The following is a 72,089-nucleotide window of genomic DNA, read 5'->3' as shown; positions in this document are numbered from 1 at the left end:
TTTTAAATCAAAATTCTGGAACATGTGAACTTTCATGTTCCTTAATAACAACCTTGTATGCCATCTGTAAATACAAATAAAATTGTTAAATTACGAGCCTAGTTGGTTTAGCCACAGAAAAAGGAAGCAACCTTCTTGCTAGCCATAATTTGCTGAGATAATAAGTGGTCTGCCATGTAGCACGTTTCTGTCTATTTGAGCTGGTCAGTATGTCTAGGTAATCCTGTCTAACGCAGCTTTAAAAATATATATATATTGCGTAGTAGAACTGCATAAGAGTTGCTCTCCGCTTTCGGGAGAACTGAGTTTTGAAATCAGTTAGAGTATGATATCTAAGGAGATGGATAAAACAGCTGTTTCCGGATTACATCTTCAAACTAAGTAAGGGCAACCATGGCATCCGTGACAGGGAGAAGTGTCCATTCCATGTACAGTATATGGGTAAGATGGTCTAGCTACATCTTCAGATATTACACATTTCTAATTTTGACAGAAAGTCGTTTTCATTTAAAGTTGTATTTTTTATTTATTTTATTTATCCATTATTTTACCAGGTAAGTAGACTGAGAACACGTTCTCATTGGCAGCAACGACCTGGTGAATAGTTACAGGGGAGAGGAGGGGGATGAATGAGACAATTGTTAACTGGGGATTATTAGTTAAAGTGTACTGTTAGCTAGCTAACATATGATATGTGTGGTAATATTATTTGTAATAAAGCTATTTGCTTTATTAACTGATGAATTTACAAATGCTCAACACTCATTGAATATGGCCGTTGTCAGTAAACATTGGCAAAAAAGCGTCAATTGTTGCCAGCAGCACAGTTGCAGTCACCATAAAAACAGCCTAAGCAGCTCTGCTAGGGCAAGTAAAATGGTCAGTGAGCTGTTCTCTCATTGTGTCAAGCTAACTGGCCAATGTTGGCCAGTTAGCTTGGGTGCTTGACTACTGTTGTTAGGACAGAACGCTTGGATCAACCCTTAAATTGTAATGGTATTCGTCGTAGGAAGATGAGGAATCATCGGACCAAAGCGCAGCGTGGTAAGTGTTCATGCTTACTTTATTTAAACTGAACACTAATAACAAAATAACAAAGGGAATCACCGAAACAGTCCTGAAAGGTACTAAACAGAAATTAACCACCCACAAACACCCTGTGGGAAAAAGCTACCTAAATATGGTTCCCAATCAGAGGCAACGATAGACAGCTGTCCCTGATTGAGAACCATACCCAGCCAAAACAAAGAAATACAAAAACATAGAAAAAGGAACATAGAATGCCCACCCAAATCACACGTGACATAAAGAGTTGGGTGGGGCTAAAGCTTAAGAGGGTGTGAACGATGCTGAATGTGTGTAGACAAAGAAGAGCTCTCCAGTTGGTACCAAAACATTCACAGGCCATTTTATCAAAAGTGAGGATACAAGTTTATCAACTTTCAAAGCAGAATTACTTTCCCATTGTTCCTCAACTGTAGTGTATGATATACAATTTTCTAGCTCTGAGTCTACTTTTATCCAATGTAAAAAACACAATTTCAAATTTTGCTACATCAGACCGAATCGAGCCGTCATATATCATATGAAATGGATGATGGACATCCCAAAATTAATACATAACATACAAAACATAACATATCATACTAAATGGAGTGTCTTGGATGTATGTACAGAATAATACTAAATGCTCTGAGACCAGGTTGTAACCATGACTGTAACAGATCGGAGGATTGTTTGTGTGTGGACGTGTGTGTGTGTGGACATGTTTAACTATTCTTGTGGGGACCAGAAACATTTGACCAACTGGAGACATTTTGTTGGTCTCCACAAGGTCAAATTCTATTTCTAGGGGGTTTAGGGTTAAGGTCAGAATTAGGGTTAGGGTTAGAATTAGGGTTAGGTTTAGGAGATAGGGTTAGTTTTAGGGTTAAGGTTAGGTTTTTGGGTTAAGGTTAGGATTATGGTAAGAGTATGGGTTAGGGTTAAGTTTAGGGTAGGGGTTAGGGAAAATAAGATTTTGAATCGGACTGAATTGTGTGTCCCCACAAGGTTAGCTGTACCAAACTGTGTGTGTGTGTCTTAGGGGATAGCCCAGACCGGGATTCCTACGCTATTAGGGAAAAAAGGTGTTATCTAGAACCAAAAAGGTTTCTGCGGCACTAAATAAGTGTCACTTGTCCTCAGCATTCTACATGCACACAAACAAACCACCACATTCTACAGTAGCTAGCTCCAAATCAGACCTTTCCCTTAGGGACAGATCTAGGATCAGCTTACCCTCCCCATCTCTAAACCTTTAGTTTCTTGCAGGAAATTCTTCCTACTCCACCATAATAACCACCACACTTTGTAGCCATATTACCCACCTCCAGGGCTCATACTGTACCATTCCCCTGGGCAGAGAGAAGGGGGCCCTGCCCTTCCTGTAACACACCCTGGCTGGCATGGCTCCCCTGCCCACTGCCCACTACCCACTACTAATTACTCCAGGGAAAAGGCATGTGGTTGGTTCCACATATTGGGGTCCTTTTTCTATTGGTCCCTCCTTCTTTCACACAGCACAAATTAAAGTGATTCAATGTGAAGAGTTACAAGTGTTACCAGTTGGATACTGTTAGTTTTATACCTAGAGTTTTGAAAATTCACCATATACTTGTGAAAATAGTACCAAAGCGATAAAAATACTAATTATGGCAGAACTTCAGTAAAGAAAACACCCATCTTTCCATGTATTTATGTCTTTCAAACTAAACTACATTACAGTGTAGTACTAGGTTCATCGACATAGGTTCCACCACCATAGGCATGTGAGACAGCAAAAGGCTATATCAGTGAAAGGCTATATTGAAAAGCAACTGGGTCCGAAAGACGAAAGGTTCATTTTTGTGCAAAACCTTTTTCTGTTGCAAAATTTTTGCTACAGTTTGCTAAGTATGCATGCACTGAATACACCCCTGATCTTGGGGATAGTTCCGCCGCCTACAAAATCTAGAAGAGTGTGCAATAGAACTGCTCATAAGAGCAGAGACTGAAAGGTGTGTTTATTTTAACACGATCAGTTGGCCACTTCTCTCATAATTGAACATTCAAATTACCTGAGACCCTGGGTATGACAGGCTTCCTTCACAGGCTCTGGGCATAAGCGACATAAGTGGCCACTTAGGGCCCCCCCCCACACAAACAATTCTTAAATAATAATATATATACACTGAGTGTACAAAACATTAGGAACAGTTTTCCGGATGTATCAAGAATGGTCCACATCCCAAAGGATGTGCAGGCAACTTGACACAACAGTTGGAAGCATTGGAGTCAACATGGGCCAGCATCCCTGTGGAACGCTTTCAACACATTGCAGTCCATGCCCAGACGAATTGAGGCTGTTCTGAGGGCAAAAGGGGGTGCAACTCAATGTTAGGAAGGTGTTCCTAATGTTTTGTACACTCAGAGTATGTCTCCGACAGTCTGGAGATAAAAGCTATGACAATTTACTGAGAAGTAAACTTTTTACATCATGCAGGTTTCTTCGATCAAATAGCCTAACCTAAATGGCACCCAATCAAATATAAAATGCGCTGACATGTTAACAAACAGCATATCCTAAAAACTGGACAGGTCAACGTAAAATTGTCTAAATTGTCATGATCAGTGTTTTCAATTTTCTATTAGAAAATGTTTTATGAGCGGATCATAGCGAAAAAGAAAATACTTCTTCTGCATTTCCCACTGTGTAAACACATTGCAAATCGCTTCAGGATAACTCTGATATTCACAGCTGAAATTGATTAGTCACAGGAATCAGGACTAATAAAACCAATGCCTGTTTACAAGTGGTGGGCCTACCACATGGATGGGCATTGATAAAATTCCATTGCTGGCCGACATGGTAGGCTACACCCCAGTAAGTACGGACTGACGCCGGACGTCTTTTTTCGGTCCTATTTGGACTGGAAGTCTTTTTTGTTGTTGTGCTTTACAAAATGTAATTTCAAGCAACACTGTAGGCCAGTTATGGGAAACTCCAGTCCTCTGGGGCCTGGTTGGTGTCACACTTTTGCCCAAGTCCCAGCTAACACATCTGACTCCAATAGTCAACAAATCATGATCTTCAGTTCAGAATGCAATTAGTTTAATCAACTGTGTTGACTAGGGATGGGGAAAAAGTGTTACACCACTCCGGTCCCGAGGGCTGGAGTTGCCCACCCCTGCTGTAGGCTATAACTCCGTTAGCATGGACCAACGCTAATGCCTTTTAGATGTCTTTTTTTGGTCCTGTCAGGACTGAACTTTATTTTTTTTGTGCAGTCCGGTCCGTACTAGATTTCTTCATCCATGGATGTTGGTTTTTGGTCCAGTCCAAATCATAGATTTCTATGGTTGGTTCAGATTTTGTCCGATCTAGACCAGTCTTGATTTGGCCCGAACATAGATATCTATATAGATTTAGATAGATATCTACATTTATATGTCTATAAATTGCATATTTTCAACTTCATTCAGAACCAAAAATGAACTTGATTTCCACATCCAGAAAATACCTATTTTCACCTTTCATTTAGAACCTAAATTGAACATTTAAAATATGTATAGTAAATGTATTTTTAACGTAATTTTGCTTACTGGGACTACTCTTGTAGGGGCAGCAATTTTTCCCCCCGCCTTGGGCGGCAAAACAGCCAGGACCGGCCCTGTATCTGAGGGGATAGCCCAGACCTTGATTCCTAGAGTTCCCTAAGGTAAATTAGATTTCCTGGCCAATGGTCGCAATTGTCTGTCTCTGCATCACTGAGATTCTGTAAAAATTATGGCCCCACTTAACCCCCTAAGGTAGATGTCTGCGCCCTCTCTGAAATCGAATTAGCATAATAAAAATATCCCCATACAAATCTGTACATTTAAAGTAGAGATATCTGCATTGGATGCGTCTCAATCTCCCACATCCGCAGGTTTTGCACTTCCGTATCTGCGGTTAAGGTGACAGAGCTAGAGTGGTGTTTGTCAGACCAGGAGACATTCCGAAATTCTGTATTTTCACAAAATCATCTGTAGCATCCAAACTGTTTGGCCAACAAACTATTATGGAATGAGAAGACTTTCACTAACATGATGGTGTTCTCTGTTTTGTGCTTTGGATGCCCACAGGCCTCACAAGACTCGCCTGAAGGTCCCCGGTACCAGAGGAAAAAATCAAAGGAAGTATATATGGAAACTGTTTAATGCCAAAAATAAGCGATTAAATACATGTAAAAAAACAACAACTATTTGTTCAATGTAGTGAAGCTGTTATTCAATGCAATTGTATGGGCTAATAGCAGTAAGTCCAAAAATCATTTTTCAGCAAATATTTTTTTATAATATTTTTTAAATATTTCAAGTGGTCTTAAAATTCTAAATAAAATAGTTAAATGATCAATGATCATTAAAACAATTCCATATGGCTGAGACAGGGTTTAGACTGAGGGGCGACTGTTGTAACAGCAGTAAATAGGTGTCACTTGTACTCAGCATTCCACACGCACACAAGCAAACATTGTACAATAGCTAGCTCCAAATCAGACCTTTCCCTTAGGTACAGATCAAGGATCAGCTTACCCTCCCCAAAACTTTAGTTTCTAGCAGGAAATGCGTCCTTCTCCACCATAATAACCACCACACTTTTTAGCCATACCACCCACCTCCAGGGCTCATAATGTACCATTCCCCTGGGCAGAGAGAAGGGGGCCCTGCCCTTCCTGTAACACACCCTGGCCTGCATGGCTCTCCTGCTCACTGCCCACTGCTAACTGTTCCAGGGCAAAGGCATGTGGTTGGTTCCAAATATTGGGGTCTCCTCCTTTTTCTTTGGGTCCTTCCTATCACACAGCACAAATTAAAGTGATTCACTGTGTGGAGTTGTGTGTGTTTGTACTTCCCTTCTACTGCAGTGATTCCCAACCAGGGGTACTAGGACCTCTGGGGGTACTTGGTCTATCCACAGGGAACTTGGGAAGACTCATGAGTCCATAGGCCTACTGGTAAAATGCACACGAGGGGGTACTTTGGGAAGAGTAAAAAAATGTTGGGGGTATAGTAAGCAAAAAAGGTTGGAATCCACTGCTCTACTGGGGACATCTGTGGAGTGTATTACTATGTCTAATGACTCTGCTCTTAAAGTGGAGTTCATGTCTGTGTCATGGTATATAATAATGTGTTACCCTCTAGTGGTCAATATTCAGAGGAACCGTTTTTTTATTGATTAAGTATAACACACAAAATCGCAGTCACTTTTCACATAACTTAATCAGTGTTTCATCTAGAAATACATGTTTCACATTGCAATACATGTTCATATGAAGTAATTGCCTTTCACAATGCAATGCTCACATTTAATTTCATATGATTCTCTTCTCTTTTGTTAAAATACATCTTATTATTACTTAATTTGATTGCTCTTAATTTATGATTTTACATGTAAACTGGTTTATCTACCACAGATTTTGAGAACTACATAATGAAAATGAATGTCTGTAAAGTACAAATGTACTTATGTAATGTAGTGGTCTATCAGAGATTTTGTTTTTGTATGTATTATGGATCCCCATTAGCTGCTGCCAAGGCAGCAGCTACTCTTCCTGGGGTCCACATTAAGGCAAATACACTACATACAAAACAAACGATAAAATCATATAATCATATAATCATATAACATTCTTATACCACTACATATCTACAATGAAAAATGTATACAGTGCATTCGGAAAGTATTCAGACCCCTTGACTTTTCCCACATTTTCTTACATTACAGCCTTTTTCAAAAATTGATTACATTGTTTTTTTCCCCCTCATCAATCTACACACGATACTTCATAATGACAAAGTGAAAACTGCCCCTGAGCAAGACAGTTAACCCACTGTTCCCCGGGTGCCAAAGATGTGGTGTCGATTAAGGCAGCCCTCCGCACCTCTCTGATTCACCCTCCCCATCTCCTGGCTGTCTCTGCCTGGCCAGTTCCTCTCTCTCCACTGGGATTCTCTGCCTCTAAGTCTATTACAGGGGCTGAGTCACTGGCTTACTGGTGCTCTTCCATGCCGTCCCTAAGAGGGGTGCGTCACTTGAGTGGGTTGAGTCGCTGACGTGGTCTTCCTGTCTGGGTTGGTGCCCCCCCCTAGGGTTGTGCAGTGGCGGAGATCTTTGTGGGCTGTACTCGGCCTTGTCTCAGGATGGTAAGTTGGTGGTTGAAATATCCCTCTAGTGGTGTGGGGGCTGTGCTTTGGCAAAGTGGGTGGGGTTATATCCTGCCTGTTTGGCCCTGTCCGGTGGTATCATCGGATGGGGCCACAATGTCTCCTGACCCCTCCTGTCTCAGCCTCCAGTATTTATGCTGCAGTAGTTTATGTGTCGGGGGGCAAGCGTCAGTCTGTTAAATCTGGAGTATTTCTCCTGTCTTATCCTGTGTGAATTTAAGTATGCTCTCTCTAATTGTCTCTTTCTTTCTCTCTTTCTCTCTTTCTCTCTCTCTGAGGACCTGAGCCCTAGGACCATGCCTCAGGACTACCTGGCATGATGACTCCTTGCTGTCCACAGTCCACCTGGCCGTGCTGCTGCTCCAGTTTCAACTGTTCTGCCTGCGGCTATGGAATCCTGACCTGTTCACCGGACGTGCTACCTGTCCCAGACCTGCTGTTTTCAACTCTCTAGAGACAGCAGGAGCGGTAGAGATACTCTCAATGATCGGCTATGAAAAGCCAACTGACATTTACTCCTGAGGTGCTGACTTGTTGCACCCTCGACAACTACTGTGATTATTATTATTTGACCATGCTGGTCATTTATGAACATTTGAACATCTTGACCATGTTCTGTTATAATCTCCACCCGGCACAGCCAGAAGAGGCCACCCCTCATAGCCTGGTTCCTCTCTAGGTTTCTTCCTAGGTTTTGGCCTTTCTAGGGAGTTTTTCCTAGCCACCGTGCCTCTACACCTGCATTGCTTGCTGTTTGTGGTTTTAGGCTGGGTTTCTGTACAGCACTTTGAGATATCAGCTGATGTAAGTAAATTTGATTTTAAATTTGATTTGATTCAGAGGGGTTGGGTTAAATGCGGAAGACACATTTCTGTTGAAGGCATGCAGTTGTACAACTGACTAGGTATCCCCTTTCCTCATTTTAATCATTGCATGCTATGCTTTTCAAAAGGCTGGGAGTACATTCAGATTTGTATCACCTAAAACCATGTAACATATGCATGAACTCAGCTAGTGCATGCATCGCGTGCATGTAAATAGAGTGCATTCAGAAAGTATTCAGACCCCTTCCCTTTTTCCAAGTTTTGTTACGTTACAGCCCTGTTTTAAAATTAATTAAATTATATTTTTCCTCATCAATCTACACACAATACCCCATAATGACAAAGCAAAAACTGCTTTTTGGACATTTTTTGCTGATTCTTTTTTAAATACCTTATTTACATAAGTATTCAAAAAGAGCTCAGGTGCATCCTGTTTCATTGATCATCCTTGAAATGTTTCTACAGCTTGTTCGGAGTCCACCTGTGGTAAATTCAATTGATTAGACATGATTTGGAAAGGCACACACTTGTCTATATAAGGTCCCACAGTTGTCAGAGCAAAAACCAAGCCATGAGGTCGAAGGAATTGTCCGTAGAGCTCAGAGAAAGGATTGTGTTGAGGCACAGATCTGGGGAAGGGTACCCACAAATTTCTGCAGCATTGAAGGTCCCCAAGAACACAGTGGCCTACATCATTCTCAAATGGAAGAAGTTCTGAACCACCAAGACTCATCCTAGAGCTGGCCGCCTGGCCAAACTGAGCAATTGGGGGAGAAAGGCCTTGGTCAGGGAAGTGATCAAGAACCCAATAGTCCCTCTGCGGAGATGGGATAACCTTCCAGAAGGACAACCATCTCTGCAGCACTCCACCAATCAGGACTTTATGGTACAGTGGACAGGTGAAAGCCACTTCTCAGTAAAAGGCACATGACAACCCACTTGGAGTTTTCCAAAAAGCACCTAAAGACACTCAGAACATGAGAAACAAGGTTCTCTGGTCTGATGAAACCAATATTGAACTTTTTGGCCTGAATGCCAAGCGTCACGTCTGGAGGAAACGTGGCACCATCCCTACGGTGAAGTATGGTGGTGGCAGCATCATGCTGTGGGGATGTTTTTCAGCGGCAGTGACTCGGAGACTAGTCAGGATCGAGGGAAAGATCAAAGTACAGAGTGATCCTTGTTGAACACCTGCTCCAGAGCTCTCAGGACCTCAGACTTGGGCGAAGGTTCCCCTCCCAACAGGACAACTGTCACACCCTGATCTGTTTCAACTGTATTTGTGATTGTATCCACCCACCTCCAGGTGTCACCTGTTTTCCCATTAGTCCCTGGGTACTTATTCCTGTCTTTCCTGTATGTCTATTGCCAGTTCGTCTTGTTTTGTAAAGTCAACCAGCATGTTGTTCCGTGTTCTGCTCCTGCTTTTTCATTTTCTCTGTTTTTGCTAGTCCTCCCGGTTTTGACCCTTGCCTGGCTTGACTCTGAACCCGCCTGCCTGACCCTTCTGCCTGCCCTGACCTCGAGCCTGCCTGCCACTCAGTACTTCCTGGACTCTGACCTTGTTATGATCTTTTGCCTGTCCACGACCATGCTCTTGCCTGCTCTTGGATTATAATAAATATCAGAGGCTCAAACCATCTGTCTCCCGTGAATCTGTATGTTTATTGTACACATATTATTGTACACATATTAGCAGATGTTACAGCAGGTGCAGTGAAATGTTTGTGTTTCTAGCTCCTACAGTGTAGTAATTCAATATAAATACAATACTAATATGCAAATAAGCAAGAAATGCATAAACATGTGTCCAAAATTCAGTTGCTGGGGTCTTTTTGATTGTACAATACTATAAAATACAATACACGATTACAATACAGGTGGAAGATGTATGATTGCCATCCCTATAAGCGTACCACCCATGGATGAAGCATGCAGGGATTTCAGTCCAGACCTATGTCAGGCTTGGATTCGCCATGCCAAAAGGTTTTTCCCCAGGTGCATGAACAATGAGGATATTTACTGCAATTTTGATGAGAACCAAATGCTCAAGACAGGCTTGATGCAAACTAGTGACAACTTATAATTGTTTCATTTCTTTCCTTTGATTGCATTGTGAAATATGTCTTCAGTGACCACACCTTTGCTCACACATGGGATAGAAAGGATGGAAATGTGATGTTCAGTCAATTTTAAATGAGTAGTGCAAGTGTATTGCCAAATGTGAAAACAGTGTAATGTACTGTAATGTACAGTACTGTAGCATACTACATTCAAAAGGGCAATTTTTTAAACATCTATCTTACATTTCTTGCTATTGGATTAATGGGTTTTTAAAATAACTAAATTAAGAAGATATCCTTATGTTGTGCTTTGATGATTAAACTAATGTACTCATAACACAGTATTTCGCAGTAAACTTGTATTGTCAATCAAAGGTTGTGTGATAAAAGATGTCTACAAACAGAATGAATGCACAATTAAAAGTTTTGAATGTAACACTGACTGCGTAACAAGTGTTACTAGTTTGCAGTTTTGTACTAAGAGTTTTGAAAATTCATCACGTGAAAATACTAACAAAGCAATAATACCTTTTTTTTTTACAAAATGAGTGGCTAATTATGGCAGAACTTATGGAAAAAAAACACTCTTCTTTCCATTTATTGATGGCTTTCAAAATAAACTACATTACAATGTAGTACTAGGTTCTCTGACAAAGTTCCACCACATTAAGAATGTGAAAGGCTATATTGAAAAGCAACTGGGTCCGGAATAAGAAATGTTAATTTTCATTGCAAAACTTTTTGCTACGGTTTGCTCAGTATGCATGCATTGAATACAACCCTGATCTTTTGGATAATTGCACCACCTACAAAATCCATCAGAGGGTGCAATAGTACTGCTCATAAAAGCAGAGACTGAATGGTGTCCCAGGGCATAAGTGACATGAGAGCTTGCTTAGGTCCCCGGCCGCTAGGGGAGCCCTGAACCACATACATACATACATATACATATATATATATATATATATATATATATATATATATATATACATACATATACATACATACATACATACATACATATATGTATTTATTTTTAATATTTTCTACATTGTAGAATAATAGAAGACATAACTATGAAATAACACACATAGAATCATGTCGTAACCAAAAAAGTGTTAAAAAGTAGCCACCCTTTGCCTTGATGACAGATTCGCACACTCTTGGAATTCTCTTAACCAGATTCACCTGGAATGCTTTTCCAACAGTCTTGAAGTAGTTCCCACATATGTTGAGCACTTGTTGGATGCTTTTCCGCCAATCTGTGGTCCACCTCATCCCAAATAATCTCAATTGGGTTGAGGTTGGGTGATTGTGGAGGCCAGGTCATCTGATGCAGCACTCCATCACTCTCCTTCTTGGTCAAATAGCCCTTACACAGCCTGGAGGTGTGTTGGGTCATTGTCCTGTTGAAAAACAAATGATAGTCCCACTAAGCACAAACTAGATGGGATGGTGTATCACTGCAGAATGCTGTGGTAGCCATCCTGGTTAAGTGTGCCTTGAATTCTAAATAAATCACCAACAATTTCACCAGCAAAGCACCCCCACACCATCACACCTCCTCCTCCATGCTTCACGGTGGGAACCACACATGCGGAGATCATCCGTACACCTACTCTGCGTCTCACGAAGACACAGCGGTTGGAACCAAAAATCTAAAATTTGGACTCATTAGACCAAAGAACAGATTTCCACCAGTCTAATGTCCATTGCACGTGCTTCTTGGATCAAACAAGTCTCTTCTTAATATTGGAGTCCTTTAGTAGTGGTTTCTTTGCAGTAATTCAACCATGAAGGCCTGATTTACGTAGTCTCCTCTGAACAGTTGATAATGACATGTCTGTTGCTAGAACTCTGAAGCATTTATTTGGCCTGCAATTTCTGAAGCTGGTAACTCTAATGTGCTTATCCTCTGCAGCAGAGGTAACTCTGGGTCTTCCTTTCCTGTGGAGGTCCTCATGAGAGTTTCATCATAGCGCTTGATGGTTTTTGCGACTGCACTTGAAGATACTTTGAACCAAAGCGTCCGTTGCTATGCTGGTTGCTTGGCTATATTTGACCTTGTAGCGTCTCCAGGACTCCTAGGTGTCATGTATTGTCATGTTGTGTCTTGTTTCTGTCCTTTCCCTTCACCCTGTCTCCCTCTGCTGGTCGTTATTAGGTTACCTTTTCTCCCCCTCTTTCCCCCAGCTGTTCCTTGTCTCCTCCTAACTACCTCGTCACCCCTTTTCCCACCTGTTCCCTTTTTCCCTCTGATTAGTCCTCTATATCTCTCTCTGTTTTTGTTCCTGTCTTTGTCGGATTCTTGTTTGTGTTATTCATGCCTGAACCAGACTATCGTCATGTTTGCTGCAACCTTGTCCTGTCCTGTCGGAATCTGCCAGTCCATCTGAGCCTACGTTTGTTTTGTTATTAAAGAAGCTCTGTTTACGTTAATTCGCTTTTGGGTCCTCATTCACGCACCGTAACAGAAGAATCCGACCAAGAATGGACCCAGCGACTTCGGATCCTCTCCACTCAGCCGTCGAGATCCAGGGAGCGATGCTAGGCAGACACGAGCAGGAATTGTCTGCTGCTCGACATGCCGTTGAGACCCTGGCCACCCAAGTCTCCAACCTCACAGAACAGGTTCACCATCTCCGCCTCGATCCACCGGCCACTTCCAGGGCTTTCGAATCTCCGGAGCCCAGAATCAATAACCCGCCATGTTACTCTGGGGAGCCCACTGAATGCCGCTCGTTCCTCACCCAGTGTGATATTGTGTTTTCTCTCCAGCCCAACACTTACTCCAGGAGCACTGCTCGTGTCGCCTACGTCATATCTCTCCTTACTGGACGGGCTCGTGAGTGGGGCACGGCAATCTGGGAGGCAAGGGCTGAGTGTACTAACCAGTATCAGGACTTTAAGGAGGAGATGATACGGGTTTTTGATCGATCTGTTTTTGGGGAGGAGGCTTCCAGGGTCCTGTCTTCCCTATGTCAAGGTAATCGATCCATAACAGACTACTCTATTGAGTTTCGCACTCTTGCTGCCTCCAGTGGCTGGAACGAGCCGGCTTTGCTTGCTCGTTTTCTGGAGGGTCTCCGCGCAGAGGTAAAGGATGAGATTCTCTCCCGGGAGGTTCCTTCCAGCGTGGATTCCTTGATTGAACTCGCATTGAGCGACGGGTTGATCTTCGTCACCGAGCTCGTGGAAAGGAGCTCGCGTTCTCCGTTGCCCCCCTCTCCGCATCACTACCATCTTCCTCTGCCGGCTCGGGTGCTGAGCCTATGCAGCTGGGAGGTATCCGCATCTCGACTAAGGAGAGGGAACGGAGAATCACCAACCGCCTCTGTCTCTATTGTGGTTCTGCTGGTCATTTTGTCACTTCATGTCCAGTAAAAGCCAGAGCTCATCAGTAAGCGGAGGGCTACTGGTGAGCGCTACTACTCCTGTCTCTCCTTCAAGATCCTGCACTACCTTGTCGGTCCATCTACGCTGGACCGGTTCGTCAGCTTCCTGCAGTGCCTTAATAGACTCTGGGGCGGAGGGCTGTTTTATGGACGAGACCTGGGCTCGGGAACATGACATTCCTCTCAGACAGTTAAGGGAGTCCACGGCCTTGTTCGCCCTGGATGGTAGTCCTCTCCCCAGGATTCAGCGTGAGACGCTACCTTTAACCCTCACTGTTTCTGGTAATCATAGCGAAACCATTTCTTTTTTAATTTTTCGTTCACCTTTTACACCTGTTGTTTTGGGCCATCCCTGGCTAGTTTGTCATAATCCTTCCATTAATTGGTCTAGTAATTCTATCCTCTCCTGGAACGTCTCTTGTCATGTGAAATGTTTAATGTCTGCTATCCCTCCTGTTTCCTCTGTCTCTTCTTCACAGGAGGAGCCTGGTGATTTGACAGGGGTGCCGGAGGAATATCACGATCTGCGCACGGTGTTCAGTCGGTCCAGGGCCACCTCTCTTCCTCCACACCGGTCGTATGATTGTAGTATTGATCTCCTTCCGGGAACCACTCCCCCCCGGGGTAGACTATACTCTCTGTCGGCTCCCGAACGTAAGGCTCTCGAAGATTATTTGTCTGTAGCTCTTGCCGCCGGTACCATAGTCCCCTCCTCCTCTCCCGCCGGAGCGGGGTTTTTTTTTGTTAAGAAGAAGGACGGGTCCCTGCGCCCCTGCATAGATTATCGAGGGCTGAATGACATAACAGTGAAGAATCGTTATCCGCTTCCTCTTATGTCTTCAGCCTTCGAGATCCTGCAGGGAGCCAGGTTTTTCACTAAGTTGGACCTTCGTAACGCTTACCATCTCGTGCGCATCAGGGAGGGGGACGAGTGGAAGACGGCGTTTAACACTCCGTTAGGGCACTTTGAATACCGGGTTCTTCCTTTCGGCCTCGCTAACGCTCCAGCTGTCTTTCAGGCATTAGTCAATGATGTCCTGAGAGACATGCTGAACATCTTTGTTTTCGTTTACCTTGACGATATCCTGATTTTTTCACCGTCACTCCAGATTCATGTTCAGCACGTTCGACGTGTCCTCCAGCGCCTTTTAGAGAATTGTCTTTTTGTGAAGGCTGAGAAGTGCTCTTTTCATGCCTCCTCCGTCACATTTCTCGGTTCTGTTATTTCCGCTGAAGGCATTAAGATGGATCCCGCTAAGGTCCAAGCTGTCATTGATTGGCCCGTCCCTAAGTCACGCGTCGAGCTGCAGCGCTTTCTCGGCTTCGCGAACTTCTATCGTCGTTTCATCCGTAATTTCGGTCAGGTGGCAGCTCCTCTCACAGCCCTTACTTCTGTCAAGACGTGCTTTAAGTGGTCCGTTTCCGCCCAGGGAGCTTTTGATCTCCTCAAGAATCGTTTTACATCCGCACCTATCCTTGTTACACCTGACGTCACTAGACAGTTCGTTGTCGAGGTTGACGCGTCAGAGGTGGGCGTGGGAGCCATTCTTTCTCAGCGCTCCCTCTCTGACGACAAGGTCCACCCTTGCGCGTATTTTTCTCATCGCCTGTCGCCGTCGGAACGTAACTATGATGTGGGAAACCGCGAACTGCTCGCCATCCGCTTAGCCCTAGGCGAATGGTGACAGTGGTTGGAGGGGGCGACCGTTCCTTTTGTCGTTTGGACTGACCATAGGAACCTTGAGTACATCCGTTCTGCCAAACGACTTAATGCGCGTCAGGCGCGCTGGATGTACTCAAGGTTCCTATGGTCAGTCCAAACGACAAAAGGAACGGTCGCCCCCTCCAACCACTGCTGTTTTTCGCTCGTTTCGAGTTCGTGATTTCTTATCGTCCGGGCTCTAAGAACACCAAGCCTGATGCTTTATCTCGTCTCTTCAGTTCTTCAGTAGCCTCCACTGACCCCGAGGGGATTCTCCCTGAGGGGCGTGTTGTCGGGTTGACTGTCTGGGGAATTGAGAGGCAGGTAAAGCAAGCACTTACTCAAACTCCGTCGCCGCGCGCTTGTCCCAGGAACCTTCTTTTCGTTCCCGTTCCTACTCGTCTGGCCGTTCTTCAGTGGGCTCACTCTGCCAAGTTAGCCGGCCACCCTGGCGTTCGGGGTACGCTTGCTTCCATTCGCCAGCGTTTTTGGTGGCCCACCCGGGAGCATGACACGCGTCGCTTCGTGGCTGCTTGTTCGGTCTGCGCGCAGACTAAGTCCGGTAACTCCCCTCCTGCCGGCCGTCTCAGGCCGCTTCCCATTCCCTCTCGACCGTGGTCTCACATCGCCTTAGATTTTGTCACCGGACTGCCTTCGTCAGCGGGGAAGACTGTTATTCTTACGGTTGTCGACAGGTTCTCTAAGGCGGCTCATTTTATTCCCCTTGCTAAGCTTCCTTCTGCTAAAGAGACGGCACAAATCATCATCGAGAATGTTTTCAGAATTCATGGCCTTCCGTCAGACGTCGTTTCGGACAGAGGTCCGCAATTCACGTCTCAATTTTGGAGGGAGTTTTGCCGTTTGATTGGGGCTTCCGTCAGTCTCTCTTCCGGCTTTCACCCCCAGTCTAACGGTCAAGCAGAACGGGCCAATCAGACTATTGGTCGCATCTTACGCAGTCTTTCTTTTCGCAACCCTGCGTCTTGGTCAGAACAGCTCCCCTGGGCAGAATACGCCCACAACTCGCTTCCTTCGTCTGCGACCGGGCTATCTCCTTTTCAGAGTAGCCTCGGGTACCAGCCTCCGCTGTTCTCATCTCAGTTCGCCGAGTCCAGCGTCCCCTCCGCTCAGGCTTTTGTCCAACGTTGCGAGCGCACCTGGAAGAGGGTCAGGTCTGCACTTTGCCGTTATAGGGCGCAGACTGTGAGGGCTGTTAATAAGCGTAGAACTAAGAGTCCTAGATATTGTCGCGGTCAGAGAGTTTGGCTCTCCACTCAGAACCTTCCCCTCAAGACCGCTTCTCGCAAGTTGACCCCGCGGTTCATTGGTCCTTTCCGTATTTCTCAGATCATTAATCCTGTCGCAGTTCGACTTCTCCTTCCGCGATATCTTCGTCGCGTCCACCCGGTCTTCCATGTCTCCTGTGTCAAGCCCGTTCTTCGCGCCCCCGCTCGTCTTCCCCCCCCCCCCCCATCCTTGTCGAGGGCGCACCCATCTACAGGGTCCGTAGGATTTTGGACATGCGTCCTCGGGGCCGTGGTCATCAGTACCTAGTAGATTGGGAGGGGTACGGTCCTGAGGAGAGGAGTTGGGTTCCCTCTCGGGACGTGCTGGACCGTGCGCTGATCGATGATTTCCTCCGTTGCCGCCAGGTTTCCTCCTCGAGTGCGCCAGGAGGCGCTCGGTGAGTGGGGGGGTACTGTCATGTATTGTCATGTTGTGTCTTGTTTCTGTCCTTTCCCTTCACCCTGTCTCCCTCTGCTGGTCGTTATTAGGTTACCTTTTCTCCCCCTCTTTCCCCCAGCTGTTCCTTGTCTCCTCCTAACTACCTCGTCACCCCTTTTCCCACCTGTTCCCTTTTTCCCTCTGATTAGTCCTCTATATCTCTCTCTGTTTTTGTTCCTGTCTTTGTCGGATTCTTGTTTGTGTTATTCATGCCTGAACCAGACTATCGTCATGTTTGCTGCAACCTTGTCCTGTCCTGTCGGAATCTGCCGGTCCATCTGAGCCTACGTTTGTTTTGTTATTAAAGAAGCTCTGTTTACGTTAATTCGCTTTTGGATCCTCATTCACGCACCGTAACACTAGGACTGTTTTTGTGTGACAACCTGCTGACTACCTATTGCTTCAGAAGAGCGAAAAGACTGGAAAGAGAACTCTATTTGTATTTATATTGTTAAATAAGAATACATTATTTAAGCTGTTTTTAGATTGACAGCTACTTCAATGGCATCCCTCGAGGGAGATTTTTCTTTCCAACCAGGCATAGTACTTTTAACGCACCACTGATCTGGACACGAGGTGCAACGTTCATAGAGGGCAGAGAAATTCACAATTTAGGGTAACATTAAATCAAATCAAACTTTATTTGTCATATGCGCCGAATACAACTAGTGTAGACCTTACCATGAAATGCTTACTTACAAGCCCTTAACCAACAGTGCTGTTCAAGAAGAGTTAAGAAAATATTTACCAAATTAACTAAAGTAAAGAAAGTTAAATAATAAAATAATAATAATAAAAAGTAACACAATAACATAACAATAACGAGAATATATACAGGGGGTTACATTAGATGAGGTAATTTATACATGTAGGTAGGGGTGAAGTGACTATGTATAGATAAAAAACAGCGAGTGCCAGCAGTGTACAAAACAAATGGAATCGGGGAGGGATGTCAATGTAAATAGTCCAGTGGCCATTTGATTAATTGTTCAGCAGTCTTATGGCTTGGGGGAAGAGCCTTTTGGTCCTAGACTTGGCGCTCCGGTACCGCTTGCAGAGCGGTAGCAGAGAGAACAGTCTATGACTTGGGTGACTGGAGTCTTTGACAATTTTTAGGGCCTTCCTCTGACACCACCTATTATGTAAATCCTGGATGGTAGGAAGCTTGGACCCAGTGATGTACTGGGCCGTACGCACTACCCTCTGTAGCGCCTTACGGTCAGATGCCGAGCAGTTGCCACACCAGGCGGTGATGCAACCGGTCAGGATGCTCTCGATGGTGCAGCTGTAGAACGTTTTGAGGATCTGGGGACCCATGCCAAATCTTTTCAGTCTACTGAGGGGGAAAAGTTTTTTTGTTGGTGTGTTTGGACCATGATAGTTTGTTGGTGATGTGGTCACCGAGGAACTTGAAACTCTCGACCCGCTCCACTACAGCCCCGTTGATGTTAATGGGGGCATGTTCGGCCCATGGATTCGGAAAGTATTCAGACCCTTTGACTTTTTCCACACTTTGTTACATCCTTATTCTAATATGTATTAAATCCTAATTTTTCCTCAACAATCAATCCTCAGGTAAAAAAATGAAATATCTTATTTACAAAAGTATTAAGGACCCTTTACTATGAGACTCGAAATTGAGCTCAGGTGCATCCTGTTTCCATTGATTATCCTTGAGAAGCTTCTACAACTTGATTGGAGTCCACCTGTGGTAAATTCAATTGATTGGTTATGATTTGGAAAGGCACACACTTGTCTATATAAGGTCCCACAGTTGACAGTGCATGTTAGAGCAAAAATCAAGCCATGAGGTCTAAGGACTTGTCCTTAGAGCTCCGAGACAGGATCCTGTCGAGGCAGAGATCTGGGGAAGAGTACCAAAAAATCTGCAGCATTGAAGGTCCCCAAGAACACAGTGGCCTCCATAATTCTTAAATAGAAGATGTTGGGACAAACTGAGCAATCTGGGGAGAAGGGCCTTGGTCAAGGACGTAACCAAGAACCCGATGGTCACTCTGACAGAGCTCCAGAGTTCATATGTGGAGATGGGAGAACCTTCTAGAAGGACAACCATCTCTGCAGCACTCCACCAATCAGGCCTTCATGGTAGAGTGGCAAGACGAAAGCCATTCTTCAGTAAAAGGCACATGCCTGCCTACTTGAAGTTGCCAAAAGTAACCTAAAGGACTCTCAGATCATGAGACACAAGATTCTCTGGTCTGATGTAACCAAAATTGGACAGAATAACAAGCGTCACGTCTGGAGGAAACCAGGCACCTCATCACCTGGCCAATACCATCCGTACGGCGAAGCATGGTGGTGGCAGCATCATGATGTGGGGATGTTTTTCAGCAGCAGGGACTGTGAGACTAGTCAGGATCAAGGAAAATATTAACAGGGCAAAGTACCAAGAGATCCTTGATGAAAACGTGCTTTATAGTGCCCAGGACCTCAGACTGGGATGAAGGTTCATCTTCCAACAGGATAATGACCCTAAGTACACAGCCAAGACAACACAAAACCAATACAACGCAGGAGTGACTTTTGGACAAGTCTTTGAATGTCCTTAAGCGGCCCAGCCAGAGCCCGGACTTGAACCCAATCGAACATCTCTTGAGAGACCTTAAAATAGCTGTGCAGCAACACTCCCCATCCAACCTGACAGAACTTGAGAGGATCTGCAGAGAAGAATGGGACAAACTCCCCAAATACAGGTGTGCCAAGCTTGTAGCGTTATACCCAAGAAGACTCAAGGCTGTAATTGCTTTCAATGTTAGTTTGTTTTTATACATTTTCAAAAAATTCTAAAAAATGTTTTTGCTTTGTCATTATGGGATATTGTGTGTAGATTAATGGGGAACAAAGGGAAACAAATGTTTAATCCATTTTAGAATAAAAAATGTGGAAAAAGACAAGGGGTCAGAATACTTTCCCGAATGCACAGAATACTTTTTACAAATACATTTCTTACATATGCCTTGGAGGGCCAGAAAATAAAATAACGGACAATAATTTTTACCTTGTCAAAAATCTCCACATCCTTCTCAGCCCGTGCCTGAAGGTGGTCCTCGAAGGCATTCTGATCTGGTTTGACAACTTCCACCACATCAGGTGGAGTTTCAGTGATCTGAAAGTACGTTATACAAAAATAGCAATAGACAACCATCAACACTAAGTCAATCACACATTTTAAATACTACAGTATATTCAATAATTGTATAATAATTGTATAAACTGGCCAAGAACTTTGTCCTATATTTTTACATACAGTACCTGATGTACCTGTAACCTGTGTGTTTGCTTATTTACGTCTCAGTCTCCTCCCCTCTTCCATTTAACTCTGCTCCTGTTCTCCAGAACCTAGGGGATCTGTCTAGCACCCAGACGTGGATCCACCTGATGTCCTCCATCCACCCTCCAACTTTTCATTACCTCATCTACAGCTACTGTTATTGTCTTGTTGGCATTATCTGCTAAGAAAGTTTTCATCCTCTACTGGGCACATAATATGTGAGATACACAAATTAAAAACATTAGCACTGCAAACACTCAGAACAAAGAGAGCAGCAGACCCTGGACTTTGCAGTGTCCCTCTTCGAGTCCCCCTTCTGAGACTGGCTGACTGTTGTGAACAAGTCACAGGCAGAACCACGCACCCACCTCTCTATTCCACACAGTATAACAGTCTATGATCGCCATCTGTGTACAACAAAAAAAATCTGTGATAATAAATTAATGACACACCTGTACCAAAAAAAAAGATCAAGGATTATACATTTAATTCGGAAATATTTCCAGGTTAGTTTTCACAGCTGTTTTACAAGTTGTTTATTGTTGTAAATTGTAAGGTATCCCTTGATGGTATTTGTTAGTTCAACATCATTAATTGTTGTATCCTAGGACCTACAATAGATACTTATACTGTGTATTCAGCCACAATGGTGTACTAATAAACTATGAGAGATGGATTTTTTTTGGACTCATAAACTATTATTATTTCAGTGTATAAAAGCGAAGGGCAGCTTCAAATGAAAACATGCCAACCAGACAAGCCAGTGTATGAGTCAAATGTATTTGCATATGAATGGAATGGAAATTAGCTGGCTTCGTGATCTGTAAGGTAATTAGCATTGTGTCAAGCAGATTTTCTTTGCTAATTCCAAAACATAGCAAGGTTTAAGACATGTGTTAACAATGTACCCAAAAGTAGATTGAAGTAATGTTTTCATCTTATTAGCTAAACAAAACTAGTTTAAACGGGGAGGGGGGAGGGGCACATTTTGTCAAAGGGACACTATTTGGGATGATAGGGCCCCTATCATAAACCGTAAAACTAGGTCACTTTGAATACAAGTCTGCTAAATTACTTAATGTAAATGTAGGCTGGGCATCAGAAACTTTAGTTTATCTCTTAATTTCCGTGAGTGAACATTCCCATTTGTCTCATTTTACCGTGGTTAAAGTTCAGAAACTAAACTTAAAACAGACTCACAGAAACAGCTCCCAAACTAAACTGTGCAGTTTTTCTTTTACTAAGTCACAAACTAATTTCCTCCAGGACCATCTGAGCCCTGATGACTCCCTGTGTAAAAAACAACATTTGTACCCATCATCTGTGTATTTGCATCTTTCCTTCACCCCATCTCCACCCTTTCCATGTCTGAACCTGTTCAGCCATGACCATCTCCTTGGCCCCTCATGTGTACAGCAAGACTGGAGCTCTCATCTACTTCCTTTACCTCCTCCCCTGTGCAACTATCATCACAAAAGGCTCTCCAGATGTAGGGCAACTGAAGTCTAAAGTCAACACAACCACACCAATACAGTCTAAGGGGAGAGCGTGGAAGCACACGTAGGCCTGGCGACAGACAACCACCCCCAGTCAGAGACCTTGGTCTGTACACACAATGCAGCCCTGTCATCCACCTACAGAGCAACATCCCTTCACTCATCCATATTAAATGGCTTTGTTTGTTTCTGTTGATGAGTGGTTTGGACCTGAACTCACACACGCTAGGCCAACAAGACCTGCACATGAAGGCACCGAGGACACTGGTTACACTCTCCAAGACATCACTCTTCTGACCTGCTACAGCTAGCCCCAAGGAACCAGCATGAAGGAGTCACTAGGCTCTTCCCAGAACTATCCTCCATCCCCACTCTAAGGTTTAAGAGAAAGTATGACAACATCCACGCTAGCGTTCATATTATTATTATTTTTATTTTTCATTATTATTATTATTTTGGCTATCCATTTTTCAATTGACATTTTACACAGCGTTCATAGCATTATGGCCGCAGGTACCCGAGCCCCACCTGATCCCACTTTGTGTGAGATGCGTGCGATGGATACATCGGCACAACATGGGGGAAGTTCCTGAAAACAGAAAGTGTAAGTGGGACGTGCTCATTTATAACATCATCCATATGTTTCTGGGCCCTAAAAGTGTTATGCTACCATTAGGGCCCAGAGTTGTTCCTGGTTAGTTCAGGAAAAACTCCTGGCCCTAATTATGATTGGTCCAAACTGAGGTGGGAGGCACATGCGTATTGCCATAGGTCCTTCCCTGAACAGAAGTAAAGTTGTGAAAACATCCTTATCATTTCATGGAATTCAAGCTCAGCTAAGTAACTGGTGCTCCAGGGAGGCAGCCTTCAGGCTATATGTCAAACAGAACAATAAATAAGACTGTTTCTGTAGTACATCAAGAAAAGGAGGCGAGAAAGAGAGGTCATAGAATTGACCAACAAGGCTGATCGCCAAGAATAATACACATGCATATAGATTCACACGTACACAGACATGTCGTATATACTAACCAGCATGCCTGTACTCTGATTCTGTACTATGCACAATCACAAATGCATTCAATTCAATTAAATTTTATTGGCATGAGAAACGCATTCACACTCACTGTTCATGGAAGCACGCAGAAATACACTGGATCTTCCTGAAATTATATCCATAAAAAGTCCTTTGTGGAAAAGATGTTTGGCATAAATATGTTTTAAAACAGGTCTAAAAATGAACAAATCAAAAGGGAATACTTCTGAGATATTTAAGATACATATATATATATATATATATTTCTCTATCCATTCATGTAAATCAATTGTAACCTTAATCTAACCACTAATCATGTCAGAAAACACAGTAATGTTTCAGATGACACCAACACATGCTATGTATCATCTAGCAACTCATTGAAGTGTCTGAAAGAAGGCCAGGATAAGGTCAAAATGTCACAAATGTCACAACTTTAATGAGTTATTCCTCAATAATTATTTTGGATACAGATTTCAAAAGTACGCCAAACATCCTACCCCCAAATGATCGTTTGATGGATTTCGTTTCAGGAAATACAGAATATCATAAATGGGCCATAATGGCATGGAGTTGCGCCGTTGTGAAATGGGTAGGCTGAGTGCAGGACTAGCAAGACTGTCTCCTGAGCCTGGGTGGAGGGGTAGATGTGATGAGTTGTGAAATGCTGTTACACAGTGGAGGCTGGCTGACGGTTGTGCATGGGGCCTGCTGGCGCTGGGATGGATCCCATGGTCAGTCAGCTCCTGGGTGAACACAAGATACATTATCCTGTTGGGCCATTCTGCATTCCTCACATAACTGACTGACAGCAATTCCTCATACACACAGGCAAGCACACAAACGTATTAGTACACAATAAGACATTAGCACGTTCAATCCTAAACTGAGTTAAGCAACTAACCCAGCTAACAAACAATCCAACAAATGTTCCCTAAAGAGTCATTAGGTCATTCACTAATGTTTTCATGGGAATTTTCCCGTGATGTGCAAGGAATGTTTCCAAGAGACGATTCCCTTAATGTCAAATAGAACTTAAGACAGAAAGTGGCTACTATGTTCTCAGAACTTGTTCTAGACAACTCATGGGAACGTTGCAAGACATGAGTCCAGTTCTCTGTGGGTTAGGAGAATATTCCATCAGCATCCCACCAAGCATACACAGAACACGGTTGCCATGTTCTCAGAATATAAGATAAAGTTCTAGATACATTATATAAGAATTTTGCAAGTACATTCATGTTGAATCAAATACAATTTGTCGCTTGCTTCGTAAACAACCGGTGTAGACAGTGATAGGCTTACTTACCAATAACCAATAATGAAGAGTTAAATATAAAAAAATAGAAATAGCGACACGAGGAATAAATACACAGTGAATAACGAGTAAAAAATTAAATGGCTATATACTGTGCAGGGAGTACCAGTATTGAGTCGATGTGCAGGGGTACAAGGTAGCTTTGTACATAAGGGTAAAGTGACAACAGGATAGATGCCGAGCTGAAGCAGCAGCAGCATGTGGAGCAGTAGTAGTGATGTGGTGTATGTGTATGTGGGCATATGTAGTTTGTCAGTGTAAGGATGTGTGAGGGTGTGGGTAGAGTCCAGAGTGGGGGGGTCAATGCAGGAAGTCCAGGTCTTATTGCTTGGGGGTAGGAGTTATTCATGATCCTGTTGGTTCCACAAACAATCACATGGCATGTTTTTGCTGTAATAGCTACTGTAAATCAGACAGTGTAGTTAGATTAACAAGAATTTAAGCTTTCAACCGATATAAGACTTATATGTACCTAAATGTTTAATATCCATAATTTTTCTGATTATTTATTTGAATTGCGAGCCCTCCAGTTTCACAGGAAGTTGTCCCACTAGCGGGATGCCTAGGCTTATTAAGACATTTTGATTGTTTATGGAAATGTCATTAGAACACTGCATCTTTATTTCCCCTTTCACACATCTGGAACTTTGGCTACCAACTTCGTGCCCTTTTTTCCACCAACTCCAGATGCCTTTTCAGGTTTTTTGGATGAAAAAAAGAAAATCAATGCTGCCTTTGAATTTGACTAAAATTGTATTTCTCAATTAACTCAAGGGAAAAGGTTAAGTGCGGCAACACAGCTGCCAACTTTCAGCTTTACGATAGCGTATTGGAAACGGTTTAGCCTACAGCATGGCTTTAAGGAACATGTAATAGATTGAGGCAGTCTGGGAAGCCTGTCAGTCAACCAGGGTGTCCATTTTAAATAAATGACAGCCACTCGGATTTCCTTTTAGAAGAACATGGTCAAATCATTCCAAACAATAGCAAAATAACTTTAACGTTATCTACCCACAAAATTAACCCCATAACCAACAATTCTGATGATATAGTACTCTAAAGACTCCTAAGTGTTCATTGAGGTCATTTTGACCATCGTCCAGCAACTACAAGAAAAAATGGTGGAATTTGTAAGAGCCACCAAACGCACACAGCTAAGGAATAAGTATTTGTTTCTATAGTGCAGTGGTCCTCAATTCTGGTCCTGGGGATCCAAAGGGGTGCACATTTTTCTTTTTGCCCTAGCACTACACACCTGATTCAAATCATCCAAGCCTTTTGTTGAGTTGATCATTTGAATCAGCTGTGTAGTGCGATAGCAGAAACAAAAATGTGCAGCCCTTTGGGTCCCCAGGACCAGCATTGAGAACCAGTGCTATAGTGCCGTCGCAGTTTGTCCATTTCCCCCCGGCGGTCATTTCCAATATGGCCACTGGAAAATAGGCTAAGAAACCCAAATTGGTAACTGGTTGGTTGGATGTCACCAGGGGGTACGCCAATCAGGTCAGAGAGCAAACAGACAGAGCCAGCACCAAAGTTCCCATATTTAAGGACTTATGGTTGGACATGGTAAACTTGAATTCATGTGGTTCTGCAACTAAGGAGAGACATAAGCAGGTTGCATAAGGATGAATCTATTAAACCAATATATCTCAAATAAGGATAAGGAAGTTAGTGTCTTCAGAAACAATCACACCACTTGACTTTTTCCACATTTTGTTACAGCCTGAACTTAAAATTGATTAAATTGACATTGTGTCACTGACCTACACACAATACCCCATAATGTCAAAGTGGAATTATGTTTACATTTTTTCAAATTAATAAAATAAAAAGCTGAAATGTCTTCCTTATAGCAAGCCTAAATTTCAGGAGCAAAAATGTGCTTAACAGATCACAATGTGGCGTGAACTCACTGTGTGCAATAGTGTTTAAAACAATATATTGACTATTTAATCTCTGTACCCCACACATACAATTATCTGTAAGGTCCCTCAGTCAAACAGTGAATTATAAACAGATGAAACCACGAAGACCAGGGAATGGAATAGAGAATGGAACACAGGCAAAATCCTAGAGGAAAACCTGGTTCAGTCTGCTTTCCAACAGACACTGGGAGATTAATTCACCTTTCAGCAGGACAATAACCTATATCACACTGGAGTTGCTTACCAAGACAACATTGCATGTTTCTGAGTGGCTTAATCACAGTTGACTTAAAATCAGCTTGAACATCTATAACAAGATTTGAATGGCTGTCTAGCAATAAACGACAATCAACCGCCAACTTTGCACACCTGTACAATCCAGGTGTGCAAAGCTCTTAGAGACTGAACCAGAAAGACTCACAGCTGTAATAGCTCCCAACAGTGATTAACATTGACTCAGGGGTGAATACTTTAAATGAGATTTCTGCTTTTCATTTTTAATAAATATGACAAATCAAATCAAATCAAATCAAATTTTATTTGTCACATACACATGGTTAGCAGATGTTAATGCGAGTGTAGCGAAATGCTTGTGCTTCTAGTTCCGACAATGCAGTAATAACAAGTAATCTAACTAACAATTCCAAAACTACTGTCTTGTACACAGTGTAAGGGGATAAAGAATATGTACATTAGGATATATGAATGAGTGATGGTACAGAGCAGCATAGGCAAGATACAGTAGATGGTATCGAGTACAGTATATACATATGAGATGAGTATGTAAACAAAGTGGCATAGTTAAAGTGGCTAGTGATACATGTATTACATAAGAATACAGTCGATGATATAGAGTACAGTATATACGTATGCATATGAGATGAATAATGTAGGGTAAGTAACATTATATAAGGTAGCATTGTTTAAAGTGGCTAGTGATATATTTACATCATTTCCCATCAATTCCCATTATTAAAGTGGCTGGAGTTGAGTCAGTGTCAGTGTGTTGGCAGCAGCCACTCAATGTTAGTGGTGGCTGTTTAACAGTCTGATGGCCTTGAGATAGAAGCTGTTTTTCAGTCTCTCGGTCCCAGCTTTGATGCACCTGTACTGACCTCGCCTTCTGGATGATAGCGGGGTGAACAGGCAGTGGCTCGGGTGGTTGATGTCCTTGATGATCTTTATGGCCTTCCTGTGACATCGGGTGGTGTAGGTGTCCTGGAGGGCAGGTAGTTTGCCCCCGGTGATGCGTTGTGCAGACCTCACTACCCTCTGGAGAGCCTTACGGTTGAGGGCGGAGCAGTTGCCGTACCAGGCGGTGATACAGCCCGACTGGATGCTCTCGATTGTGCATCTGTAGAAGTTTGTGAGTGCTTTTGGTGACAAGCCGAATTTCTTCAGCCTCCTGAGGTTGAAGAGGCGCTGCTGCGCCTTCTTCACAATGCTGTCTGTGTGAGTGGACCAATTCAGTTTGTCTGTGATGTGTATGCCGAGGAACTTAAAACTTAAAACGTGTGGGCCATTGTGTGGGCCATTTTGTGCGTAGATGGGTGATCTGTAATCCATCTTAATTCAGGCTGTAACAATAAAATATAGAAGTTGAGGTATGAATACTTTCTGTACATGACATCTTAACGTTCAAATAAAATTGTATTCGTCACATGCGCCGAATACAACACGCGTAGACCTCACCGTGAAATGCTTACTGACAAGCCCTTAAACAATGCAGTCCAAGAGATAGCGTTAAGAAAATATTCAATAACGAGAAACAGCGAGTAACAGCAGTGTAAAAACAATGGAGGGTGGGGTCAATGTAAATAGTGCAAGTGGCCATTTGATGAATTATTCAGCAAGCGTATGGGCTTGGGAGTAGAAGCTGTTGAAGAGCCTTTTGGACCTAGATTTGGGGCTCTGGTACCGCTTGCCATGCGGTAACAGAGAACAGTCTGACTTGGGTGACTGGAGTCTTTGACAATTTTATGACTTAACTATAATATACAGTACATGGAAAATAATACAAACTTACAGTACGCTTAACTTGAATCCACACAAGTGGAGAAAAATAACAGAGAAATGGCTTGAAAGGACTTAAGTACAAACTAAAGGTGTGAATGAGCCTATCAGGGCAGTCCTGATAATTAATGACAGGTGTGTGGCATTGAGAGAGAGTCAACAAGTGAAATCAACTTGGTTGATCAAGTTCATCTCAGCAGTGTGCTGCTCTACTCTGAGGGTTTTTGTACATCCGCCAACCAGCTGCATGGAGCCGTACTGGACACTATTCTCATGGCCACATATCCATAAAGAATTGGTACATACAGCCCAATGATGGCTTAAAATGTTTGAGGGCGTATGGAAAACACAATAAAATGCCCAAAAAAGTGTCATATATACATATCTTTAAAATGTTTCGTAAGAAAGTGGTGAAAACATGTGCCAACTTACTGTTTTTTGTAAATGTTTTCATGGCTAGTTCCAATAGTTTGCAAGTAAACACTCTAAAAACGTATATGGGTGTTCCCTGAAGTCTACTGATTGAAATGATATATAATGTGATATTCTGTCTTGTGTCACTTTTAAGAAATGTGACAGGAAACCTGCCTTGTACATGTCACTTTAGGTAAAATCCCATAGGAATGTATTATGTCCTGCAGAGAGACATTAAATTACAACATAACAATGTCTAGCGATAGTGCTATTGCAGATTTAATAACCTATTATACTCTAAAAGACCCGTTTTCCAAAATGACTGCCAACCAGCTACATTGGCTCTAATAGGACAGCATTCACATGGCCATATCTCCATAAATAATTGGTACAATGATGGCTTTAATGTTTGAGGTGGTGTGGAGAACACAATACAATGACCCAAGTATGCCTTATGTATGTGTCCTTTAATCTTTATCCAGAAATGTGGTGGAAATGTCCCCTAAAATTACTGATCTGTAATTTGAATTCGCCATAACGTCATTAGTAAGTAGCATATTAAGCCTAATGATGGCATGGAAAATACAATCAAATAGATCATGTATGTTTTTTGTTGATGTTTTCAAAAATAGTACTAAAATATTTGTATCCCTCAAATGAGAGGATCAAACATCAGCATGCTGGTAATGATGAAAAAATATTGTGTGATATCTGGGGATTAGAATGATATTTAACATGTACCAAAACAGTACTTGCATAATAAGTAATTAGTATCATGTACCATACATTCAATTCAATAAGGTAGAGTTCTATTGGAATGGCTTCATGTCCTTGGTTCCATTTTCAACATTCTAAGTACAGGGAATTAAATACAGGGAAGGTTTCTTGTCATATTTCTTGAAATTGACAAAATACAGAATAGCATATTTTATGTCATTGTAATAAGTAGACTTTAGGGAACACCCATTTGACAGTTTCAGACAAAAGACTGAAAATGAGAACGAAAGTATGTTAAAGAATCAGTCATTTTGGTAGATTGTTGGATACTTTTTCACCACTTTTGTACAAAATATTTAGCAGTCAAAAGTTTGGACAAGTTGTGACAAGGTAGAGGTGGTATACAAAAGATAACCCTATTTGGTAAAAAACATATATAAAACATATATCCATATTATGGCAAGAACAGCTCAAATATGCAAAGAGAAACGACAGTCCATAATTACTTTAAGACATGAAGGTTAGTCAATGAGGAACATTTCAAGAACTTTAAAAGTTTCTTCAAGTGCAGTCGCAAAAACCATCAAGCGCTATGATTAAATTGGCTCTCATGAGGACCGCCACAAAAAGGGAAGACCCAGAGTTACCTTTGCTGCAGAGGATAAATTCATTAGAGTTAACTGTACCTCAGAAATTGCAGCCCAAGTAAATGCTTCACAGAGTTCAAGTAACAGACACATCTCAACATCAACTGCTCAGAGGAAACTGGTTGAATCAGACCTTTATGGTCAAATTGCTGCAAAGAAACCACTAAAGGACACCAATAAGAAGAAGAGACTTGCTTGGGTCAAGATACACGCGCAATGGACATTAGACCAATGGAAATCTGTCCTTTGGTCTGATGAGTCCAAATTTGAGATTTTTGGTTCCAACCCAAAATTTACTGGTACTGGATATATAATTTTTCCTTATCAATCTACACAAACAGTGTTTAGAAAATGTTCCAGTCTCTGCCACTGAAAATCATCCCCACAGCATGATGCTGCCACCGCCATGCTTTACCGTAGGGCACCTTCAATGCTGCACAAATTTGTGGGTACCCTTCCCCAGATCTGGGCATCTACACAATCATGTCTCGGCGCTCTACTGACAATTCCTTCGACCTCCTGGCTTGGTTTTTGCTCTGACATGCACTGTCAGACCTTATATAGACAGGTTTGTGACTTTCCAAATCATGTCCAATAAATTGAATTTACCACAGGTGGACTCCAATCAAGTTGTAAAAACATCTCAAGGATGATCAATGGAACAGGATGCACCTGAGCTCAATTTTGAGTCTCATAGCAAAGAGTCTGAATATTTGAAATATATTTGCAAAAAAATTCTAAAAACCTGTTTTCCCTTTATCATTATGAGGTATTGTGTGTAGATTGATGATGGAAAAAATTATTTAAGCAATTTTAGAATAAGGCTGTAATGTAATGTCAATTATGGCCCTATCAGGTGGTTGGGGGTCATCTTTGAAAACTAAGTATAGCTTTGTGTGTAGTGCTGCCGGAGCGCACTGGAGAGGCTAATCAATGTCTTGTAAGATCACTTAATTAATGATGAGTTAGTATTCTGCATAGCAGCCTGAATATAATAGCATACTATAACGTTACTGTAAGACCAAAAACACCACATCATTTCTTACGCGATTTAAGGAGAAATGTGCTCTGATGAAAACAACACTGGTGGGCTAGTCCGTTTGTTAGTATCGTGTGCTCTGAACTCAACTCAAAGAATATTTACTCACATCACGAAAGAAGATCTAAATGCATATTTTCATGAAACTGAGAGAGATCACATGGTTAGGGTTGGCATTCAGATGCAGCTTGGACGTTTCATTTGTAAAATGAGAAGGATTATCATTCATGATTGACAGTGATGATGACTTATTTTGAAATTAGGTAGGCCTAATTTGGTGTTTGAGGCTATTAAAAATACAAACATTTATTCAAGGCAATGTGTGTAGGCGTAGGCAGACATTACATTTGGATGATTTGTTATATGCATATAAAATTATATTATTCAACAGGCTACGTTGATTGAGAAACATAAACATAATTTCCTTATTTTTGTACTCTGGCAGCAAAAGAATTGCACTGCACCAACCACTGAGTATAATAAATGACTTATTTTGTGTAAAGTCTGGAAGGACTCATCATAAAAGTATTTTGTTAAAATGGGTAACCTGTCATTCTGCTGTACATTCCTATGGGATTTTACCAAAAGTGACATGTACAGGGCAGGAAACACCCAAAATATATTACTTTTTTGAGTGTTCACGTGTAATCTATTGTAACTAGTCATGAAAACATTTACAAAAAACAGTAATTTGGCACGTGTTTTTACACATTTTTAAAGTTGAAAGGATATGGCATCTTTAGGTCATTTTAATGTGTTTTCCAGACCCCCTCAAACATTTTAAGCCATCATTGGGCTGTATGTACCAATTATTTATGGATATGTGGCCAAGTGAATCTTGTCCAATATGGACTCATGCAGATGGTTGGTGGCCATATTAGAAATTATAATATAGCCATACTTCTTTATAAATACGCCAGCTGTGTGTAAAATTTGGTGGCTCTGTCACAAAGTCAATATTTGGATTATGGACAGTATGACCCTCATGAAGGTCTTAAGAGTATTTTATGATCAGAATGACTGTCTATATTATCTGTGGGGTGTATTTAGTGGGTAGATAACATTACAAAGTAAGATATTGTTTGGAATGATTTTATTCTAACAGGATATCCAAATGGTAGCCATTTTATTGAAATGGTCGCCCTGGTTGACTGACATGCTTCCCAGACTGCTTGCAATCCTTAAAATGTTCCTTAAGGTATCTAGTATCAGTGTACCAAGTTTGATACTTGTATCATATAGTGAAACGATCTCGGGTAAAGTGTATTTGGTTCTTATCCACTGGACTACACCACTGATCCCAAGTGATTCTGTTGCAATTTGTCAATTTGTCCACATTAAAACTTGGAGATGGAACTCTGTGTTGTATATGGCTTTGGTAGAACTGGCATCATCATTGCTTAATTGGCAAATGTGAGAAAGTACAGACATGCTACTGTAAATATACACATTTATGATATTCTGAGAATTATGGCAACCATGTTCTACGTATATTTCTATCAGAAGCAACACCACCACCTGGGCCATGTTTCGGCAACACATTAGTAACGTTACAGATAGAAATGCAGTGACAAGAGCTGATGTGTTTCATCATCAGAGACACGTTTGTTCGACATGGTGCTGTGAATTTCAAAAATACAAAAGAGAGTTCTCTTTGAGATGCTCAGCTATCTAGAATTCTACTGAGAATTTTGTATTAGGTCAGATAGGTGTGTTGTAACTGTTGCCAAATAATGACATTAACATACCTGTATATTGCTAAAAATGTGAGAGTAGGGTGACTCCGCTAGTGGTTCTCAAACCCATGTCACCAGCATCAATGACGAACACCCTAAGCACTAACCCAATAAGGGATATATCTAGGGCATGTTCTTATTGGGCCAGTATAGTTAGGCCCTTATCACACACAAAAAAACTCACCTTTCCCCCCTAGGCACTTGTGTGAATCTGAAACAGCTCCGTAGATGTAAGGATTACGGTGAATGCACTTTGAAGTAAATCTCAGCTCTGTTAAAAGTACACTCAAGAAAAACATATATTGACCAGCTTGATTCAGGAATATTATTTAAACAGGTTAATATTCCCCACCAACATTAGACAACTATGCTCAAACAATGCTCATTGACACAGACATGGTGGCGTAGCAGGAAGATCTGAATGCTGTGAACCAAGAGTTTGGGAGTTCAAATCCCAGGTGAGGACATATTTACTATAAATCCCAGGTAAGTAATAATTACTATATAAATGTACAATGTAATCATGTGTGTCAAATATGCAAGTTGAAAACACTGTATGTTAAAAGAATGTGTAATTTTCCCTTGCCAACAGAATACACTGAATGTTATCAAAAATCTTCTGAGAACTGGTTTTGGTGTTAAAGTTACAAGAATATTCCCTTAATGTCAAGCAGAACTTATCTAGAATGTGGTTACAATGTTCTCAGAATATAAGATATCTTATATTCTAGACACATTTCATGGGAACATTGCAAGTACATGTCATTGTATCAGTTGTGAGGACATCGACTGATGGTCCCAAAGAAAGCACATTTTCCCATCAAGTCTTGTTAAAGTTGCCAAGTCCATCAAGACCTTGATTGGTGAACCACTGATCGATTCACAGTATGAAGATCCCTTGACTTTTTCCCACATTTTGTTACATTACAGCCTAATTAAAAAATTGATTACTTTTCTCATCAATCGACACACAATACCCCATAATGACTAAGCAAAAACCTTTTTTTTAAACATTTTTGCAAATTTACAGAAATGTACATAAATATTCAGAACCTTTACTCAGTACTTTTTTGAAGCACCTTTGACAGCGATTACAGACTTGAGTCTTCTTTGGAGTGGTGCAGCGGTCTAAGGCACTGCGTCTCAGTGCTTAAGGCATCACTACAGACACCCTGGTTCGTATCCAGGTTGTATCACACCTGGCCGTGATTGGGAGTATCACAACTGACCGTGAAGCCACTCCTGCGTTGTCTTGGCTGTGTACTTAGGGTCATTGTCCTGTTGGAAGGTGAACCTTCACCCCAGTCTAAGGTCCTGATGACTTCCAGTCCCTGCTTCTGAAAAACATCCCCACCACCGTGCTTCCCCGTACCAGATGGTACCAGATTTCCTCCAGTGAGGTTGACGCTTGGCAGTCAGGCCAAAGAGTTCAATCTTGGTTTCACCAGAACAAAGGATCTTGCTTCCCATAAACTCAGAAAAAAATTAACGTCCTCTCACTGTCAACTGCGTTTATTTTCAGCAAACTTATCATGTGTAAATATTTGTATGAACATAACAGGATTCAACAACTAAGACATAAACTGAACAAGTTCCACAGACTTGACTAACAGAAATTGAATAATGTGTCCCTGAACAAAGGGGGGGTCAAAATCAAAAGTAACAGTCAGTATCTGGTGTGGCCACCCGCTGCATTAAGTACTGCAGTGCTTCTCCTCTTCATGGACTACACCAGATTTGCCAGTTCTTTCTGTGAGATGTTATCCCACTCTTCCACCAAGGAACCTGCAAGTTCCCAGACATTTCTGGTGGGAATGGCCCTAGCCCTCACCCTCCGATCCAACAGGTCCCAGATGTGCTCAATGGGATTGAGATCCGGGCTCTTCGCTGGCCATGGCAGAACACTGACATTCCTGTCTCGCTCGAAATCACTCACAGAACGAGCAGTATGGCTGGTGGCATTGTCATGCCCGAAACCATCATGTCAGATGAACCTGTAAGAAGGGTACCACATGAGGGAGGAGGATGTCTTCCCTGTAACACACAGCGTTGAGATTGCCTGCAATGACAACAAGCTCAGTCCGATGATGCTATAACACACCGCCCCAGACCATGACGGACCCTCCACCTCCAAATCGATCCCACTCCAGAGTACAGGCCTCGGTGTAACGCTCATTCCTTCGACGATAAACACAAATCCGACCCCTGGTGAGACAAAACCATAACTCCTCGGTGAAGAGCACTTTTTGCTAGTCCTGTCTGGTCCAGCGACGGTGGATTTGTGCCCAACGTTGTTGCTGGTGATCTCTGGCCTACAAACCCTTATTGTGCCTATTTTGCACAGTCTAAGCACTGATGGAGGGATTGTGCGTTCCTGGTGTAACTCGGGCAGTTGTTGTTGCCATCCTGTACCTGTCCCGCAGGTGTGATGTTCAGATGTACCGATCCTGTGCAGGTGTTGTTACACGTGGTCTGCCACTGCGAGGACAATCAGCTGTCCGTCCTGTCTCCCTCTAGCGCTGTCTGAGGCGTCTCACAGTACAGACATTCAAATGTTTAATTTTACCCCCTTTTCCTCCCCAATTACGTGGTATCCAATTGTCATTAGTTACCATCTTGTCTCATCACTACAACCCCCGTACAGGCTCGGGAGAGACGAAGGTCGAAAGCCATGCATCCTCCGAAACACAACCCAACCAAGCCGCACTGCTTCTTAACACAGCGCACATCCAACCCGGAAGCCAGCCGCACCAATGTGTTGGAGGAAACACCATGCACCTGGCGACCTGGTTAGCGTGCACTGCGCCCGGCCCGCCACAGGAGTCGCTAGTGCTTCGATGACACAAGGATTTGCCTACCGGCCAAACCCTCCCTAGCCCGGACGACGCTAGGCCAATTTTACATCGCCCCATGGACCTGGGCTCGAACCCAGAGTCTCTGGTGGCACAGTTAGCACTGCGATGCAGTGCCCGAAACCACTGTGCCACCCGGGAGGCCAGACATTGTAATTTATTGCCCTGGCCACATCTGCAGTCCTCATGCCTCCTTGCAACGTGCCTAAGGCACGTTCACATAGATGAGCAGGGATCCTGGACATCTTTCTTTTGGTGGTTTTCAGAGTCAGTAGAAAGTTAGTCCTAAATTTTCATAACTGTGACCTTAATTGCCTACCATCTGTAATCTGTTAGTTTCTTAACGACCGTTCCACAGGTGCATGTTCATTCATTGTTTATGGTACACTGAACATAATTTCTAAAAACGTGTTTTCACTTTGTCATTATGGGGTATGGTGTGTAGATTGATGCAGAAGAAAATGTATTTAATCCATTTTAGAATAAGGCTGTAAGGTAAAAAAAAAATGTCAAAAGTAAAGGGGCAAATACAATGTAGGACCTGATCTTGATGCTCGTAGATGTGTGGGACGGGACCTGGGATCTGTAGATTTGAGAAAAGCATTAGTAAAAGGACATGGAGTACCCTTGCCTTCATGAAGTCCCTCTTTGTTTTATACCAGTTACGAAGGCAAGTCTCCTACATAGAGGGGCATCATGTGGAAAAACATGTGGCATTCAGCATATACGTTTCCCATTTCTAAGAATGTGTGTGATGTGAATGTGTGTGTGAATATGCATGATGTACATTACCTTCAGAAAGTATTCACGCACCTTGCCTTTTTCCACATTGCCTTTTTCTGTTGTGTGACAGCCTGAATTGATAATGTATTACAAGGAGACGTTTTGACACTGATCTACACACAATACTCCATCATGTCAAAGTGGAATTGTGTTTTTCGAAATGTTTACAAATGTATTCAAAATAAGAAGCTGAAATGTCTTAAGTATTCAACCCCTTCGTTATGGCAGGCCTAAATAAGTTCAGGAGTAAGAATGTGTTTAACAAGTCACAAAATCTCACTCTATGTTCAATAATAGTGTTTAACATGATTTTTTGAAGGACTACATTATCTCTGTACCCCACACATACTAACTCAGTTGCCGGAGAGGAAAGACTTGCCTAGTTAAATAAAGGTTCAATTTAAACATTTAAAAAGGAGGCCAATGGTGACTTTAAAACAATTACAGAGTTTAATGGCTGTGATAGGAGAAAAACTGAGTATAGATCAACAACATTGTAGTTTCTCCACAATACTAACCTAATTGATAAAGTGACAAGAAGGAAGCCTGTACAGAATAAAAATATATTCCAAAACATGCATCCTTTTTGCAACAATGCACTAAAGTAAATCTGCAAAAGAAATGTGGCAAAGAAATTCACTTTTTGTCCTGAATAGAAAGTGTTATGGGGAAAATCCAAAACAACACATTACTCAGTGACATTCTCCATATTAACAAGCATAATCAAATCAAATCAAATCTAAGTTTATTTGTCAGGTGTAGACCTTACAGTGAAATGCTTACTCACAGGCTCTAACCAATAGTGCAAAAAAGGTGTTAGGTGAACAATAGGTAAGTAAAGAAATAAATGGTGGCTGCATCATGTTATGGGTATGCTTGTAATCCTTAAGGACTGGGGAGTTTTTCAGGATAAAAAAGAAACAGAATGGAGCTAAGCACAGGCAAAATCCTTGAGGAAAACCTGGTTCAGTTTGCTTTCCACCAGACACTGGGAGATGAATTCATCTTTCAACAGGACAATAATCTAAAACACAAGGACAAATCTACACTGAAATTGCTTACCAAAAAGAGAGTGAATGTTCTTGATTGGCCGAGTTACAGTTTTGATTCAAATCTGCTTGAAAATCTATGGTAAGAGCTAAAAATGGTTGTCTAAGCAATGATCAACAACCATATGACAGAGCTTGAAGAATTCTGAAAATTGTCATGTTTAAATGTTGCACAATCCCAGAGTGGAAAGCTCTTTGAGACGTACCCAGAAAGACTTACAGCTGTAATCGCTGCCAAAGATGATTCTAACATGTATTGACTCATAGGGTTGAATACTTATCTTATCAAGATATATTAGTGTTTTATTTTCATGAATTATGAAAGGGGGGGGGGGTACATACACTGACACAGCACACCTATGAGTGGGGGAGGTACAGTAGCGGACATCGTCATGTATAATATAGAATAAGGTTTCACCATATATAACTGTAGCTGTACTGCAGCTGTCTAATCAGTCATAACTAAACCCCTAAGGATTGTTCATTCAGGTCAGAGTGGACTGAACACACCACTGGTTTAGATAGATGGGAATGTCTCCAAATATGATTGTGTAAGTAGAATGAGGAGGAGGAGTGGACTTACAACAGTCTGATTCTTATTAGAGGCCAAACTGGTTCTCCCCTGCAAGGCTCCATGTCCCTGTGCTTTTAAGGTCCAATGCAGCCGTTTCCATCTCAATATCAAATCATTTCTGGGTAACAATTAAGTACCTCACTGTGGTTGTTGTCAATTAAAATAGTCAAAAATAATCAAAAATGGCTTCTTAGCCAAGAGCAATTTCTCAAGCAAGAATTTTGCTAGGACTGTCTGGTAGTGATCTGAGTGAAACTAGCTGTTATTGGCAGAGAGGTATGGCAGAGAGGTATGGAACTGTCTTTCTTATTGGTCTATTAACTCATTTCACCAGGCAGGTGAAATGAGTTAATTGACTAATTTGCTCTTAGCTCTTACACACACATACACACACACACACACACACACACACACACACACATTGTGTCATTCAGCCTCCATACAGCTCACAGCCTGAGGACAGAACAAGGTCACTTCCTTCATGTCACGTCAGGACGGAGGGATGAAGCAGGAGAGGGTTTTCTTTCTTTCTCTCTCCAGTGTTTCTCCATTACTTTTTGACTCTGGACTTTTTACTGTAATGAGGAAAGTCGTAAAACTCAACCCTTTCTGGGTTCATTCTTTCCAATTTACTGCCCCAAACATCCACCGCCTCTCATGGTGAATTATTTAATGGGACTTACAAATATGGAGACAACATCTTGTGTGTTGTCACAAATTATTGCTTTCTTTAGCTCTTAAATGTCCCACTGAAATAAGCCATGTGGGTTGTTTTAATGGTTTTAATGGCTAAATGTGTGTTTTTTACATTTCAGCTCGGCTGAGCTGGCCTCGAGGCCTTTAGCAGCACCTTGGTCTTCTCTAGTTGTGTCTAGGACATGACGATAGGGGGAACGACTGGAAATACAACAAATCCCCTTTCAGATAAAGAGCTTGGTATGCAAAACAACAGTGCTATGTGACCTTTTTCAATCAACAATAAATTCTACAGTTTCTAGGAGAGTTGCTCCCTCCCTCCCTCCCTCCCTCCCTCCCTCCCTCCCCAAGCACAAGGTCCAGGGCAGAGGGTCAACATGTGCGTGCTAGGACAGGCCGGCAGGGGTCCTTGACATAGATGGAGATATAGGTTTGGGGCTAGGCTGAGGTAGCGAGTTTACTGTAGGCGGTGTCGGAAAAGGCACAGCTGTAGACAGCATTACCAAAGGCCTCTGGGAACAGTCTCCCAGCTGAGCAAAAGAGGAGAGTAGGATTAGATGAGGGGAGGAGAGGAGAGGAGGTTCTATGATAGACAGTGTTTCCCAAATGATGAGCTGAGACCCACTGGACGATTGCAACTGAAGACAGGATCCTATCTAGAAACATTTGTTTTGTGTTGACTTGGTATGTCACAAGCGAAACACTTTTGGTGGATTATAGTGAAAAAGTGCTGAACCCACTGCAGTACATCACATACAGTATACACAGACAATATACTCATTACACACCGCAAGACCAAAGGGCATGGACGTCCAGCTTGGCCTACAGCTAAAGCAAAGAACACACACTCCCCTGAATGAGGAAACCACAAGCCAAAGTCCTGCAGACATACAGCACTGTACACATGGATTCACCGCTGGCTTCCTCATGAAACATATATAAGTTAAGATTATGCTCGTTTACAGTTTTCCGACAGCGTTTCCACTCTGTGAGTAATCAAATGGGGGTTTGGAGTGAGAACACTGGGGACCTTGGCAGTGTGGTTGTTTGATGCAGATATGGGCCATTTTGAAGAGGGTTGAAGAGTTCTAATAAACAATGGACTGACTGCAGACTCAGCTAGAGGACCTGTGTGAGTTTGTGTGATGCAGAGAGAGTGAGGAGACCAGCTGGAGTAGTATTTACTACATATGCATGTTTATAATTAAGTATACTGAACAAAAATATAAACGCAACATGTAAGGTGTGAACTGAAATAAAACATCCCAGAAATGTTCCATATGCACATAAAGCGCTTTTCTCTCAAATTTTGTGCACAAATTTGTTTACATCCCTGTTAGTGAGCATTTCTCCTTTGCCAAGATAATCCAGCCACCTGACAGGTAAACGGCATGATCATTACACAGGTGCACCTTGTGCTGGGGACAAGAAAAGGACCTCCACATCTGGCTTCTTCACCTGCGGGATCGTCTGAGACCAGCCAACCGGACAGCTGATGAAACTGAGGAGTATTTCTGTCAGTAATAAAGCCCCTTTGTGGGGAAAAACTAATTCTGATTGGCTGGGCCTGGCTCCCCAGTGGGTGGGCCTGGCTCCCAAGTGGGTAGGCCTATGCCCTCCTAGCCCCACCCATGTCTGCACCCTGCCCTGTCATGTGGAATCTATAATTAGGGCCTAATGAATTTATTCAATTGACTGATTTCCTTATATGAACTGTAACTCAGTAAAATTGTTGAAATTGTTGCATGTTGCGTTTATACTTTTGTTCAGTATATTTATTACTCATGTAAACGTTAGTAATTCATGCTCACAGGGCTCGTTGACCTCCTAGACAGAGCTGCAGGTTTTTAGACTGGAGTTTGCAAAATGGCAATAATGTCACGGTGCATCTTTTGATGGATGATCATGTTTGTTGTATGTCACGCATGCTGTTTTCACGCATGTAAAGATAACTGTCTGTCTTTTTGAAAGCTATGTCCGTCCGTCCGTCTGCCTGTCTGTCGTCTCGCTGTCTTTCTCTCTGTGTCTCGGTCTCTGTCATCCTATGCATGTCCAGCTGTCTCCGCATGGTGTGACTACCGTTCTTTAAATCTCCTCTCTTAAGTTGTTGTTGGGAAACGTGGGTCTGTGGTTCTGTTTATTAATAAACCATACCAATTGAAGAGTCAAGTAGACTTTTCCTCAGTGTTGTCAGGAAAGCCCACAGGTGTGTATTGTGGATTGCAGAATCAGGCTTACATTTCTTCTACCATAATGGTTCCCCCTTGGGCCAAATATGTCAACCTCATTGGATAGTCTGTCTGAGATAAGGGAGATACAGCGGGAGCGCAGCCAATAGGCATCTTTCTTATTAATTAGAATGTGCCTTCAGTGGTTTAGATATCACAGACCAAGGTTAGGTGTCATTACCATCTGAAATCCCGGGTTGTCACTTTGGTCTTGCTAAGCATCAATTCCTTTAGTTTTATGGACATCACTGGAAAACATTCAAAAACAAAATGTTATATTAGGAATGGGAAAGCTTAGTTGAATGATTACCAAACATTTTTTTTGTTTTTATTTGGCCAACAATGCTGCATCTGCACTCGGAAAATATACAGAGTTGTAATTTCTCCACAAATCTCAGGTTTACGGTGACCTGCATAAGTTACTGTACATATTAGATACACAGAAACTTTTAAACATCAACTCAGATCTGTGGGTCATTTCTTAGCGAGGGCAAAGAACAAGTCCTCCCTGACAAATAACACTAAGTTGTTACATGCACCCCTGACCTCGGTTTTTGCTTATTTTGGAGAGTTTGTTTTCTACAGATGATGAGATTTAGTGAAACAATATTACTGCAGTGTAAGATATATGTTTGGAATGTTCTATATTGTCAGAGGACAGGCTATTTACTAAAGATCAATCACAGGAGTTAGTCAGAAATGTGGAGATGCATTATGCTTATAGACCAATGATATTCTATCCTCAATCAAACAGTACATGTTATTGCTCTCTCATCAAGCTATGTCATGTTGACCTTCAGGTTACTATATGTTTTGCCCGAAGTAGAAGACAAACGTGGAGGGGAAAACAAGCCCATGTCTCAGACTAAGATATTGGAATGCATCACTCTCTGTCAAGACATGAGTCAGTGTTATACTTCACTGTTCATAAAACCAGTGATATGGTCACACTCATTTCACACCCACACAACTCCCTCTCCACCAGTGTAACTTAAATTATAAAAATATATATTTTGCACTATTTGCAAGAGAGATTCAAGTTAACAGAACCTTAAAACGGTTTAGCTGCCAGCATACTATATGAATTGTGTTTTAAACATCTGGTTTTCATAGTCTCATTAAATGATTCATTTATTTGAGTATGCCAAGAGACTGTTTGTGCAGTTCAGTACTGCACATGTTAACATAACACATTCAAATATGTCCTTCTGAATTTCAACAGAGAACAATCATCTGTGAGTCAATCGAGCTCAGTCATTTCCAAATTCAGCTGAAAGTAATTGTTCAGCAAAGATCGAGCTATGAGAGAAGGGGCTTACTCAACACACCCATTGCTCCTCTCCCTCATGGGTGACATTACGCAAGTTGATTCAAAATTAAATCGACACATTTTATTGAATAAATATTATTAGCCTGTAGGATAGTTCTTTCAGCACCAATAGTGGCCATGCATTTAGCAGAATATGACGCAAAATGTGCACGTTTCGCTTTGTGGACATATATTTGGATAGACATAGGCCTATATTAAGATTCCTAAATATAGAACACGTGTAACTAGTGTTACTTAACACTAGTTTTCGAATTACATTTATCAAGCCACATGTCTTATAAAACGCTCCAGTTATACAGCATGGTAAATCACAGAAGAGCCAAAACTGGAGCATGAGGTTTGTACAGACTACATAACTCAAACACCTATATAGAAGCCCATTTCGAATAAAAGTTTTTTTTTAACGAGAATATAACTTGAATAATTTTTTTTTTTTTACATTTGGCTATATCATTTAAACTCTAAATAGCAAGTAAACCGAATGGTGAACATCTTACATATTTTTTACCAAGACAAGATATTCTGAATTGAATAAACAAATAAGGTATCACTATAAAGGAAAGCTAAAACAGCTAAATCGTATAACATGTCTTTTTGTGAAGCACAGCGGTGAAGGGGCAGAGAGAGTTGTGAATGATTTTTGGTCAATTTTGCATTTGGAACCAGTTCAAGCCCAGCCCACTCACTTCCGACCAATGGAGTTTGTTTATTCAAATGAGCCACTCATAAAGACAACTTGGAGCGGCAATTGTGGCAGACTTCATAAGAAACTCCACTCTTATCACAAATCAGATTTACTTTTAGACCAGAGCAGTGGTCCTACTGACCTATACAATTGGATCTACCACTCCTAAACCAACATAAAATAACATTTTCATTCGGGACTTGACGGAGAAACCTCTGGATCAACAATAATATGGGAAAAGAAAATACCTTTTTGGTCACCGTTTGGATAATTCTGGCAAATATCTGTGTATCTTTTTCAAGTACACCAGAACAAACACTTTTTGGTAAGTAAGGGATATTTAACCTAGCTGTTTGTAGAGCTGACTTTGGCTTTGTTAGAGATAGGTTAAATAAACACATTCTTTGACTCAATGTTGATTCTCTCCCATAAAATATACACTAGAGCCAACGGGAGGCAGTAAAATTGATGCAGCCTCCTCCAAGTGACCGAGAGTAACCTCAGTTCAGTCAGACGTACCCCACTCGGGTGCATTTTGTCAGGGAGCGCACCTCTCTCATGAATAATCTTTTCAATCATTACAAAAATATATATAATTAATCTGATCAACAGAATTCCAATTATGCATTTTAAGGACACAACATTATTTGCATGTTCAAGTGCACTTAAAATAATATTTTGAAAACGAAAATGTGATATTTGTTCTATTTTTAATTGATGTATAATAACAATTTTCCCGTTGTTTTACACGTAATGCATAATGCATATGCATGATATATTATCATTATTATTGACATTATATTCGATATTTAATGTGGCCTATTTGTGTATGTTTGTGATATCACAAAAAAAAACTTTATTTAAAAAGGCTTATAATGTTACTACTACAATGTTTGTTTGGTAGAATTTCAAAAGATGCAAAAGGGGGCGACATTGGACCGGTAAAACTATCGATATCTTTTTGTCATGCTGGTAATTGGATTAGATTACACCAACTGATAAACTGATAGATTCTGCAGATTGTGGCTTTGTAATTACTTTCTTCCAAAATAGATAGTGTTTGAAGATTTAAAAAAAAAAGAAGCTGAATTGCCAATGATGTAATGATAAATACAGCAATTGGTTTCTTTGTAAACAACTTTTAGATGCTTGTCATGCAAATAAGGAGATACATTTTGGTTGTGGTAAAGTGTTTGAAATGCTAGTGACCTCCTTGTACAATCATGATAATGAAAAAAAGTCTGAAATAATCGGACATCTAGACTAGGTTTTAATATGTATCTGGTTAAAAATGTAAACAATAGTGTAATGAATAAGGCAGATTCCTATAGACTCCCCTGCATTGTGCACAATGGTAACCTGTATGCCATGAGAGCTGTTCAAAGTGCTTACATGCGGGATCATGGACTAGTAGGTGAGTGACGACATGACTGATGAAGCCAGTTTAACATCATCACTGTGTCTGTGCAGGTAACAGCAACTCCACTGAATGGCTTGAGGACTACACAGACATTGTATCCAAGTTCTCCCTGAGAACTGCTGAGATACCGGATGATGACTTGTGCTACATCGTTCCCGGCCAGCCCTTAACCATCCCAAAGTGTGAATTCAACCCTGGGTATAAGACGTTCGTGGTCATTCATGGATGGACGGTAAAAAGCTTCGACACTGTCATGATTACCGCAAAAGCAGAAGTTGTTGATCATCATTTCAATGAGGCTTGTCGAGCATAATTAGGGAAATAACTCAGCAATGTTGATCCTAAAAATATATTCAGCATTGATAACTAGATGCATGATGAGAAGCCCCCCGCTGTCCCTAGGCATAATGTTGTAGTGCTCATTCATGTGTAAAAGTGCTGACACTTGGCTCGTCTTCAATCAGTGCTGTGAGTAAACAATGAGGGCTAGGGTCACAGTGAGTCAGGCCAGCCACTGACCCCGAAAATGTGTTTGTCCAGGTCACGGGGCTGTTTGAGAGCTGGGTCCCTAAGCTGGTGACAGCGCTGTACAAGAGGGAGCCCAAGGCCAACGTGATTGTGGTGGACTGGCTGACACGGGCGCAGCAGCACTACCTCACCTCCGCTGCCAACACCAAGCTGGTGGGCAAAGACGTGGCCAAGTTTGTTAATTGGCTGCAGGTGGGTGATCTCCAGGACACTGGGTAGATAGGAACATGGCCACAGGAAGTAGGGGTGCTGAGGGTGCTACAGCACCACCTAAAAATCAGAATTAAAACAAATATTAATATATATATATTATTATTATTATTTTTTTTTTATTTTTTTTTTTTACAAAAGTAGTGCACTGGGCCTTTACTAGTCCTGTATTAATGGACAGATACAGCCGTCTGTCGCATGGGCTAAAAAATTATTTCAGCACCGCCGAAACATAATAGAATGCATGGTTCACACAAGAACAGACTTTCATGTTGACAATGCAGAAACGTATTTGAAATAAGCAATATGTGACTGGTGATGATACAATAATTTCGAAGTCAATGCTGTGGTTGTATTTTACTCCTGGCTATGATTTAGTACACCTAAAAGCTTTTTACAGCCATGTTGTTGATCCACATCAACCACTCATTACACAGCTCATTATTGATAGAAGCAGCAGGTGGAGCTAGTGAAGCATATCCTCTGCTAGAAAAGAGGGCTAGGAGACATTGGTATGATAAACTACCTGAAATGATTACATGTGTAAGTGTACAGTATAACTGACAGAACAGAATATACTTGAGAGGGTGTTAGGATGGCATAACAAGTTTTACAGCCAATACTTTACACAGTCACAAGAATGGAAAATAGAAATAAAACCATGTCTGCTTTCCCCTGTTGTCAGAAAACACTCGACTATCCCTGGGAGAAGATACATCTGCTGGGCTACAGTCTGGGTGCTCATGTAGCTGGCATCGCTGGTCTCCTCACCAACCACAAAGTCAGCAGGATCACAGGTGAGCAGACAGCCTTTCTCTGCTGAAGAGGTTTTAATGTTTATCTATCAGTCTGTCGCTATGTAGATACATGTGCAAGTTCTATCTCAATGCATTTAGCCTCAGTAGCCCTCCCATTTGTCTCCATAAAGTTTACCCAACTATTACATCTCGAGGCCATTGAAAACCATAATCAAATCATCACTAAAGCACATTGTGGGCTTCTACCCCTCTCTCTTATCCTCTCTCTCTCTCTCTCTCTCTCTCTATATATATATATATATATCTCTATCTCTATCTCTATCTCTATCTATCTATCTATCTATCTATCTATCTATCTATCTATCTATCTATCTATCTATCTATCCATCTGTCTCCCAGGTTTGGACCCGGCCGGCCCGACCTTTGAGTTTGCTGACGCCCAGAGCACCCTGTCCCCCGACGATGCTCTCTTTGTGGACGTCCTGCACACCAACACCCGGGGCTCCCCAGACCGCAGCATCGGCATCCAGAGACCCGTGGGCCACGTGGACATCTACCCCAACGGAGGAACCTTCCAGCCAGGCTGTGATCTGCAGAACACCATGATGATGATCGCCACCACCGGCATCCGTAGTACGTACTGTAACTAGACACTGTACTGTAGAATGCCTTCTACTATTCTAGCTTCTCCATATTTCTGCTGTCTGACATATAGTAGAGCATAGTGTAACATCAAAGTCTGTTATTATACTGTAGTAAATCTTCACGAGGAGTGTTTCTTGAAGTTTAAACACCTGCAACAAGTACTTTGACAAGGCCTTAGTTTTCTAACCATAACACTAAAAGCCATACGTCATAAGCCAGAATAAGCACATTTCACAGACACAGTCACATTGTTAGTCTGGTGTATATTAGAGAATCAGCCATTGATTCAGACTTCATGGACCTAATGGTCTTGTTTTACGCCTGTCCTATGCAGATATGGACCAGCTTGTGAAGTGCTCCCATGAGCGCTCCATCCACCTGTTTATCGACTCACTGGTGAACGCAGCAGAGCATCAGACCATGGCCTACCGCTGCAGCTCCAAGGAGGCCTTCATGAAGGGCATGTGCCTCAACTGCCGTAAGAACCGCTGTAACAAGGTGGGCTACGGTGTCAACAAGGTCCGCCTGCCCCGGAACACCAAGATGTACCTCAAGACCCGTGAGATGATGCCCTTCAAACGTAAGGATGAGAGAGGAATTGTTTTAAGACAAGAATGCATGCATGCACAAAGCAACACTCTTCTTCACAACAGGAAGTTAATTTCCTGGCACTAAAATAGATTTAGTTAAGAGTTACCTGACGTACATTAATTGCCAAATCCTCAATGTATCGGTCCGGATGGCTGAATGTAGTTATTGTAGTGGTAGCTAGGAGCTGGCTCAAGCTGGCCTTGAGAACTTTAAAAACTTATTTGGGATCGGTGTTCCTCCACAGGACGGTTGAGCTAACGTAGGCTAATGCGATTAGCATGAGGTTGTAAGTAACAATAACATTTCCCGGGACATAAACATATCTGATATTGGCAGAAAACTTAAAATCTTGTTAATCTAACTGCACTGTCCAAATTACAGAAGCTACGACAGTGAAATAATACAGTGATATTGTTTGAGGAGAGTGCACAGTTTTGAACATGAAAAGTTATTAATAAACAAATTGGGCACATTTGAGCAGTCTTGATACAACATTTTGAACAGAAATGCAATTGTTCATTGGATCAGTCTAAAACGTTGCACATACGCTGCTGCCATCTTTGTATTATCTTTTACCAGCGCTATTGAGTTATATTCTCCTACATTCCTTTCACATTTCCACAAACGTCAAAATGTTTCCTTTCAAATGATACCAAGAATATGCATATCCTTGCTTCAGGGCCTGAGCTACAGGCAGTTAGATTTGGGTATGTCATTTTAAACGAAAATTGAAAAAAAGGGGCGGATCCTGAACACTGAGTCTCTTTACCATCCTGTGCATGTTACATTAGTACAACGGGCCCCAACTGTGTACATACTGTATTGATACTGTACCACCCTGAGAGAACAACTACTGTAGTCTACACAAGTTCCTCCCTTATTAGTCACCTGACCCACTATCCATAAAAGATTCTATAACATCCGCCCAGCCTGCGTCCATTTTCCCCCCTCCTCACCCCACTACTCTAGGATTGGCACAGTCTGACATCTGATAAGGTAGTGGCGTCAGGGACAAACAAAAACAAGCAAGGGGAATAAAACAAGGTTCATGGCGCAAGCCATGAAGGTCACATGAGTAGCGGCTTTGGTTTGGTAACTGGAAACCACTGCACGTGAATTCTTACGATGGAAAGTTAGAGGAAACTTTCCACACCAATTGGCACTGGCTTTGAATTTAGGCACACAATAACATCTCTGTAGTACACTGTAAAACTATGAAGCAAGTGACACTTTTATAACCTAAACGTCAGTGTTTAAAACTTAAACATTAGGCATTTAGATTAGCCAATAAGGGTTCTCATCTTAAAGACAGGTGTTTAGAATGCAAGATTAAACAAGATAGCCAGCTTTTCCAGTCAGTTTCTAACCAAGAGAACACCTATATCTCCTAAGTGTTCAGATTTGAAACACTAGTGTTTACTTTCCCATCGTCATGTTTAGTGTGCATTTAGTCATTCAAAAATGTATGTGACTTTCCATGCCTTTTATTCAGATCAGTGTTAGGAATGTCTGTCACCTTACTTACATTTCAGCACAACTGAACAGGACATTTATTTTCAATTGCGTGATGTTGTTGTTACTCAACTGTCTTGAGTCCATTTCTCTCTCAGAGTGAAAAATATGTGGGAGGGGCCTCATCATATTTCCCAGCATGCTTTGTTGCAGGTTGTTTTTTAGAATAGTTTGTTTTAAAATCTTTGTTTCCTCATTCACATTGATTTATTGAGCTCACAGTATACACATATAAATAACTTAAATGTTTCTAAACTAATCCAATCTGTAGGGGTTGGACTTTTTGCACCCGTTACTGAGTCGGTTGTTCTAGTTTAGATGGGTTAGTTAGTCTAGGTTAAGTTCTCCACCATAGCAGACATTCTGAGTGCAGGTTGTGGGTGATAAAATAGTCTGATTTGTTGGCTATACTCCCTCTGGCTGGATTCTGATAGGAATTGCTAATCACTTCATAAACCAGTGTATTGTGACTTGCAGGTCTGATGAGCCAGGATGTTCAGACCACAATGTAGGCCATAACTAAAGGCCTTAGGAAATGTGTAATATGTGGTCATAAATGGTTGTATTTTAATGGAAACACATTCACTTAGGCAGTCACTTGCTGAAGGCTTCAGGAATAGAAGTTATTCAATGCAACAACAATGTCTCTGTTACAAACACAGACATGGGTGGGTATCCCTCACAATCACGCGAAAGGCATGCTGGGGAATATACAAATATGGCTTTACACCCTACAGTGTTAAAATAACACCCCCAGTGTTTAGTGTTCAAAACCTAAAAACCTTGCGCTGAATAAATATGTTAATGTTTGTTAAAAGTGTTACAGCGAATAAACATGTTCTGGTGTTTACAATCTAAACACTGTGACACATTTTCATTTTGAATTCTAAATGCCTTGACGCATTTAAAAAGTGTTACAGAAAGGTGTTAAGTTATGCGTTCAGATCCTACACACTTGGTTTTACAGTGGAAGGTTGGACAATTTAATCTGAAGCTGAACACTGCATTTTATTTCCTTTATTCACACAAAGGCAGTAAGTGGATTAATAATATGGTTATGTAAAGACAGGTCTTAAGCACTGAGATACTACAATAGTGTGTGAGTGGGGATCTTTAGCTCAAACCGTGGGCATCAGTGATGGGATGATGTCCGCATGCCACAAACACTTAAAACAGTCAGAGAATGTGTCTTAACTGGGCAGACTGCAGTTGATTCCATAAGAGAAAACAGACTCAGGGTTTCAGAGGGCAAAACCTTCTCTGTGACACTCATCTGTATGTGGCATGGTTCTAAATGAAGGTCTCTGTCATTCTTTCCACAGTTTTCTCTGTGACACTCATCTGTATGTGGCATGGTTCTAAATGAAGGTCTCTGTCATTCTTTCCACAGTTTTCTCTGTGACACTCGTCTGCATGTGGCATGGTTCTAAATGAAGGTCTCTGTCATTCTTTCCACAGTTTTCCATTACCAAGTGAAGGTGCATTTCTTCAGCAGTGAGAAACTGGCCTACACTGAGCAGCCCATGAAAATCTCTCTGTACGGAACCCATGATGAGAAGATTGACATACCTTACACCATGTATGTACGGTTTGATATTAAATAAAATAAGGAAATTATAGGAAATACAAAAACATTTTGCGCAATACTTAGTTGTCCAGAAATGCTTGATATAATATTTAAACAAGTCCAAACGTACGAATATCAAACACTGACATTGTAGCTCATAATTAACCCGGTCACCTCACCACCCCACCTCAGCTGGGTACTATATACAGTACAGAAGATGAACTGATCCACTCACCTTTGATCTGTGTGTGACCCCCTCAGGCCCTTCCTGAACACCAACAGCACTGTGTCATTCCTGCTGACCACTGACGTGGACGTTGGGGAGCTGCTTATGGTCAAGCTGCGCTGGGAGAAAGATGCCTATTTCAGCTGGTCTGACATTTGGGGAAACAAAAACTTCCACATCCGCAAAATGCGTGTCAAGGCCGGGGAGACTCAATCCAGGTAAGTTATGATAGTAATGATGAGCTGTATATCTAGATGTAGAAGGGGTATTCAAATTCACAGACCTTAAGGTCAGCAGCATTGCTGGTTTCACTCTAAGGCCAATTAATTACATGAATTAAACCCCAGTACTGTGGACAGTATTTGAATACCTTTGACACAGCACATCGCCTTTCACATTGCCAGTCTTTGGGGTTATAATGCTAAAGGCGTCAAGAAGGCTTTATTGATAGTCTTGACTGTCTGACTCCAGGGTGATCTTCAGCGCTAAAGATGGAGAGTATGCCTACCTCATCAGAGGAAAAGACGACGTAGTCTTTGTCAAATCAAAAGAGGACAACATGAGCCGGAAAGAGAAAACGTAAGAAAACTTTGTGAAACTTTGGTCATTTGAATGTAGAAAAATCAATCATAACCAAAGATGGGATTCAAAACGTATTTCCTCATGTTCTTCTTTTGATTTATCTTCAGGATGCACAGACTCAAGATGCAGGGAAGCCACTTCAAGAATAACATTGCATGAAGCAACACTTGAGTAGAGTGCACACTGAACCACACAGCCAAAGCTTGATGGAGCCTGGGAGAATACACTGGAGAGGAGATAGGGGATGTTAGTCTCTGACCTGTGCTGTATGTTCTGCCTCCCAACCTGTGTCATCTCATCTCCACCCGCAATCACTTCATCCCACTGTGCTGGGTGTCGGCTAACGTGCTTTTTCTTCTATTAACCTTCATCATGGAGAGTATTACAATTGCTTTTTTTTTAATGATTTTGACTTGGTCTTACGTTGCTACATTATCTTTTTAATCCTTTCATCTCAACTGTGTTTATGTATACCTACTAAATCAAATAAATTAATTCCTAACGCCATACTAGGTAGTTCCGATTCAAAGAGATTGACATAGCTTCCACTTATTTTTTGCCACATTCAGTGTGCACACTATAATAATCATGTCACTAATGTCATGCCTAAACCACTAATTGCCGCCATCACAGGGACCAAAGATGGTGACATTGTTCACTGAATTGAATATTGCAGTGACCCGTGTAAATAGCTTTTCAATCACTATTATATATATATATATATATATATATATATATATATATATATATATATATATATATATATATATATATATATATATATATATATATATATATATATATATATATATATATATATATATATATATATATATATATATGCGTTATCATTGTAGATGAATTCCCTGCTTGTTCTTTGTGTGCATTTAGTTATTGAGTTTGGCACTGGTCACTTTAAGGCCGTTAGTCCAGTCAATTCGATCATTCATCAACTAGTTGAAATGGATTATGTTCGGATCATTCTTTAATTGGCCACTGGACTTCTGAAGAATAGAGGTCACAAGGAGTAGTTAGTATGGCCTTAGTACTTCTATTACTTCCTTTATAGGTCAAAAATCACGTAGAAACAATTACCTTAACCCTATTGGTCAAGCATGCCCTCTAAAACATTCCATTTTCTTTAAAAAGATCAAACAAAATGCTACACTAAATGTATAACATATATGTGAGACTTTGCCAACATGGGTGGGTAGCCCTACATAATAACCATAAACATCCCAAGAATGTTTAATATTATATTTATTGAATGTACCTGTATATATTTGTATATTTAAGCTGTAATATATTTGGGCAGATTTCCATAGATGTCGCTGTTTTTCTAGATGAAGCGGTGTGATTTTATGTGAGTGGCTTTGGACAGACTGATCAAATTGGTCTCCATGCCGGCTGATGAGCGCATTTATTTTTCTGAACTGAAATGCAGTGTGCTCTATGAAGACAGAATGTGATACTTTAATAAAGTGAAAACATGATATATTTTGGTATTCTTGGATTTTTTTTACTACCCTGAGCTACATATTGTGTTCTTGAATTCCTTAGATATTATTCTAACCCTAGTACAGGTATTCACAAACCAGGGGTACGCGCAGTGCCGTCAGGGGTATTCTATTGTTTTATTTAACTGTTTTATTTCATTTTTGTAAAAAAAGAAAATCTTCACATTTTGAAAGAGTCCATTTATATTTTCCAATGGGGCTATACATTTGGATGAGTTTTTTTTCTCTCACCTGAGTAGCCTCGTTTCACTGCCAAAAATCTAATGAAACCATCTAGTGTTCAGCAAAATAACAACACAATGTCAAATACAGGTAGCCTAGTCAAATAATTAACATCCAATCACATTAACCGTTACTCTGTCACGGGAATTCCACTAACGGTCTGTATGTAGCCAAATGTAGCTGCTGCTCATGTTGTATCTGTACTGATGGCGCAAAAGCCATGACAGGGAGACACAGTGGAGTGGTAACGCGAGTCCAAGCAGTTGCTCCCGACGCCACTTGGGTAAACTGCAGCATCCACTGAGAGGCTCTTGCTGCCAAGGGAATGCCTGACAGCTTGAAAGGTGTTTTGGACACTACAGTGAAAATGGTTAACTTTGCTAAATCAAGGCCCCTGAACTCTCGTGTATTTTCTGCACTTTGCAATGATATGGGCAGTGACCATGTAACGCTTTTACAACATACAGAAGTGCGCAGGTTATCAAGGGGCAAAATATTGACACGTTTTTTTGAATTGAGAGACGAGCTTAAAGTTGTCTTTACTGACCATCATTTTCACTTGTCTGACCGCTTGCATGATGACGAGTTTCTCACACGACTGGCCTATCTGGGTGATGTTTTTCCTCACCTGAATGATCTGAATCTAGGATTACAGGGACTCTCCGCAACTATATTCAATGTGCATATATGTGAGAGTGGATTCTCGGCCCTCACTAGCATGAAAACTAAATACAGGCACAGACTGTGTGGAATGTGATTTAAGACTGAGACTCTCCAATACAATCCAACATTGCAGAGTTATGTGCATCCTTTCAATCACACCCTTCTCATTAACCTGTGGTGAGTTATTCACAATTTCCGATTAACAAATAAGGTTTTATATGTACGATGGTTAAATAAAGAGCTAAATTATTGATTATTATATTATGGCCCTGGTTTTGGGCCCTGGTTCTATAAGAGCTCTTTGTCACTTTCCACGAGCCAGCTTGTGATAAAAACTCACACTCATTCTTAAGTTTAATAAATGTATCGTATAGTGTGTGTGTGGCAGGTTTACAATAATGGCAAAAAAAAAACATTTGAGAGTGTGCTGACCCTGGTGCTGACCCTGGTACGCAGCTGGAGGTTGAATGTTTGAAGGGGTAGGGGACTATAAATTCAGCTCCCCTGATTGAGATGTTAGCTCCCCTAAATGCAACAAAAGTCTAACTTTAAGGGGTCTCTAAATAATGCTAATTCAACCAAATATGTTTTACAGTGGTAAATATGAAAATAAAATCTTCCAATGAAACGAACACCCCCACCTCTCTGTCATGGTTGAACCCATTTATTTCTATGTGGTAGTGCTGTCCACCCAGTAGTGTTGAATTATTGCCTCCGATGAGCTCCTTTATGCATAGATTTTCCTTGGCACTTCCTAATTTTTGCCACTTGTTTGTCATGCGTCCTTGATAAAAACAGCCTTTATTCCAATGCATTAGATTTATCCGTTGATTTATCATTGTTTGCTTTTGTCAGTCAGTTGTTTGTGCAGGTACGGGAGTTCTCTGTGCCAAAAGTAGTAGACTATTTATTTATTATTTTCTCAATAGTTGATCCAATGTTATGTAGGTGTAGTTACACAAGGTCCATGATTCTACAGGGTTTAAGTTCAATGTTCTATTTCGATTGTTAAATGCTTACTAATTAAGTGATAATGCCCGAGAAGCCGGTGTTTGGAGGATATATTGACACAGATGTTGTTATATACAGTATCCTCCAAACACCGGCTTCGAGGGCATTATCACTTTTATACAATGGGTTACCAACATATTCAAATAATGATTGACATATTTTCATTACAAAATATATTTTGGTGAATTTATTCATACTATTTCATCCTTCCACAAGATATATTCCCGACACAAATTTAGGGTTGCTACCCAAGCCGGCTGGACATTCATTCTATTGGTTTGGTTGCCAGAGACTCGACCCAGTCGTTCAGTCTTTTTGTTCTGTATCTATGGACCCAGTCGTTCGTTTTAAATGTTCTATTGCCAGACTGTCTGGCAACGTTCTTATCCCTTGCTTGCTAGCTAGTCAACTATGACTAACGCAAAGTCACGTCAAACAATACAGCCAGAACAGTAGCTGCATTTGTATTTGTTTAAGCTGTTTTTAAGTGACATTTATTTGGAGCTAATGATGCTCGATTTAACCTGGCATAGAAAATGTGCTTTCTCGTCAGGACACTGTTGTTTAGAGGAGCTACCCAACCACAGAGCTAACACAATCACTTCAAACTGAAGCTGGAAAGACTGCAAACTAGTTGCCCTTCGTTTATTTCTGTTTTCTTTTTCAATTGATAAACATGCCTACTTTTGAAATGACTTGTTCGACAATCAGATGAAAATATCATGACCGGTTGGGTTCATGCCACATTAACAGGTAATACGTTGTTACCGTTTAAATTACGTCTTTATTATTAAGCCTATTTTATTTTTACAGATCCCTCAGAATGTCTCCGTGTAATTCGCACTCTGTTCAATAGTGTATATAATCGTTGGAAATAGTCCTACATCTCTTTGACAACCATAACCATATGACCTCATACTTTGCAACATGCCATCAATACAGAGACAGTTGTCATTCACAGGTCTCATCAACATTTGCCTACATGTATGTGTAAGAGACACATACTGTAACACTAATATAGTTTCACATGAATGGCTAGTGCTGTTCTGCCCCTGACTGGTGAATTGCTGGCATAGCTTATAACATTATTATTCCTGCTGTGCTTTACACACAGTGGTCTCATTGTTCCTAATCTGACACCTGTGGCTCTTTAAACCTTATCTGACTCATGCTAGTAGCACAACATCCACATTAGAGCCTATCATCACCAAGCCCAGTACACTAACATACCAAAACAAGTTGTGTAACACACAATGGCAATACACGAAGATAACAAATAGCTTTGGATCCCAAATTATCTTAGTTGGAAACACATGGAATAATCCCATAGATTGTAAAAAAACTGTGGGGTTATTGAGTCATTCTTGGAATTTGGAGCGTCAAAACAAGAGTAAGGAAACATAACAGGAAAGGTATTTTTTCCTATTACTCACTATTGTAATCACAGGATCATTTCTGTACAAAAATACATGAGATACATAACACATTTTGTCAACATTAATTCAAGTTGGTCAACTTTAATTCATTCATTTATAAATATTTTTCATTGATTAATAACATATATCTTAAAAGGGAAAAACAAGAAAACTATCTGTCATCCCCATTCAGCAAGTTACAGTCAATCAGGTAATGTGAGGAATGAGGAAATACACTGTGTTTCAGCAATTCGGTCCTCAATTTCCTGTAACTTGCTGAATGGGGATGATAGATTTTTAACTTAGACCAGGGGTGATGGGTCTAAGTAAGTTCTGGACAGATATATGTTGGGTGTGTTGGTGGGGTGAGTGTTGCCTGACAGTGAAAGGGTAATGAACTTGCTGGTGAACTTCTCCCCTCCCTTTAGGTCATGGAAATACTCCCTTATTGTGTTGGTGGACGAGAGATGACCCCACAAAGATAACCTTTAAAACTGTACTGTTCACTGGCCCAATTGACCCAAACCTGATGTCCCCAGAATGCCTCTCTAAGATGTTGTAATTTTCCATAAGAAATCACATGGAAAGCTCACAAAACAAAACAAACAACATGAGATGAATTTGGCAGTGAGCATAGAATAGTTCAGAATAATTACATTATGTTCCTAATAGGAGAAAGCTCCACTTCCTGGTAAAGTTCACGTAGTAAGAAGTTCCTGAAACCTTCAGAACCACGCATGTTTTTCTTAGAAAGAACTCTAAAAAGAAGCCTGGGAAACCCATGGAAAAAAACATTCCAGAACAATTTGTCACCTTCAAAACATTGGGGAACAGCTGTTGTTAAGTTGGCTTCCAAACTAAACCACTGGCTCTTGCAAATCTCTACAGCACAACTTTAAAGTTTCTCTTATCAAAGCAAACTGCCTCAAAATCCCACTTATTGAGATGCTTCCCTTCAGAAGCGATTCAGTTTCCCTTACAAAAGCAAAGAGAATGGCAGCACCGTAGCGATGCATCTGTTTATCTAATACTACTGTTCCTGCTTTACAGGGAAACTCTGTTATGTTCCTAGGAAAGCAACATTAAATTCGAAGCCAACTGGACCGCTACAAGAGTTGCTTCAGGGACATGCAGCAGGAGGGATGTGTGGGTTGAATAACAGTACAATAAGACAACTTCTGCTATGCCCCCCCCCCCCCCCTCCTTGTGTTCCACCTGTCACATAACAACAGCGACAAATACCAGCATTGGAGCCAAACTTTGTTTCCATCTCATTCCGAGCAACCAGGGGTACCAGAGGCCTCTGATAGGTTGACGTTTGACAACAATAGTCAACCATAAAGGCTAGACACACTTGACATGTGCACATTCCTGAAGGAAAGCATGTGACCATAGCAGGTGACATTATTCTTAGTCCTTCACACACAATGGCGCACTGCTTAGATAATGGAAACACAGGTTTGGTCCAACAAACTGGTCCAACAAATCTGGTCCGACAATTCTCTGTGGCTGACCAATCACAACTCACGCAAACTCCAGATCCCTACTGACTGATACAGTGTGTCCGGTGTGGCTCAGTTTGAAGAGTATGCTTACAATGCCACTTACAATGCCAGGGTTCCGGGTTTGATTCCCACAGGGGACCGGTATGAAAATATATGCATTCACCACTGTAAGCTTCTCTGGATAAAGGGTCTGTTAAATGACAAAAAAAACTATATATTTTTTTATATGTAATTGTTGGGAAAATCAATGATCTTAAGTGAGGAAGAGGGTAAACTAGACCTATTCCTCCCTCAGTAGTAATACTAATGGATCAGTGGAGGCTCCTCAGAGGAGGAAGGGGAGGACAATCCTCCTCAGTGAATTTCAGAAAAGAAAAATCATTCTTAGATAAAACTACACTAAATATATTCACGTCACCAAATAATTGATTATAACACATTGTTTTGCAAAGAAGGTCTACAGTAGCCTCAACAGCACTCTGTAGGGCAGCACCATGGTGTAGCCGGAGGACAACTAGCTTCCGTCCTCCTCTGGGTACATTGACTTCAATACAAAACTTACTGTAGGAGGCTCGTGTTTCTCACCCCCTTCCATGAACTTACACAGTAATTAGGACAACTTCTGGAGGATGTCCTCCAACCTATCAGAGCTCTTGCAGCATGAACTGACATTTTGTCCACCCAATCAAAGGATCCGAATGAATCTAGTACTGAAAGCATACACTACAGCTAGCTAGCACTGCAGTGGTGTGGTCACATGTGGTGAGTAGTTGACTCAAAGAGAGAGAAAGACAATAGTTTTTAAATGGAAGCAAACGAAACGGAGATAAACATACCTGAATTTGTTCAATAGAAACTCTGGTTTGCAGCTATTGGACTAATGATTACACCCTATATCAGTTAGATGCAGGCAGGATTGGACAAGGCGGTGTTGAATGTGTCGATGTCTGTCACCCTGATTACTCAAATTCCTCTCAACCTGTGCACCTACGTTGTAAACTTTCATTCATAGGCTAGGTTATCGCAACCTCATGATGGGTATGGTGAAAATGTAAGTATCATGTAGTAGCCTAAACCTATCCATGTTACATTGAGCTGGATGAATGGAATATGAATGACAGTCATCCAATATGCTGTAATATTAATAAGGCCATGCTCATAAAACAGAAAAGTGTCCTCACTTATCTTAAACGGCACTGGCCGCCACTGCAATGGAAGTCCCAGTGCAAAGAGTCAAGCAACAACAAACTTAAAGCATGCATTTATTATTCACGTGCACCCACAGAGATCACAGGATGGGTACATCGCTCAATGTACCTAAACAAATGATCAAACTAGATTTACATTTGACATTTTATTCATTTAACAGACCCGCTATTCCAGAATGACTGGCAATTAGTGCATTTATCATCAGATAGCTAGGTGGTACAACAACACATCACTATTGTATCACGTACATTTTCCCTCAACAATGTATTTATCAGCAAAGTCAGTGCTGGTAGAACAAGACAAATGCTAAAAATCCAGTTCATATTTGCATTGCTACAGAAAGCAAGGTTGGATCAGGTTAAATACAGCTTTTCTTAGAAAACTCGGGAGAAATGTTATTGATAAAATCTTGCATAATTGCTAGACCACAATCTCTCTCTAGGTCTAGGGGGAAGGGTCTATGGATGTATAGAGTGGTGAATGGTGGCTAGAGGAAGGGGCTTGGGAAAGGGGGTAGAGGGGTGGTTGGTTAGGATTTGGACTATGATTTATACTGGCCCATCTGGCCACCTCCACTCAGGGCAGTCTTCTAGAACTAAAGCCAGTAACGTTGATGACATTACAGGTTCGTACGCAGCTGCTCATAACATCATGTTCCACTCTAGTTGTACTCCTAAACTCCAGAAGGTTACTTAAAGCAAATGTGAAAGTAAGGTGGTTAGTTGGGGTCGATGGGTAGGCGTATAAAGCAAATATTTAATTGTAATTCATAACATGTCATACAAAATGGATGATGGACATCCACAAATTAATACATGCCATACGAAACATAACATATACATGGAAGGAGACAGATGTAAGTTTTCTATGTTACGTATACCCCTGAGTCCAGGTTGAATTTGAGGGCAGATTCAATCAGATCCGCTTCAGCTGAAATCCACATAGTTTTCATGGAGTCAGAGGTGGAACGGTGTTGTCAAATTCCAGGGGCACAACTTTGGTTTTAGAAGTGGGGGGACATAATTTTTTCTAACATATCTTTTCGGATAAACACTCCAAACAACCTACCAACCACTTGGAATCGCCCGCATGGTCCTAAAGCACACCGGTGCATCGTTTTGTATCACATTCCAATGATAAAACTGGGGGGGGGGGGACAAAAATGCAATTTCACAATGTGGGAGGGACTTGTCCCCCATCCCCAGTGAAAGTTGCGCCCCTGTCTAATTCACAAGCAGCTCCCTGAATCAATGTACACAGCAACAAAATCATAAAACCCACCTATTTCTACAATTTATCTTCTTAAAATGTGATTTTATACCTAACCTTTATACCTTTCTCATTCTGAACTTCTAATGCGAGTGGGATGGGTGTGGCTTCAAGACAATGATCACAGGAGCAGCTGCTCACCGATTTGACAGCTCCAATGCAGTTCCACCTCCGACTGACAAAACAGCAGCTTTGCAGGTATCGGTTACGCTCTTGATCTGATTGAATCCAGGCCTGAGTGTTCTATCTCACACACTGTAAACAAATAACACTAATAACTTGAATACAACTATTATTATTAAAACGTCATTGCCAGTTATCAACGTGATTTTGTATTATAATTTACTATACCCCCCCTTCCTCCTGAGGAGAGGGAAAAGCAACCAATGGGTTTGCAACAGAGGGAGAGGTACTATTTAAGAACTGGGCAGTTCAAGGTTCAGATATCAACACTACGCGCCAGAGATCGCACGGGAAATATTCTAACCGGTGGAAAATTGTCACGGTTTTATGTTACATTTTTTTCCCCCTGCTGAGATTGCAGACTTTAACATACATTTCCCCAAAATACGAGTTATTAGGCTGCAAAGAAATGAAAGGGTTGCAAGTGCATTGTCTTTACTTTCTTATGTTAAATGTAGTATTTTATGTGGCGTCTTTGGAAGAGGGTGACTCCATTTCTACACTTGGTGAGTAGCCAATATTGAGGAATAATATGTTTCAACCTTGTTTTGCAGTCCTGCTAAAAGATCATTTAATTTGTGCTGCTTAAGTGAAATATTATTTGAAGAATTTAATCTCTTATAACTAATTAATGTTATTGACAGCCTACAGATACTGTCACTTATAAGTGACAGTATCTGTAGGCTGTCAATAACATGAATTAATTATAAGAGATTAAATTCTTCAAATAATATAAGGCTACTATATTCATTATCAGGAGGTGCTATAATATACTACTAATGAGTTTGATGACTTAGAATAAATCGTTTATAGGACATGATGACAAGTATAAGGCTGAACACCCATTCATACACTGAGTAATGTTACCATAGGGATTGAAAAAACGTTGTTCTAGTGTTGATACATAAGAATATACAGAATTGATAGGCTACATAATCTCAAATATACAGTACCAGTCAAAGTTTGGACACATCTACTTATTCAAGGGTTTTTCTTTATTTTTTATTTTTTTTACATTGTAGACCTCAACTATGAAATAACACATATGGAATCATGTGTTAAACAAATCAACATACAGTTTAGATTCTTCAAAGTAGCAACCCTTTGCATTGATGACAGCTTTGCACACTCTTGGCATTCTCTCAACCAGCTTCACCTGGAATGATTTTCCAACAGTCTTGAAGGAGTTCCCACATATGCTGAGCAGTTGTTGGCTGCTTTTCCTTCACTCTGTAGTCATACTCATCCCAAACCACCTCAATTGGGTTGAGGTTGGGTGATTGTGGAGGCCAGGTCATCTGATGCAGCATTCCGTCACTCTCCTTCTTGGTCAAATAGCCCTTACACAGCCTGGAGGTGTGTTGGGTCATTGTCCTGTTGAAAAACAAATGATAGTCCCACTAAGCACAAACTAGATGGGATGGTGTATCGCTGCAGAATGCTGTGGTAGCCATGCTGGTTAAGTGTGCCTTGAATTCTAAATAAATCACTGACAATGTCACCAGCAAAGCACCATCACACCTCCATGCTTCACTGTGGGAACCACACATCAGAGATCATCTGTTCACCTACTCTGTGTCTCACGGAGAGATGGCGGTTGGAACCAAAAATCAAACATTTGGACTAATTAGACAAAAGGACAGATTTCCACTGGTCTAATGTCCATTGCTCATGTTTCTTGGCTCAAGCAAGTATCTTCTTATTATTGGTGTCTGTTAGAAGTTTTTTTTTGTTGCAGCAATTTGACCACGAAGGCCTGATTCACGTAGTCTCCTCTGAACAGTTGATAATGAGATGTCTGTTACTTGAACTCTGAAGCATTTATTTGGCCTGCAATTTCTGAGGCTGGTAACTCTAATGTGCTTATCCTCTGCAGCAGAGGTAACTCTGGGTCTTCCTTTCCTGTGGCGGTCCTCATGAGAGCCAGTTTCATCATAGCGCTTGATGGTTTTTGCGACTGCACTTGAGGAAACTTTGAAAGTTCTTCATTTTCTGCATTGACTGACCTTCATGTCTTAAAGTAATGATGGACTGTTTCTCTTTGCTTATTTGCGCTGTTCTTGCTGTAATATGGACTTGGTCTTTTACCAAATAGAGATATCTTGTCACAACACAACTGATTGGCTCAAACGCGTTAAGAGGGAAATAAATTCCACAACTTTTAACAAGGCACACCTGTTAATTGAAATGCATTCCAGGTGACTACCTCATGAAGCTGGTTGAGAGAATGCCAAGAGTGTGCAAAGCTGTCATCAAGGCAAAGTGTGGCTACTTTGAATAATCTCAAATATAAATGATAGTTTAAAAAAATGTTGGTTACTGCATAATTTCCTTTTATCATCATTGTCTTCCACTATTATTCTACAATGTAGAGAATAGTTTAAAAAAATAAAGAACCTTGAATGAGTAGCTGTCCAAACGTTTGACTGGTACTGTACATTTCTTCCCCTTAAAAATAAAAAATTATAGGTTGTCTTCGGCGATGCTGAAGTAGGACGTAGATATAGTCAGTTGATGCAAATTAACACTTAGTATATTGTTTATTTTCATTATTAGAAATATAATGTATTTATTGTGTCTGGAATATGCAATCTCCAATCAGTGCAGTAGCCTTGGCTGAGGAGTCAGCTGACCCACTGGGAACACAGCTACTTTGAAACCCTTTGGGAATTTTCAGAGCTAGAGGGACAAAGCTGTGGTTTCTATAGGGTCTGTCTGACCGACTGAACCCTAGTAGCCAGGGCCTGATTAATACAGGGGCTGAAACCCCGGGGCCCATGTCCCGGAAATGTATATGATTTGTTAATCTGGCCTTGCTAGTAGCCCCCCAGGCACTGAGGGGCCTGTGCAGTCAGAAGTTCCCACCAATGTAGTTAAAGATTAGAAACAGCATAGATGGCTCTAAAGCTTCCATTCTCTTTACTGCAATGGTATCTTCAAACATTTAGGAATGACTTTTCCAAATTGTCTTAAGCAGATGTTTTGTGTTTACATGACATTATTCTCAGATAATTTCATGGACAACTTCAAGGACTTGATGCGAAACAACGATGCCACCCCTCATGCCTACGCCAAATTCTCCCTCCGGAAGCCTTTGATGCCGGAAGATGACATCTGCTATATCATCCCCGGCAACCCGGAATCTCTCAAAGAATGCACTTTCAATAGCACATCCAAAACCTTCCTGGTGATCCACGGCTGGACAGTAAGCCCCTCCAATCTGTAGCAGCATGTCTGTGACATTAAATCCTTAACTATTGCTCATGGACTTGGATTACCCCGTCAATAACACCATTCGTTCTTTCCATCTGCCTCAACAGGTGAGCGGCTTGTTTGAGAGCTGGGTGGCCAAGCTGGTTTCGGCGCTGTACAAAAGAGAGCAGGAAGCCAATGTGATCGTGGTGGACTGGCTGTACACAGCCCAGAACCACTATCCAGTAGCTGCCCAGAACACCAAGATGGTGGGACAAGAGATTGCTCGCTTCATTGACTGGCTGGAGGTTTGTACGATGACTCAACATCTAAGACACTGCACTGTTTCTCAGATAAATCATGAATAACATATTCTAAACAAAAGGTATAAAGAGTTATTGTACATTGTTTCCATGGCAATGAACTTGACACTTTACTGCAATGTGTTTCCAAGGAGGCAACAAACATCCCTCTTGAAAACCTCCATCTCATTGGCTACAGTCTGGGTGCTCATGTTGCAGGATTCGCTGGGAGCCACGCCTCCAATAAAGTGGGCAGAATAACTGGTAAATATGTCTTCTAGAGAAACATAGACAGGATGAATGCACTGTTGCTAATCATTGATTGGCTCTGGCCTGTTCCAACTTTAATTAATTGGTCTTTGGCTTGTTCCACTCCTTACTGATTGCTCCCTTCTCTTTACAGGTCTTGACCCAGCTGGTCCAGACTTCGAGGGGGAGCACGCTCACCGCCGCCTGTCCCCAGATGATGCCCACTTTGTGGATGTTCTCCACACGTTCACGCGGGGCTCTCTGGGCTTAAGCATCGGCATCCAGCAGCCTGTAGGCCATGTGGACATCTACCCCAATGGAGGCAGCTACCAGCCAGGCTGCAATCTGCAAAGCCCTCTGGAAACAATATCCAAACTTGGCCTCTTTGGTGAGAATTACATCTTGATATTTTAGTGTCATTCTATACAATTGGTCAAATATTCGACATATAACATTCACAATCACTTTCCACACAATCTGGTTACTGCGTTATCATTGGCTAAATCAGACATGTAATTGTCAGCTTGTAACTTATTGGAAGATGGTAAGGCTTGTGAACAAGGAACAATAGGGTGGCGAAGTCAGTACAACCTGACGTACATCATGACATTAGCTGCACAGTTACTGCAACTGGTCACTAATCTGTCTTTACGACTAACATTGTCGCCATCAGCCTGACAAAGGCCTATTCATGCCTGTTAAAAACAGAGGACCGCAAACATCAAGACTAGCAAAAATCCCTTCAGAAGGTTACCAACAACATCACTCATATTGTAGCTCCCCAAAATGAAGGTTGATATAACTCTATCTACAATGGTAATGTTAGGGAATGGCACTTTCTCAGGATTAGTGATATACTACCAGATGCATCTACTTGTTATCATTTGATTGCCTGTCCTCCAATTGAGAATCTCAACTCAGGTTTTTAATGTGGACCAGTGATGCAACTATCCCCTTTATGTTCCTAGCTATCAATGATGTTCCCAGGTGTTCCCACGAGCGCTCCATCCACCTGTTCATCGACTCCCTGGTCAACGAGCAGGAGGCCAGCATGGCGTACCGCTGCGGGAGCAACGATATGTTCGACCGCGGAATGTGCCTCCGCTGCCGCAAGAACCACTGTAACACCGTGGGCTACGATATCAGCAAGGTTCGCAAGACCCGTAGCGTCAAACTGTACACCAAGACCAGGGCCTCCATGCCGTTCAGAGTCTATCACTACCAGGTGAAGATCCACTTCTTCAGCAAGGTGAACAGGTCTGAGATGGAGCCTTCACTGACAGTCTCCCTGATTGGAACCAAAGGAGAGGTTGAAGACCTCAAACTGACACTGTGAGTACCTGGTCCAACAAGCGGTTAAACCATAGAACAGAGCACATGCTAGTACATCAACATGATAAGACACCTGACACCATTTCTCACGTTTACGATAACATTAATCTTTATGGTCTATAGTTAAAGTTCTAGTGCTACTGTGGTCTGTGCTTAGACATGACACCTTCACTCAAAGGTCAATTATTTGTTCTTGTGAAGTGAGTTGACAATAATCAGTTGAGCCTCTATGCTCTTTCTCATTGGCAGAAAGGAGAAGATGACATCCAATAAGACCCATTCCTTCCTGCTGGTAGCAGAGAAAGACATTGGTGACCTCCTGATGGTGAAGTTCAAGTGGGAGGAGTCTACTAGCTGGTCTCCCTCGTTCATGCTCAACATGGTGTCTTCCTGGTGGTCAGGTGACTCTGCGAAGTCTGAAGTGGAGGTCCACAAAATACGCATCAGAGTCGGAGAGACGCAAAAAAAGTTAGTTTAAAGAGGCCTAATTTCTTTAAGATCATGAAATGGAGACAATTTTCATCCATACAAACATCAGAAATATAATAGTTTTGAAAGGGTGCAAAACTATTTTTTAGTTTTTTTAAAATGTGCTATTCTTGTTTGACCCTTTTCCAGGATGGTATTCTGCATTAAAGATCCTCATGCTCTGAGCTTACAACAGGAAGTTACGTTTGTAAAATGCAAAGACGAATGGAGGAAAACTTCAAAAAGGTATTTTCTTTTGATCTAATCAAATTTTTTTCCTGAATTATTGCCCGTCCATTGATTAGACAAATATTAACCCTGTTTGTTTTACAGAGTGAACCTGGGGAAGCACTGAATGTACGGAGCAACAGACTACTGTCCTCCTTCCTCAGCTCTTAGAGAAATTATTTATACAGCTGTAATTTATTTTGTCTTTCAAACTATACAAAGACATTATCACATTGTGTCCAGAACTAGAACTGTGTGTTATTTAAAAATGTATGTGAAGTATTTTTTTGTAAGCACTGCTTTTGTGGTGCATCAACTACGGTGTGGTGCTGAAAGATAGTAAATGCCATCATCTTTGCTGATTTTCTGGCAACCCCAAAGAGATGGCTCTTATACAAAGTCTTTGGTGCCTCTGATTGAGAGAGACCCATTGACCAGCTGAGTAGAGGCCTCGAGGTACCTGCAGTTCAAACCCCATGTGTTTCCTTAATTTATGCTTAAAGCATTCACCATTGTCGTCCTCAATACTATGTGATTGTAGGATCGGACTAAGTGTGCCTTAAAATAACTTGTCTTAACCTACTGTATGTATTTTTTGTTATGGTGTACTTTAATTTTATTTTATTTTTACCTCTAGTGAGTTGTTCCTTTTATCTGGTCTTTGAGACAGTAATATTCATGAGGTCTGAAATGTACATTATTCTGAGAACTTTGAATTTAGTCAAGCACTTGAGCAATAATGCAATGGCTGCTATTTTTATACAGTATATTCATTTGAAACCAGCAATAGTGAGTCCTTTGCAGCAAAATACGGTACATATCAGTGAGAACCATTATTTTTGTAGTTATTACAATGTTATACAATTATAGCTTTTTTTTTCATTTTTTTTTTTCAATGATTCATATGGAACTATTACCTCTAGCACGTGCTTATGTGACGTATTTTGACTAGCATATCCATGGTTGCTGCTAAACTATGACACATATAATACTCATTTAGCTGTGTATGCCATATAGTTGTGACCAGGTAACTAAACTCAAAGAAGTCAATGAGTGGTTATTGTGAAGTGCGCTGACATCAGCAATAGAAACAGGACAGCCTTCCTCGGTAGACTGTGCACAGTGGACTCTGCATCATAGTTCAAGTTACAGTTAAGAATTGGCTAGTAATAATATCTCATTGTCAGACTATATTTTTTTAACACCACTGAGTAGGCTATTTATAAGTAATATTATACATTTAGAGACTGGTATTGTAATCATTGTGACTTATTTAATTTCTGCCTGTTCCATTGAGCCTGTAGTGGTGGTGGTGGTATAAAGCTTTTGCACTGAAAACCAGAGGAAAGGGTTACTAAACCAGTTACTTACTAAGTGCACCATGTGTAAATATCATGTTAGCATGTGATTCTATGGTAAAATATGACTAGATATATTTTTTACCGTCTTAACTTTTTAAATTATATCTGTATACTGTATATACCTGTAAATATGTGACCATATACATACTTTAATAAATTGGAACTGCTATTTTTGAAGTTGGCGTGTGTTTTAATGGAAACAAGGTTGTAAAATTGTCCAGGATCATGCTTAGATATACTATAAAATCTAAACCCATCCACACATCCAAGAAGAGACCAACTCAGCAATGTATTATCTACATTCCATTTTAGAACAGTGCCTTCAAAGTATTCACACCACTTAACTTTTTTTTAACCATTTTGTTGTGCTACAGCCTGAATTTAAATGGATTCCATTTAGATTTGTGTCACTGGCCTACACACACTACCCCATAATGTCAAATTGGAATTATGTTTTTAGAACATCGTCAAAATAAATTACAAATGAGCAGCCTTAATGTCTTGAGTCAAGAAGTATTCAACCCTTTTGTTGTGGCAAGCCCAAATAAGTTCAGGAGTAAAAATGTGCTTAACAAGTCACAATAAGTTGACTGGACACGCTGTACAATAATAGTGGTTAACTTGATTTTTGAATGACCACATCTCTGTAAGGGCCCTCAGTTGAGCAGTGAATTTCAAACACAGATTCAACAAAAACTAGGGAGGTTTTCCAATGCTTTGCAAAGGACAGACATTAAATATCCCTTTGAGCGTGGTGAAGTTATTAATTACACTTTGGATGGTGTATCAATACACCCAGCCACTACAAAGATACAGGTATCCTTCCTAATATGAGGCCAATGGTGACTTTAAAACAGAGTTTTTAATGGCTGTGATAGGAGAAAAATGATGATGGATCAACAACATACTCCACAATACTAACCTAAATGACAGATTGAATAGAAGGAAGACTGCACAGAATAAAAATATTCCAAAACATGTATCCTGTTTGCAATAAGGCACTAAGTAAAACTGCAAAAAAATGTGGCAAAGAAATTAACTTTTTGTCTTGAATCAGGGATGCAACTTTGGCTTTAGAAGTGGGGGGATATATATACATTGGGGCAAAAAAGTATTTAGTCAGCCACCAATTGTGCAAGCAAACATCCCAGAACCACACAGGGGGACCTAGTGAATGACCTGCAGAGAGCTGGGACCAAAGTAACAAAGCCTACCATCAGTAACACACTACGCCGGCAGGGACTCAAATCCTGCAGTGCCAGACGTGTCCCCCTGCTTAAGCCAGTACATGTCCAGGCCCGTCTGAAGTTTGCTAGAGAGCCTTTGGATGATCCAGAAGAAGATTGGGAGAATGTCATATGGTCAGATGAAACCAAAATATAACAACTCAACTCGTCGTGTATAGAGGACAAAGAATGCTGAGTTGCATCCAAAGAACACCATACCTACTGTGAAGCATGGGGGTGGAAACATCATGCTTTGGGGCTGTTTTTCTGCAAAGGGACCAGGACGACTGATCCGTGTAAAGGAAAGAATGAATGGGGCCATGTGTCGTGAGATTTTGAGTGAAAACCTCCTTCCATCAGCAAGGGCATTGAAGATGAAACGTGGCTGGGTCTTTCAGCATGACAATGATCCCAAACACACCGCCCGGGCAACGAAGGAGTGGCTTCGTAAGAAACATTTCAAGGTCCTGGAGTGGCCTAGCCAGTCTCCAGATCTCAACCCCATAGAAAATCTGTCATTGCAAACAAAGGGTATATAACACTGTATTGAGATAAACTTTTGTTATTGACCAAATACTTATTTTCCACCATAATTTGCAAATAAATTCATAAAAAATCCTACAATGTGATTTTCAGGATTTTTTTTCTCATTTTGTCTGTCACAGTTGAAGTGTACCTATGATGAAAATTACAGGCCTCTCTCATCTTTTTAAGTGGGAGAACTTGCTGGCTGACTAAATACGTTTTTGCCCCACTGTATAATTAATTTTTTTGTCGGATAAACACTCCAAACAGTCGGAGGTGTCCGCATGGTCCTAAAGCACACAGTTGCGTCGTTTTGTAACACATTCCAATGATAAAACTGGTGGGGCATGTCCCCCCCATCCCCAGCAAAAGTTGTGCCCCTGTCCTGAATAGAAAGCATTATGTTCGGGGAAAATCCAACACAACACATCACTGAGTACCACTCTTCATATTTTCAAGCATGCTGGTGGCTGCATCATGTTATGGGTATGCTTGTCACCAGCAAGGAATAGGGAGTTTTTTTGGGATACAAATAAGTGGAATAGAGCTAAGCCAGTCTAAATCCTAGAGGAAAACCTGGTTCAGTCTCCTTTCCAACAGAAACTAGGAGACAAATTCACCTTTCAGCAGGACAACAACCTAAAACACAATGCCAAATATACACTGGTGTTGCTTACCAAGACGACATTGAATGTTCCTGAATGGCCTAGTTACAGTTTTGACTTAAATCGGCATGGAAATCTATGGCAAGACTTGAAAATTGATGCTTAGCAATGATCATCAACCACATTTTTTTATACAATAATAATATGAAAATATTGTGCAATCCAGGTGCACAAAGTTCTTACAGACCTATCCAGAAAGATTCACAGCTGTAATCTTTGTCAAAAGGGATTCTAATACGTATTGACTCAGGGGTGTGAATATTTATTTAAATGAGATATTTTTGTATTTAATTTTCAATAAATGTGCAAAAATTTCACTTTGTCATTATGGGGTGTTGTGTGTAAATGGGTGAGCAACCAAATGTATTTAATGCATTTTAAATTCAGGTTGTAAGACAACAAAATGTGGCATAAGTCAAGGGGAATGAATACTGTCCTGTCCCTTAGATTCTGATGCCTTTCCATTTGGCTGACCCACCAATATAATTTGGTCTCTTGTTTTTCAGTGGCACTCTCTTTTCAAGCTCCAGTACAATGGCTGATGAACAGCAACAGTTCTGAGTAAAACTGGACTATTCTGCCTGGTGTACCATGTCTGTCTACACAGCTTATTTTAGTCCTCACCTCATCTAGTTACCTCAGTACTCCAGTGGACAGACATACACAATACAGGTGACTAGAGGTAATCCTCGTGTCCTTCAAACTGGTTCAAGCTGGTCCATTGTGTCAAATGAGACAATGTCACTACGGTGGAAAACTGGAGGATTGTCAAGGATCAAATTAGCCTTCAGGTTCAAATTGCTAAGCGAAGGACACTGATGGAAGGCCATGGACGGAAGGAACAATGGTACATTAAGTGCATGAATGGACAGGTGGATGTAAAAAAGAACATCCCACTCGTAGATCAGTGAGGGCAAAACAAATTTGGCAACACCCCCTTTTCCACCACACATGCATTGAGGAACGTGGAACAGAGTTATGACGTACTTGTTAACATAGATAGATAGTTGACGGTTATAGTCTTTGTCCTAGTCAGAAACAGAAATGGAGCTACAGGGTGCATTCACACAGACACACGGTGCTGACCATCACGGCAGACAGAGTCATGACGGCCAGGAGAATAACCTACCAGTGAGCCTGCGGACGACAAGAGCACAACAAGTCAAACATTCGCCCACTCTAGTTCAAGTCTGCTATAGTTAGCTGTTTAATAGCCAAAACACCTCCAATTCCATTTACTTTCATTCACATTGACTTGAGGTCTTTTCTTCAAGAAGCCATTTGCTACAGGACGTTAGTCAGTTAACATTCCAAATGTGACACACTGATTTGGATGGAACCAATGGGCATGCATTAGCGGTTCAGCTGTGGTGGGGAAACATACTGTTGCCATATCACAGCCTAATAACCTTAACCATAGCTGGCATAGCTCCTAAACCAGTTATGTGTAGTACTGTCCTCGAATCAAAGAAAAGATAAGACATCAACTTTGAGCTGGGGGCCTCCCGAGTGCAGTGCTAGAGGCATCACTACAGCCCGGGTTCGATCCCAGGCTATGTCGCAGCCGGCCACGATCGGGAGAACCATGAGGCAGCGCACAATTGGCCCAGCGTTGTCCGGGTTAGGGGAGGGTTTGGCCTGCCGGGATGTCCTTGTCCCATTGCACTCTAGTGATTCCTGTGGCAGTCCGGGCGCATGCATGCTGACTTCGGTCACCAGGTGTACAGTGTTTCCTCTGACACATTGGTGCAGCTGGCTTCCGGGTTAAATGGGCAGTGTGTCAAGAAGCAGTGCAGATGCATGGCTCTCGAACTTTGCCTCTCGCGAGTCCGTACAGTAGTTGTCGTGATGGGACAAGACTGTAACTGCCAATTGGGGAGAAAAATAATATATTTATTTTTTCTTTGAGCTGGAAGGGGGTATGGATGCACAGATACGGACAATAGAAAATCCATTAACACTAAAAAGCCCTGGTCATAGGGAGTGAACGGTACATCTAAGCGCAAGTAGGGGCTGGGTTGGGTAGGTGACTTTCTTAATGTAATCCATTATAGTTACCTGTCCAAAATTGTAATCAGTAACGTAACTTTTGGATTAACCAAACTCAGTAACATAATCTGATTACATTCTGTTACTTTTAGATTACTTTCCCCTTAAGAGGAATTAGAAGAAGACAAAAATGTATGTTACCAATTGAACAACATCTATTGAAGGATAAATCAATGTTAAGGTTTACATAGCTGGCCATACTGTACATGAATGTTACATTTTACTTTATGGGTTGGTTATGGAGGATTCTTCTAACCATTCACTTTCTACTACATATAATAATATGATTAAATGATATCCTTACATCAATATATATAATTTGTCCAAAAATGGATGTAGCAACCACAGATTGCCCTTTATCAAAAGTGTGCGAGTTTGAGCATGTGTCCATTGGGCAAATGGATGTCATTTTTTTTATCAGCATGAATTAGATTGAGCCCCACTTTTATTCCATAGGCTGGGATCTGCACTATGTAGCTGTTGCAAGAGCGCATTTTTCACTGGCTGTCCACTGGTTTCAAAAACAATGATTGTTAGGCAGCTTAAACTTCTTGAATTCATCCATTATGTGGTTCAAATATACATTTAGATTTGTGGACAGCCATCCACAACAACCACAATCCGTAAGGCGCAAATAGCTAAATGAGAGAGCAACAGTATGAGTCACATCAATGCACTATGTAAATATCA

At 41.3% G+C, this 72,089-nt stretch overlaps 2 protein-coding genes across 2 annotated transcripts; both read left to right on the top strand.

The window, feature by feature from the left end:
• The first annotated feature begins 42,845 nt into the window (after positions 1 to 42,845).
• Positions 42,846 to 51,282, top strand: lpl (lipoprotein lipase). The gene is given in 10 exon segments (NM_001124604.1): positions 42,846 to 43,094; positions 44,240 to 44,421; positions 44,730 to 44,909; positions 45,613 to 45,724; positions 46,085 to 46,318; positions 46,665 to 46,910; positions 49,892 to 50,012; positions 50,262 to 50,444; positions 50,698 to 50,805; positions 50,916 to 51,282. Coding segments are annotated over 10 exon segments (1,512 nt in total). The 5' UTR covers positions 42,846 to 43,000; the 3' UTR covers positions 50,968 to 51,282.
• An 8,772-nt stretch (positions 51,283 to 60,054) lies between these two features.
• On the top strand, positions 60,055 to 67,112 carry LOC110524209 (lipoprotein lipase). The gene is made up of 9 exons (XM_021603652.2): positions 60,055 to 60,308; positions 62,811 to 63,007; positions 63,123 to 63,302; positions 63,449 to 63,560; positions 63,700 to 63,933; positions 64,514 to 64,877; positions 65,127 to 65,345; positions 65,496 to 65,591; positions 65,679 to 67,112. The coding sequence occupies exons 1-9, from the start codon at positions 60,212 to 60,214 to the stop codon at positions 65,698 to 65,700; spliced, it is 1,521 nt and encodes a 506-aa protein (XP_021459327.2). The 5' UTR covers positions 60,055 to 60,211; the 3' UTR covers positions 65,701 to 67,112.
• The last annotated feature ends 4,977 nt before the right edge of the window (positions 67,113 to 72,089 follow it).

Source organism: Oncorhynchus mykiss, chromosome 5 (genome assembly GCF_013265735.2).
Source record: "Oncorhynchus mykiss isolate Arlee chromosome 5, USDA_OmykA_1.1, whole genome shotgun sequence".
NCBI classification, from domain to species: domain Eukaryota; kingdom Metazoa; phylum Chordata; class Actinopteri; order Salmoniformes; family Salmonidae; genus Oncorhynchus; species Oncorhynchus mykiss.
Note: the sequence above shows the minus strand (reverse complement) of the source record. Positions and strands in the feature narration are given on the sequence as shown.

What these genes read in the sequence shown, in the direction of transcription:
- LOC110524209 (XM_021603652.2), top strand. Translation starts at nt 60,212, where the DNA reads ATGAAAGGGTTGCAAGTGCATTGTCTTTACTTTCTTATGTTAAATGTA. An exon ending in GCTTCATTGACTGGCTGGAG is followed by an intron (nt 63,303 to 63,448) that starts GTTTGTACGATG and finishes TGTGTTTCCAAG; the next exon opens with GAGGCAACAAACATCCCTCT. An exon ending in TAAAGTGGGCAGAATAACTG is followed by an intron (nt 63,561 to 63,699) that starts GTAAATATGTCT and finishes TTCTCTTTACAG; the next exon opens with GTCTTGACCCAGCTGGTCCA.